The sequence below is a fragment of the Bombina bombina genome, chromosome 9 (assembly GCF_027579735.1).
Source record: "Bombina bombina isolate aBomBom1 chromosome 9, aBomBom1.pri, whole genome shotgun sequence".
Taxonomy (NCBI): domain Eukaryota; kingdom Metazoa; phylum Chordata; class Amphibia; order Anura; family Bombinatoridae; genus Bombina; species Bombina bombina.
The window spans coordinates 50,049,604-50,113,543 of NC_069507.1; the positions used below are offsets into that span (position 1 = coordinate 50,049,604).

Genomic DNA, 63,940 nt, shown 5'->3' on the forward strand with positions numbered 1-63,940 from the left:
AGATGTCCTCCAGAGGGTCCAAAGTCTTCATCCTATCCGGCAAGAAGATGTCCTCCAGAGGGTCCACAGTCTTCATCCAGGCGGCATCTTCTATCTTCTTCCATCTGGCGTGGAGCGGGACCATCTTGAAGCAGCCAACGCGGATCCATCCTCTTCTTCCGGCGACTCCCGATGAATGAAGGTTCCTTTAAGTGACGTCATCCAAGATGGCGTCCCTCGAATTCCAATTGGCTGATAGGATTCTATCAGCCAATCGGAATTAAGGTAGGAAAAATCTGATTGGCTGATTGAATCAGCCAATCAGATTGAAGTTCAATCGGATTGGCTGATCCAATCAGCCAATGAGATTGAGCTTGCATTCTATTGGCTGTTCCGATCAGCCAATAGAATGCGAGCTCAATCTGATTGGCTGATTGGATCAGCCAATCCGATTGAACTTCAATCTGATTGGCTGATTCAATCAGCCAATCAGATTGTAATATAATTGTAATATACTTAATATATATTTTATAATAAATATAATATAATTGTAATATAAATATGCCAGAGAATCCTGTTCCGATCAGCCAATAGAATGCGAGCTCAATCTGATTGGCTGATCCAATCAGCCAATCAGATTGAACTTGAATCTGATTGGCTGATTCAATCAGCCAATCAGATTTTTCCTACCTTAATTGCGATTGGCTGATAGAATCCTATCAGCTAATCGGAATTCGAGGGACGCCATCTTGGATGACGTCAATTAAAGGAACCTTCATTCGTCATTAGTCCATCGGTGAGGAAGGATGGCTCCGTGTCGGCTGCTTCAAGATGGACCAGCTCCGCTCCGGATGGAAGAAGATAGAAGATGCCGCCTGGATGAAGACTTTGGACCCTTGGACCCTCTGGAGGACATCTTCTTGCCGGATAGGATGAAGACTTCGGACCCTCTGGAGGACCTCTTCTTGCCGGATAGGATGAAGACTTCGGACCCTCTTCTGGACGGATCGGTGATACCCGGCTGGGTGAATACAAGGTAGGGAGATCTTCAGGGGATTAGTGTTAGGTTTTTTAAGGGGGGTTTGGGTGGGTTAGATTAGGGGTATGTGGGTGGTGGGTTGTAATGTTGGGGGGGGGTATTGTATGCTTTTTTTTTACAGGCAAAAAAGCTGATTTCTTTGGGGCATGCCCCGCAAAAAACCCTTTTAAGGGCTGGTAAGGTAATAGAGCTGTTAACTTTTTATTTTAGAATAGGGTAGGGCATTTTTTTATTTTGGGGGGCTTTGTTATTTTTTTAGGGGGCTTAGAGTAGGTGTAATTAGTTTAAAATTCTTGTAATCTTTTTTTATTTTTTGTAATTTAGTGTTTTTTTTTTTTTGTAATTTAGTGTTTTGTTTTTTTGTAATTTAGTTTAGTTGATTTAATTGTAGGTAATTGTAGGTAGTTTAGTTAATTAATTTATTGATAGTGTAGTGTTAGGTTTAATTGTAACTTAGGTTAGGATTTATTTTACAGGTAATTTTGTAATTATTTTAACTAGGTAGGTATTAAATAGTAAATAACTATTTAATAACTATGGCCTAGATTTAGAGTTTGGCGGTAGTCGTGAAAACCAGCGTTAGAGGCTCCTAACGCTGGTTTTAGGCTACCGCCGGTATTTGGAGTCATTCAAAAAAGGGTCTAACGCTCACTTTTCAGCCGCAACTTTTCCATACCGCAGATCCCCTTACGTAAATTGCGTATCCTATCTTTTCAATGGGATCTTTCTAACTCCGGTATTTAGAGTCGTGGCTGAAGTGAGCGTTAGAAATCTAACGACAAAACTCCAGCCGCAGAAAAAAGTCAGGAGTTAAGAGCTTTTTGGGCTAACGCCGGTTCATAAAGCTCTTAACTACTGTACTCTAAAGTACACTAACACCCATAAACTACCAATGTACCCCTAAACCGAGGTCCCCCCACATCGCCGCCACTCGATTAAATTTTTTTAACCCCTAATCTGCCGACCGCCACCTACGTTATACTTATGTACCCCTAATCTGCTGCCCCAAACACCGCCGACCCCTGTATTATATTTATTAACCCCTAATCTGCCCCCCACAACGTCGCCGCCAACTACCTACAATAATTAACCCCTAATCTGCCGACCGCAAAGCGCCGCTACTTAAGTTATCCTTATGTACCCATAAATCTGCTGCCCCTAACACCGCCGACCCCTATATTATATTTATTAACCCCTAATCTGCCCCCCTCAACGTCGCCTCCACCTGCCTACACTTATTAACCCCTAATCTGCTGAGCGGACCGCACCGCTACTATAATAAAGTTATTAACCCCTAATCCGCCTCACTAACCCTATAATAAATAGTATTAACCCCTAATCTGCCCTCCCTAACATCGCCGACAGCTAACTTAAATTATTAACCCCTAATCTGCCGACCGGAGCTCACCGCTATTCTAATAAATGTATTAACCCCTAAAGCTAAGTCTAACCCTAACATTAACACCCCCCTAAATTAAATATAATTTTAATCTAACAAAATTAATTAACTCTTATTAAATAAATTATTCCTATTTAAAGCTAAATACTTACCTGTAAAATAAATCCTAATATAGCTACAATATAAATTATAATTACATTGTAGCTATTTTAGGATTAATATTTATTTTACAGGCAACTTTGTAATTATTTTAACCAGGTACAATAGCTATTAAATAGTTAAGAACTATTTAATAGTTACCTAGTTAAAATAATAACAAAATTACCTGTAAAATAAATCCTAACCTAAGTTATAATTAAACCTAACACTACACTATCATTAAATTAATTAAATACAATATCTACAATTACCTACAATTAAACCTAACACTACACTATCAATACATTAATTAAATACAATATCTACAAATAACTGCAATGAAATAAACTAACTAAAGTACAAAAAATAAAAAAGAACTAAGTTACAAAAAATAAAAAAATATTTACAAACATAAGAAAAATCTTACAACAATTTTAAACTAATTACACCTACTCTAAGCCCCCTAATAAAATAACAAAGCCCCCCAAAATAAAAAATGCCCTACCCTATTCTAAATTACTAAAGTTCAAAGCTCTTTTACCTTACCAGCCCTGAACAGGGCCCTTTGCGGGGCATGCCCCAAGAAGTTCAGCTCTTTTGCCTGTAAAAAAAAACATACAATACTCCCCCCCAACATTACAACCCACCACCCACATACCCCTAATCTAACCCAAACCCCCCTTAAATAAACCTAACACTAAGCCCCTAAAGATCTTCCTACCTTATCTTCACCATACCAGGTTCACCGATCGGTCCAGAAGAGCTCCTCCGATGTCCTGATCCAAGCCCAAGCGGGGGGCTGAAGATGTCCATGATCCGGTAGAAGTCTTCATCCAAGCGGGGCAGAAGAGGTCTTCCATCTGATTGAAGTCTTCATCCAAGCGGCATCTTCTATCGTCATCCATCCGGAGCGGAGCGGCAGCATCCTGAAGACCTCCGACGCGGAACATCCATCCTGGCCGACGACTGAACGACGAATGACGGTTCCTTTAAATGACATCATCCAAGATGGTGTCCCTCGAATTCCGATTGGCTGATAGGATTCTATCAGCCAATCGGAATTAAGGTAGGAATATTCAGCCAATCAGATTGAGCTCGCATTCTATTGGCTGTTCCGATCAGCCAATAGAATGCGAGCTCAATCTGATTGGCTGATTGGATCAGCCAATCGGATTGAACTTGATTCTGATTGGCTGATTCCATCAGCCAATCAGAATATTCCTACCTTAATTCCGATTGGCTGATAGAATCCTATCAGCCAATCGGAATTCGAGGGACGCCATCTTGGATGACGTCATTTAAAGGAACCGTCATTCGTCGTTCAGTCGTCGGCCAGGATGGATGTTCCGCGTCGGAGGTCTTCAGGATGCTGCCGCTCCGCTCCGGATGGATGACGATAGAAGATGCCGCTTGGATGAAGACTTCAATCGGATGGAAGACCACTTCTGCCCCGCTTGGATGAAGACTTCTACCGGATCATGGACATCTTCAGCCCCCCGCTTGGGTTTGGATCAGGACATCGGAGGAGCTCTCCTGGACCGATCGGTGAACCTGGTATGGTGAAGATAAGGTAGGAAGATCTTCAGGGGCTTAGTGTTAGGTTTATTTAAGGGGGGTTTGGGTTAGATTAGGGGTATGTGGGTGGTGGGTTGTAATGTTGGGGGGGGGGTATTGTATGTTTTTTTTTACAGGCAAAAGAGCTGAACTTCTTGGGGCATGCCCCGCAAAGGGCCCTGTTCAGGGCTGGTAAGGTAAAAGAGCTTTGAACTTTAGTAATTTAGAATAGGGTAGGGCATTTTTTTTATTTTGGGGGGCTTTGTTATTTTATTAGGGGGCTTAGAGTAGGTGTAATTAGTTTAAAATTGTTGTAAGATTTTTCTTATGTTTGTAAATATTTTTTATTTTTTGTAACTTAGTTCTTTTTTATTTTTTGTACTTTAGTTAGTTTATTTCATTGTAGTTATTTGTAGATATTGTATTTAATTAATGTATTGATAGTGTAGTGTTAGGTTTAATTGTAGGTAATTGTAGATATTGTATTTAATTAATTTAATGATAGTGTAGTGTTAGGTTTAATTATAACTTAGGTTAGGATTTATTTTACAGGTAATTTTGTTATTATTTTAACTAGGTAACTATTAAATAGTTCTTAACTATTTAATAGCTTTTGTACCTGGTTAAAATAATTACAAAGTTGCCTGTAAAATAAATATTAATCCTAAAATAGCTACAATGTAATTATAATTTATATTGTAGCTATATTAGGATTTATTTTACAGGTAAGTATTTAGCTTTAAATAGGAATAATTTATTTAATAAGAGTTAATTAATTTCGTTAGATTAAAATTATATTTAATTTAGGGGGGTGTTAGTGTTAGGGTTAGACTTAGCTTTAGGGGTTAATACATTTATTAGAATAGCGGTGAGCTCCGGTCGGCAGATTAGGGGTTAATAATTGAAGTTAGCTGTCGGCGATGTTAGGGAGGGCAGATTAGGGGTTAATACTATTTATTATAGGGTTAGTGAGGCGGATTAGGGGTTAATAACTTTATTATAGTAGCGGTGCGGTCCGCTCGGCAGATTAGGGGTTAATAAGTGTAGGCAGGTGGGGGCGACGTTCTGGGCGGCAGATTAGGGGTTAATAAATTTAATATAGGGGTCGGCGGTGTTAGGGGCAGCAGATTAGGGGTACATAGCTATAATGTAGGTTGCGGCGGTTTACGGAGCGGCAGATTAGGGGTTAATAATAATATGCAGGGGTCAGCGATAGCGGGGGCGGCAGATTAGAGGTTAATAAGTGTAAGGTTAGGGGTGTTTAGACTCGGGGTACATGTTAGAGTGTTAGGTGCAGACGTAGGAAGTGTTTCCCCATAGCAAACAATGGGGCTGCGTTAGGAGCTGAACGCGGCTTTTTTGCAGGTGTTAGTTTTTTTTTTTCAGCTCAAACAGCCCCATTGTTTCCTATGGGGGAATCGTGCACGAGCACGTTTTTGAGGCTGGCCGCGTCCGTAAGCAACTCTGGTATCGAGAGTTGCAGTTGCGTTAAAAATGCTCTACGCTCCTTTTTTGGAGCCTAACGCAGCCATTCTGTGGACTCTCAATACCAGAGTTATTTTAAAGGTGCGGCCAGAAAAAAGCCAGCATTAGCTATGCGGGTCGTTACCGAAAAAACTCTAAATCTAGCCGTATGGTACCTAGTTAAAATAAATACAAAGTTGCCTGTAAAATAAATATAAATGCTAAAATAGCTACAATATAATTATTCATTATATTGTAGCTATATTAGGGTTTATTTTACAGGTAAGTATTTAGCTTTAAATAGGATTAATTTATTTAATAAGAAATAATTTATTTCGTTAGATTTAAATTATATTTAACTTAGGGGGGTGTTAGGGTTAGGGTTAGACTTAGCTTTAGGGGTTAATACATTTATTATAGTAGCGGTGAGGTCCGGTCGGCAGATTAGGGGTTAATACTTGAAGTTAGGTGGCGGCGATGTTAGGGAGGGCAGATTAGGGGTTTATAAAATTTATTATAGGGTTTGCGAGGCGGGAGTGAGGCGGTTTGGGGTTAATTCATTTATTATAGTGGCGGCGAGGTCCGGTCGGCAGATTAGGGGTTAATAAGTGTAGGTAAGGTAGCGGCAACATTTGGGGGGCAGATTAGGGGTTAATAAATATTATGTAGGTGTCGGCGATGGTAGGGGCAGCAGATTAGGGGTTCATATGGATAATGTAGGTGGCGGCGGTGTGCGGTCGGCAGATTAGGGGTTTAAAAAATTTATTAGAGTGGCAGCGATGTGGGGGGACCTCGGTTTAGGGGTACATAGGTAGTTTATGGGTGTTAGTGTACTTTAGAGCACAGTAGTTAAGAGCTTTATGAACCGGCGTTAGCCCATAAAGCTCTTAACTACTGACTTTTTTCTGCGGCTGGAGTTTTGTCATCAGAGTTCTAACGCTCACTTCAGCCAAGACTCTAAATACCGGCGTTAGGAAGATCCCATTGAAAAGATAGGATACGCAATTGGCGTAAGGGGATCTGCGGTATGGAAAAGTCATGGCTGGAAAGTGAGCGTTAGACCCTTTCCTGACTGACTCTAAATACGAGCGGGCGGTAAAAAGCAGCGTTAGGAGCCTTTAGCGATGGTTTTGACGGCTACCGCAGAATTTTAAATCTAGGCGTATATTAATAATATATATAATATAATAACTATATTAACTATATTAACCCTAATATAATTAGGGTTAATATAATTAATATCGGTGGTGGCGGTGTAGGGGGGCCAGATTAGGGGTTAATATATTTAATATAGGTGGCAGCGGTGTAGGGGGATTAGATTAGGGGTTAATATATTTAATATAGGTGGCGGCGGTGTAGGGGAGTCAGATTACAGGTAAAAGAGCTGATTACTTTGGGGCAATGCCCCGCAAAAGGCCCTTTTAAGGGCTGGTAATAGAGCTGATTACTTTGGGGCAATGCCCCGCAAAAGGCCCTTTTCAGGGCTATTTGTAATTTAGTTTAGGGTATGGAAATTTTAGTATTTTAGGGGGTAATAGATTTATTATAGGTGGCGGCGGTGTAGGGGGATTAGATTAGGGGTTAATACATTTAATATAGGTGGCAGCGGTGTAAGGGGGTCAGATTAGGAGGGTAATATAGTTAATGTAGGTGGTGGCGGGGTAGGGTGCTCACATTTGGGGTTAATATAGTTAAAATAGCTGGCGGCGGTGTAGGGAGATCATATTAGGGGGTAATATAGTTAATAAAAAGAGAGAAGCGCTCAACCTGGGAACGAACAATAGCATAATAGCTTGTTCTATGGCTAGTTACCACCCTAGAAGCAGCCTCTTTTTGCTCAATATGTGCCTTTCACAGAGAAGAACTTTCCTGTAGCATATCAGTCTGATCCTGACTTCACAGTACAGTTCAGCACCGAAATACCAGGCAATCCCTCTCTGAACGAGAGAAACGGGAAAACCCCAGACGTACGTTTCGGCCTATTGTGGGCCTCGTCAGACATTTATAAATTATACATTAATATATTTTTATTTTATTTTAATAAGAATCAAACACATGCAGTCTCATAATAATTTTGATTATCATTCAACTTTCATTATAATTCCCTAATGATATATATGCCTCATATACTGTAAAATGTCATCGACATGTCATGGTACAATATAAATTAGTAAGCAGTCAAGCTTATGTATATTTTATTTGCTTAAAAAAAATTGCTATCATTTTATCATCTGCTTTTGATTCAAATGAGAAAAGGAACAAAGGGAAATGTCTCTTTAAATCTACAGATTATCATATTATATTATTTCTGAGACACAGTAGCAGACCTACTCAACAGAGGGCATTGGTGCAAAAAAATGTTTGGGCCCCTTAAGTAAACTCAGTAGCAATAGTAATTATATTCATACTGCTCTGTATAATAATTTTGATGATAGATTGATAGATAGATAGCTGGACCTGTAACCTGCACTAATAAAAGTAAAAGTCCCCTTTGCAATAGGAATGCACACACCCTGCACACACCTACGTATAGAGTGACTACTATAGGCCACATAGTTATTGGGCGCTGGTGGCACTGCACCTGCTACACCAAAGATATTTCCACCCCTAGGCATGCTCTCCTGGAAAGGAACTAAGGCTTCGGTCTCAGTCTTTTTGCAGCAGCTTTTTCCGCTTGTCTTCTGTCTGAAAAGGCTATTTATTTATTTGCTGCAGTCACAATACTGTTTCATGCACTTGCAAAAAGGTTTTTGAATCCTCAAGATAAGTCTTATTTCTCCTATGGGGTGTTCATTTTTCAAAATCTTTTTGAGGCCAGTTTTGTCTTTTTGAATTTGACACCTCTAGGCACTTGATAAGTCAAAAGGGCATTTTGGACATATTTACAACTATTTCACACCTTATATTTCTTCTCCTCTGCTTGGTGCTTTGATCTCTTCTATAGTCTGAAAGAGTAACTGACTTACATTATGACCCATCTCTAAAAAATGACCAGCTACAGGAGCATCTTTGTTTCTACACCTTATATTTGACTTGTGTTCGGTGATCCTGTCATGTGCCTGCCTGGCCGTTTGACCTATGTACATTAAAGAGCACAGATATTTAAGGGCCTGCATCACAAATGTAGACTTGCATGTTAGAAAATCTGATATAAAATATTTTTTAAATGTACGAGAATGATAAAAATATTGTCTTTAATCATTGAATTGCAAATGGCACACCCAAGTCATGGGAAACAACTTGTGGCTACCAATCAATTCGTGTCTACATTTTTTAGAAGAACCAATATATGCCCTTACTAGCCTGTCTTTAAATTAGGGTCCTTCTTATAAGCGGGCATAGGGAAATTAACAAATTCCTTTAAATTAGGGTATTACAATGTGCTTACACAAAATCCTGTTATATTTATGACTCCTTGTGCTGGATTGGGTATCAAACACCATCCTATTTTCTTTATTTTCATATTTAATAGATCATATCTTCGAACTGCCTGAAGTTGTGTTTTTAAATTAAAGGGTTAGGATAACCCCTCTGTACAAATTTATTCATCATCTGTCAAAAGTGCTTTTCACATAATTCATCATCCGATACTAACCTTTTAACAATAAGTAACTGACTTTTTGGTATAGAACTAATTGTTGAGGGTGGACGAAAACAATCAAATTTTAGAATATTATTCCTATTAGTAGGTTTTGAAACATTAACAGATGTATTAAGGTCAGAAACAAATATCTTAAAGGATCCAATGTCGCCCTGTCGTCATATGCCAAAAATATCATTAATAAATCTTCACTAGACGGCACCATATTCTTTGAACAGTTTATTTTTTATCAAAGTTTATTCTTTTAGCATGTCACAATGGTGGGTCCTGTAGTTACATTGTAGCACAAAGCGGCAGAACGAGTTATACAATGTATTAAGTTTATTATGGTGAGTTTGCGGTGCAGGTGCATATTCTACATCCCCATAATCAATGATTGGCATCAGCATTTGCTGTACAATCCTTTCCTTTACTGTAGGGCTTAGGCAGGATTTGTTTCTGTACAGGGCACCTAGTTTTTGATAGAGTTTAGATGCAAGTTTTTTTTTATGTGGAGGCCAAAAGATAGATTGGGGTCTAACAACATACCCAAGTATTTGAAAGAGTAGACTGTGGTCAGTGTGCAATTTGATTTTGTTTTGATGTGTAGATGGGAATTTTGTAGTTTGTTTAATTTAGGTCCCATTCCAAAGATCATTGTGACAGTTTTTTCAGTGTTTAGGAAGAGTTTGTTTTTTGAGATCCACTTTTCTACCTTTGTCAACTGGTCTTGGAGCACTGCTTCAAGCTGCGGCAGATCAGATTTGTTTGCATAGATTACCGTGTCGTCTGCGTACATGTGTACAGTTGAGGATTTGCAGACATTTGGCAGATCATTTATAAATAATGTGAATAGTAGGGGGCCGAGAATTGAACCTTGGGGAACACCACACTTGACTGTGAGAGGGAGGGAGACCTGTCAGAAATGGAGACATAATGTGATCGATCCGATACATATGATCGAAACCAGGTTAGCGGACGATCACCAATACCTGAGTTTTTTAGTTTGAGCAGTAGTATGTCGTGGTCTACTGTGTCAAAGGCCTTTGCAAGATCAAGATAAATAGCTCCAGTTAGGTCTCCTTGTTCCATGCCAGTTTATATGTAGTTGCAAACTTTTAGGAGGGCAGTTGTAGTGGAGTGGTTTGGGGGTGAAAACCTGATTGATCAGGGGTCAGATAGTTAGATTGTTGGTAATACTCACATAGTTGCATATGGACGCACTTTTCTAAGATTTTTAACAATACTGGGAGCAATGATATTGGGCAATAATTAGAAACCAAGTTAATCCCACCACTTTTATGGATAGGCACTACTCTTAGGGTTGTGACAGGTTGAGCAATTGCTGGCACACTGAGCTTCAACAGCATTGCTGGGATTTGATCAGGTCCAGACTGGTTTTTCATTTTTAGATTATTAAAGGGACAGTCTAGTCCAAAATAAACTTTCAAGATTCAGATAGGGCATGTAATTTTAAACAATTTTCCAATTTACTTTTATCACCAATATTGCTTTGTTCTCTTGATATTCTTAGTTGAAAGCTTAACCTAGGATGTTCATATGCTAATTTCTTAGACCTTGAAGGCCACCTCTTTTCAGAATGCATTTTAACAGTTTTTTACCACTAGAGGGTGTTAGTTCATGTGTTTCATAGAGATAACACTGTGCTCATGCACGTGAAGTTATCTGGGAGCCAGCACTGATTGGCTAAACTGCAAGTCTGTCAAAAGAACTGAAATAAAGGGGCAGTTTGCAGAGGCTTAGATACATGATAATCACAGAGGTAAAAAGTATATAAATATAACTGTGTTGGTTATGCAAAACTGGGGAATGGGTTATAAAGGGATTATCTGTCTTTTAAAACAATAAAAATTATGGTGTAGACTGTCCCTTTAAGGTGTTTCTTAATGACACTGATGGGTACATGTCTAAAATTAAACTTCTCTATATTGGGTCTTTGCAGATTTAGTGGGGCCTGATCCACAATTGTAGTTTCAGGATGTGTGTCATTTATTAGTTTGTCAATCAGGGTGGTGGAGCATCTGACAAAATAACTGTCTTCTAGAAGGCTACCTGTTAGCAGAGGGCAGTGTAACAACTGAGTAGAAGTCTGTGTATTTTCTTGCAAGTTTGGGGCAGGATATATTTTAAATCAGGCTGTTAGCAGAGGGCAGTGTAACAGCTGAGTGGAAGTCTGTGTATTTTCATGCAAGTCTGGGGCATGAATATTTTGGCATATGTAGGGGCAACATTGGACCCCAATCTCTGTTCTTTTATTTTGCAAATAAAAATTATCTCTAAATAAGAAATAATTACAATATAATAGTATGTCCAGTAGTTTCATAAGAAATTCAACTTGTTCATCTGAATATTGATTATCTGTTAATACAAATTTTCTTACTGACATAATACCATATGTTTTATGAGTTATAGAGACTGGGGTCATCTAAAGTGATTAAAATCAACTTTTACACTTTGTACATTTAAATTAATAAAATGTTTCTAAGAAATCATATGTATTTTTAATTTAAGATGCATTTCTCACAACATAAGGTTGCAACACCTTATCTGCCACCATTTGCCTCCCAGGTGACTTCCCTTTTATACTTATGTATCTTTGGAAGACAACATAGTACTGGCATAATCTGATGTTTTATGCTCAAAAACTCTTTCAGGTCCTCTGCAATAACTCTATCTCTTAATGCCTTATTGAAAACATACAAAAGATAATTAGGGGACGCCCTTAGTGTAACAGTAGTTCTATCGTATCAATGTAACAAAACTGAGAGAAATACTATGTTGTAAATCAATCTACCCTCTAAGTTAGAATATGCTAAATATTAAATGTCCAGTGTTTAAACTGAACTACTCAAAAATGATGGTAAAATACTAAAAGGCACAATAGTAAATTATACAGAAATAGCTAATAATAAAGTCCTAAATAGTATAGTCAGCAGTAAAGGTATATATAGAAATACAATTTGGTATCTATAAATGAGTAAATATCCAGTGTAAATAACAAGTCTCTGATGATGGCAGAGTATCAATGGAGGCAGCAATCTGTGACGGACCAGGCCCGGATCCAGGAACAACAGTCTAGAAAAGCAAAAGAAGACAGATGCGCCACATGGCCCAATATTGTTTGATCCAAATAAATATTGTTAGTGTGTAACAGATACACTCACATGTGTTGGAGCACCTCAATTGGTGCTGTGGGAGCAGTCTGGGATCTATAACAGTCACCCAGCAGACCGACCTCCTAGGATTAGTATAAGATCTGTAGTGGAGAGATACAAAAGACACAAGGTGCCTATATGGCCTAGTACTGTTTAGCCAAACATGTATGTAGACAGATGTAAAAAAAAATTTGCACTCACATTTGTTGTAGCATCTCCACTGATGCTAATAGAGCAGGCTGGGGTCAATTCAGTCACCCAACAGACTTAGTTCAAGGCAATCAGGAAAATCCAAACCTCCAGACAATGTAGGAGGCCCAAAGGTGTTCGCAAATATTCCAAATAAAGGCAGCAAGTGTTTAAGAGTAATAAAATTACTTTAATAAAATATTTAAAAACCACAAGCGACGCGTTTCTCAGCCAGTGGCTGTTTCATCAGGCTTAAACTTGCTGCTTTTATTTGGAATATTTGCGAACACCTTTGGGCCTCCTACATTGTCTGGAGGTTTGGATTTTCCAGATTGCCTTGAACTAAGTCTGTTGGGTGACTGAATTGACCCCAGCCTGCTCTATTAGCATCAATGGAGATGCTACAACAAATGTGAGTGCAAATTTTTTTTACATCTGTCTATATACACGTTTGACTAAACAGTACTAGGCCATATAGGCACCTTGTGTCTTTTGTATGTCTCCACTACAGATCTTATACTAATCCTAGGAAGTCAGTCTGCTGGGTGACTGTTATAGAACCCAGACTGCTCCCACAGCACCAATTGAGGTGCTCCAACACATGTGAGTGTATCTGTTACACACTAACAATATTTATTTGGATCAAACAATATTGGGCCATGTGGTGCATCTGTCTTCTTTTGCTTTTATTGAAAACATATTGAATGTCCTTAGCAATCTTAATAGTTGGATTATATGTTACCGCCTCATACTGTACATCTTTATGCCAGATAACTGATGTTCAATTTCTGCAATAAAATCACTTTGCTCCATGATCAATAAAGCACCGTCCTTATCTGCCCCTTTAAAGATGACCTTTTTCTTCTCTCTAAGGGAAATCACATTTTCAGTGTCCATTTTATAATTTGTACAGAGGGGTTATTCTGACAGTTTGTTAAAAGCACAACTTTAGGCAGTTTGAGGATATAATAGGAAATCTTTTAAATGTGAACATAAAGAAAATAAGATGGTGTTTGTTACCAAATACAGCACAAGAATTTGTTAATTTCCCTTTGCCCACTTATAAGAGGGGCTCTAATGCTAAAGTCAGGCAAGTAAGGGCAGATATTGGTTCTTCTAAAAAATGTAGATACGAATTGATTAACATCCCTAGGACTGGTTGTTTCTCATATCTGAGGTGTGCCAATTTCAATTCAATGATTAAAGGCAATATTTTTTAATCATCCTTAGTTAAAAAATATTTGATCTCAGATTTTCTAACCTGTAAGTCTTTATTTGTAATTTATATCATAAAATGTCTGTGCTCTTGTCAAGGTACCAGGAATCAGACTGAGACGTGAAATGCAAAAATAATCACACCTTTATTAATAATAACAAAAAATAATAAAGGGTCCAAAAGCCAAACGACAAGCCAGGAGTCAAAGCCAAAGCTGGTAGTGAGATGAGCCGGGTCAGGAGCCAAAGGGAGTAGTCAGATGAGCCGGGGTCAGGAGCCAAAGCGAGTAGTCAGATGAGCTGGGGTCAGGAACTAAGAGAACAGCAGAGTCAGGAACAAGCCAGGAATCAGGAACCAGGAGGGTCGTCAAACAACTCAGGTAATACATAGGAACTGGAACACAGGAACTCACAAAGAAGTCTGAGAAAACACAAGGGCAAAGGCAGACTGAACTCAGGCACTTAAACAGGGAATGATGACATCGTAATTCTTGGACTGCAACATGTCTCTCACTGATGATGTTCTCCTGGGCCATAGAAGGGCACCTAGGTGAGTGAGCAGCATTACAAAATCTGCAGCAGACTCAGAGAGAGACAGGTAAGTAAAAATGGCAGCCAGCAGCAAATAGCAAATGAAAGCAGGGTGAAACCCTGACAGCTCTTTGATGTACATAGGTCAAATGGCCAGGCAGGCAAATGACAGAATCACAGAACACAAGTCAAATATAAGGTGTAGAAACAAAGATGCTCCTGTAGCTGGTCATTTTTTAGAGATAATTTTTTAGAGATTTTAGAGAGCCATAATGTAAGTCAGATACGCTTTCAGATTATAGAAGAAATCAAAACACCAAGAAGAGGAGGTGATATGGAGTATTCATTGAAAAGGATACAAATGTACTGGATCTACCATTTGGATACTATGTATCCAAAGGGTATGAACAGACTTTCAGGCCCATTTATCAAGCTCCGTATGGAGCTTGAAGGGCTGTGTTTCTGGCGAGTCTTCAGACTCGCCAGAAACACAACTTATGAAGCAGCGGTCTAAAGACTGCTGCTCCATAACCCTGTCTGCCTGCTCTGAGCAGGAGGACAGGAATCGCCGGAAATCAACCCGATCGAATACGATCGGGTTGATTGACACCCCCCTGCTGGCGTCCGATTAGCCGCGAGTCTGCAGGGGGCGGCGTTGCACCAGCAGCTCTTGTGAGCTGCTGGTGCAATGTTAAATGCGGAGAGCGTATTGCTCTCCGCATTTAGCGAGGTCTTGCGGACCTGATCCGCACTGTTGGATCAGGTCCGCAAGACCTTTGATAAAATGGGGCCTTTGACTGGTCTGTATTTTCGTAACTTTGCAACAGTTTGGTGAATTGTGCTATAATAAATTAAACTAATTTAAAATTAAATAGTAGCCAATAATTGTTTTATTTAATTTTAACTTTGTTTTTATTTGATTTTAATTTGTTTGTACAAGATATATTAAATTCCCACTATGAGGGTGTTATATGTAGCTAATTAATCACATTTGGGAGTATTATTATTGTGTTGGAATAAGATTTTTGGTACCATGTATAAACTATTTGTGAGAATATGGTTAGTATTAAATAAGCACATAAGGCCATGTATTGAGCCTGAAACATTACTGTTTGTTTGGCCCCTATGTGGAAGCAATAAAAGTATTTTTGTACTGTAGTGGTTCACACCTAATTCACTTATAAGGTCTTAAAGCACAGTTATATTGAAATATAAATTCCAAGCACTGAACTTTAAATATTATATCAGTGAAACAGGTCTCATTTCTTACAAATAAAGTTTTGAGTACAATAAAGAAATGGTACTTGAGAAGATAACATTGTTTAAAAATAAATTTTTATTATACAGAAAAATCAGCTTACAGAAGTAATATAAAATTAAATTAATTTAAATCCAATATACACACAGAGTTAAAAGACTTTTAGTTTAAACTTGCTTTCAATAACAATTGTTACATACCACTCAAAATGACTTCTTTGCAACCAAATCTTATCCTTAGAGATGCTCTATAATATCCTGTCAGAGTCACCTGCCTCATGTTTACAACAAGGTGTTTTTATAGTTTTTTATTTGGATGACGTCATCATTTATTGTTTTCTTTTTATATGTATTTTTAGCATCATTTTAACATCAACAAAACTTGTCTAGCTTTTTCTATCTTCAACTATGTGGCCTTGATAATCTGTTATACAAGAGTTTAGACATACGCACTTTAAATTGCAAGGAGCATCCATTTTAGAGCTATAAATTCAAGGTTGAATAAACCTCCATTTTAAATCATATAACATCTTATGTTAAGACTAGTTAGTTGGTTAGTATGTTAGCAGACAGATAATAAAAACCTTTTATATTGTAAAAGACTTTTGTTTAAACATATAAAAGTATTCAGTTATACATTGTACATATTGTACATCATTTAAACATATATTTGAATATAATCATACATATATTGCAAAATAAGCATATTAAAGATTATATTTTTCACAATTTATGTGAACAGGCTCTTATAACAAGGTACAGTCTTTATGTATAGAAGCTGTACATGATAGATTTAAAAGAAATCTATCATTTATAGTTAGTTATAAGTGTCTTGCTGAAAGAATGTATTTCTTACTGTTGGCATATTTATCAAGTGAATAGCAATATTAATTTGCAATCTAACATTACATAGCAGCTTTTATTGAGACAAGCATGCTATAAACAAAGTTTATTTGCAAAGTTATGCATTGTTAACTAAAAATTACATTTACAAGCACAGGTATATCACAGAGTTAATGAAAGCCTGTTACAGCCCCTCCAATACATTCTTGAAGAAAAGATAAGAAAGTGTCCAGCCCTTTGTTCCCACAGAAAAAGAAATGCGTCATTAATGTCCGGGATTCAGCAGAGTAACGGACATGAAATCAAAGTGTCCTTAATAATGCAAACAAAATAAAGTCAGACATTAATGATCCAGGAATTAAACTGAACTTTTTCATAATCTTCTTCAAGTAGGAGTATATCTGTAATTAATTCATGAAGCGTTGAGCCAGACAGAACATCATGTTTGTATTCCGTTATGGAAATTATTGCAGCAAACTTTTCTCTGGATTGGAGAATCAAGATTTTGTTTGTAATCCATTATTTGAAGTTTGAAGCAAACTGTTGGTTGAACAGAAACGTTTTACTCCTGCGCCAGTAAGAAAAACAGTTGGATCCCAGCCAATGTAAGTATGACGGATTCATACAAATAAGAAATCTCCATAAAGCTTCGTTGAAGCATATTAGTATTTCTTTTATAAGTTACAAGATTATAACGTTAAATAACTGTAAATCCTTAGGTTACAAAGTTTAAATCCTCCTCATATGAAGATGACTTGCCATTTAGTAATACGTCATAAATAAATTCTCCAAAATATCCATTTGCTAGAAATTGGTTAATTGGTGTTTGATTCATTAGTGGATGAGTTATAGATGTCCAGTTAGCTTGGTATTTCTTGCTTGGAGAGATATCCTCATAGAAATGTGTCGTAGGAGTAAATTTATTACTTTCCTTTTCAATGAGACACTGATAACAAGTAGCTTTTAAGTTAAAAAGCTTGCAAAAAAACTTAAAAATAAAAAAGGTTGATAATAAATTGTAATCCACAGGTTTTCTTCGTGAAAATAAAGGATTATTAATGTTTCTAACCAATAAGTTTATACTGGTTACATTTACAATAAAAATACATTTATAATAAAAATAATAAATCTTTACTTCTACAGATGTTATTGGCATATAAATTATAGCTTAGCAAGATATATACATATAGCATATATGAATTATAGCATAACATGACAATAAGCTTGCCGTTTCTTTTCTGGTATTGCATTCAAAAGAAAACAGGTTGACAAATTATTGCTTATTATTTTTTTTACTATTATTGCTTATTATATTTTTTTACTTAGATTTTCTCCTAGGAAAAAAGGACAAAAATTCTAAATAAAACTATACACAATACTATGGCTATTAATACATAGTACATATTCCCAGTATGTCTCCAAAGATACCATTCCCCACTGTAGTTAAACTAAACCTTCTCCAATAACATTACCCAATGCTGGCATTATTGGAATCAATGATTTACCTAAAGTTCTAATCCAGGTAGGAAAGTCCCCTTTATGCAAGTCAATACTTAAGAGGTCTGCATGTGCCCTTTTAACCAAATTCTCAATTGCTTCATGGGAGGAGCCCAATCTCACTTGCATGTTATGTAAATGAGCCCAGAGTGCTGTCATGTATGGAATTTGCAATGTAATATGGGGTACCTGCATTGTTAAATGTGATCTAGCATGTATATTCTTAATCACTGGTGGTGTTAGAATTGTATTATAACACTCTACAGATTCATTAACAGTTACCATTGTAGCTTGCAGCATTGGGATTTTACAATCATTTTGACTAGTAATCACAACATATGACCCATTATGAATTGGTTCTATGCGAGTGTATGGTGATTGTAGAGGCGTAATTTTAACAGTACAATCAGAGTCTTGTTTATCAACTCCACATGGTTTTCGTTTGTAGACATTTTCACATACTAAATATCCTAGATCAACACAATTTTCTGTTTCAATATATTCCCAGCTATCACAATACTGTGAAATATATTGATATGGATGTTGAATTTGTAACAATGCCATACGATTCGGAGTACTAATTAAATGCCCAAAATTAACAATCTCCCAATTTGTTGTGTATACATTTCCAGGTATTATCATCTCATAATATATATATATATTTCCCATACACAATCTTCTGGGTTATTTGTTATTCTACGCTTTAATTCTCTTATAAATCATTGATTTTGAAATATGCAGCATAATTTCTGTTTGTTTTACTGTTAGACTTAATTGTGTAGAAATTTTTGTAACATTTAATAGTGTAATATCAATGTGTCCTTCTTGTAAAATTAATCTCATAGCTGTTAAATAATTTAGTATTGTTACTGCTTTCATTTCTTCATCTACCATTGTAAAATCAGACATTGCAGCAATTAGCATAGTTATCATGTGATCTCTTAAGATCATCAATCCTCTCTTTACGTCTTCATCATTAATATCTGAAATTTCACTGACAATTAATACTGCATCACTTAATAAATGCCCTGTCAATATCTGAACTTCAGCATTAGACATTAACTGCCTTTTATTTGTTTTTTCTTCTGTATTACAATCATCTGGAATTATATTCTCTATTGTAATATATGTTACATTATCAAATATATTATTTGTTCCCCAAACAGCTTCATCATAAGTCATATCTGACACATTTTGCTTATAACATTTAGCATATTTACATGGTATGTCATCAACTGTTATATTTACATCCATTTGTAGTTTCATACTTGCAATTACTACATTTACTGGATATTTTATCTATGAGACATTTCTGAAACAGGGAATATATTACATTATTTTTGTTAATAATGTGATGTTTTGTCACGCACCAAAACCCAGGTATGCCTACATAATGTAGGAACCCCTTATCAATGTCTTTAGGTTAAAAACAAAAATATGTCCTTCTTTCCTTAAGGTAGAAGCAACAGGATGTACATTGATAGTTTGTTTCCAAGTCACAAATGCCCTTTTTAATTAGATCTTCAACTGTTATATTACAAAGATTGTTCTTTTCTTTGCATGAGTGACTGTAATACATTGTATTTAAGAAAGCTGCATATCTTGGCTTTGGACTTGTATCCCATTCTTTTAGATTCAAAAACATTTCATCTTTTCCTTTCTCATTTCATTATGTAGGTAATCCTTGCTCTCGCAGTCTTCCTATCTGTTGATCCACTACTTCAAGCTGAAGCTTTTCAAATAGTTGCAGGTATCCTTCATCTGTATGTAACTCTGGTGTCCACCTTTCTGAATAAAGTGTGTTAGTACAAAACACTGCTCCATTATATGATTTTACTCCTCCAGGAAACCTGTATTCCTCCTCCTCTGCGTTTTCCCAGAATGCAATGCGAGGATCTGTGTGATTTTCAGGAAAGAAGCCTTTTTGAGTTAATTGTCCTGTGTTTAGATACAAAATAGGATATTCTTTATACTTGACTTTGTCAATTGTAATCCCAGGACGTGGACATTGATCTGCTTTTATTTCATTTGCAGGCCATCTCCTTGTCCCTTGAAAGTCCACATAATAGCAATGTGCAAATGTTGAAAAACACATTTTTTCTCTGTATGCCTTTTGTTTCCAGTATTCTTGCAAAGGCAAATCATATTCCAAAGTCTTTGCTTGTATCATTTCCATTTGCCCATTTATGTGATCTTTTACCAATTTTCTTCCCATTTGAGTTGTGATCTTTTCTTTCTTTAATATTACTGTTGAATCTATCAATACGACTTGAGATATTCCTAATACTTTTTGTTTTTGTATTATAGGTTTTGGAAATGGTTTCCAATAAATTCCTTACAGTAGCCCATTCATCTTTATTTCTACAGGTTGCAGATTGTAATGTTCAGCTTTTTTTAGTCTTGATATCGTTGGTACAGCATCCTCTTGAGCTTTTGTTTGATTCCATGCCAGAACAGCTCCAGGTCTCTTTGCAAGATTATTCCACTGTAGACGAAAAACTATCATGTAGGTTGATATCAAGATAAGGAGAAGTATAAAAAGTATCAGTACTGTATATCTCAATATTTTAAGGTTTTTATAATTGAACAAGTTCTTTAACATTTTCAGTCCTTGTTGTTGTATCAGTGTTCGTGCTGATAGCATAGTATTTATGATAGGTAAAACAGGATTAGATCTTGTAACTGGTGTTGGTGTATCAAATGAATCTACTTCAGTTATTTGATCACCTTCTTCAACATCATAATAAAAAAAGGTGTTATAGTCTCTGGATTTGAAGAAAATGGCATCATTTGAAATTGATTATTAATCCGGTTTGCTTCATTCAGAGTAACCCACTGAGAGTAAGTCAGAGGGTTTGTCATCTTCTAACTCAAATTTAGAAGCTGGTTTTAAGTTATCAATGCTGACAATTCTGTCTTTTCCTTGTTTGTCTTCTATAATCAAAGTCCTTAGGTTAATGACATGTTTTACCTTTGTAGGTTTCCACCTTGGCCATAAAGGTTTTGCTGCTTGAACTCTTTCCTGGACAAACTGACCAACCTGTGGTGTCCAAGCTCATAAAAGGTTAGGTGTAAAAGCAGGTCATGAAAAACAATCACGTATTTCTTGTAAAATAGATAATTGCTCTAACCTCCCTGGTGCAGAAAGGTACTCAGTATTAAACATTGTATTCATAGGTATACCATATAACAATTCATAAGGTGTTTTCCCAGTAATAACAGAAGGTATATTGTTTAAACCTACTTGTACATAAGTTAACAGGGGATACCACTGTTTTTGGGCGGTTAGTTAGTAACTTGGTTAACAATCGTTTTACCTCAGCATTTTTCCTTTCAACAACCCCACTACTTTGGGGATGATAAGGTGCACTGATTTCCCATTTTATATCAAAAGACTTAGCCCACTCTTGTGCTTGAGTAGATGTTAAAGCTGGTCCAGCATCTGAGTGTAGGGCTTTAGGTTTACCAATACTTACTAAGGAATTGAGATTATCAAGCGTGGTACTAGCCGTGGCACTTTTAACAGGGTATAACCATATGAACCTTGTACAAGCATCAACATATACTAACACATATTTATACCCATGTGAAGTAGGTAAAGGCCCTATGTGATCTAAATAAATCAGATCAAATGGCTTATTATGAATTTCTTTAACAATGTATGGTTGTTTATAGTGATTTGGATTATTAACTAGGAGACATGCTTTACAACTCCCTATAACTCTTATGACCGTTCCTTCATATTAGGCCACCAATATTTTTACTTTAGGGTAAATAAGACTTTATCTCGCCCTAAATGAGGATGTCCAATACTAGAATAGGCCATCTCTGTTATGTTCCATCTGTCTATGACAGGGGGAATAATCAATTGTTAGTCTCCAATCTTAACCATACAATGTTTGTCTTTTAATTCATAAAGATATGTTTTAGGATAACCAGGTGGATTAGGTCTGGTTTTATCCAAGCAAGCATTTAACTCTGTGTCAAGATTACTGGTTGCTGTCATTCGAGTTTTAACTGCAATTACTGCATATTTTTGACTTACACTTTGTGCAAGCGTATCTGCAAATGTATTGCCTTCTGTATGCAAAGAAGAACCTAGCTTTCTATGAGCTGGTTCATGTACTACTTCAATATCAGGCTTTAGATCTAAATAAGCAGCAATTGCTTTCCATTTGACAATATGCTTTAATGGTTTTTCTTTGCAGTTAAAAAACCATTAGATTTCCAGATTCGTAAATCCTGGAATACAGATCTTGCCAGGTATGCAGAATCAGTTCCAATCAACACTGGTCCTTTATCTAACAATGCTTCCTTCATAGCAAATGCTAATGCAGAAATTTCTGCAAATTAAGCTGAATGATCCCTTAAAGGGATTTGCCATGAACGCATCAAAGTCAGAGTGGGAGAATATTTTGCAATTCCTGCTCCAGCAGATTTATTTACTTTTTCTTTACTAGAAATTACTGCAGAACCATCAGTATAAAAAATAGCAGAATAACGATTATTTGGATAAGTTTATAAATTCCAACTTGAGGGTTGCTTTGGAGCTGGTAAATCATCTAGAGGTGTCAGATTCTTATCAAGAATAAAATGTATCTGTGGGTCTTCCAAAATAGAAAACCATTTTATCCATCCATTTTTTAGTGCTTTCTTGTCTGGTATAGTCTGCTTTTGTAAGTTATCAAGTGAGGTTACTGATGTATGTACATATATATCTTTCCCCTGTGCAATCTGTCTTGACTTTAACAGTGTTATAATAATAGCTACCAAAAGCTTCTCTATCATAGTAAACTTTATCTCTGTTTGTGAATATACATAAGATAGAAGTGCTATTGGAATTGTCTCATTTACATTATATAACCTTATATAGCTTGCATTTGGCGATACATTTATGTAATCTAATAGATCCTTAGTACTATCTCTTTGAGCTAAATACTCTGTTCTATTTACTGCCTCTAATAATGCATTTAATAATGCATTTAGTGCCTCTTCCTGAGTCGTCCACTTAAAAAGTATCCTTGGTCTTTTTGTTTTAGATTTTATCTCCCTTGAGACTGCAGCATGCTAAGATGCAATTAACACAATGAAATCAGGTATGAAAAACATTGCATAAGTAAGTAAACCAATTATACTACGTAATTGTTTTAGAGAATGTGGATGCGTTAAAGCTGCTATTATGTCTTTATAATTATAAAATAATCCTCTCCCCCTTTCAGAAATTTCAAATCCCAAGAAAGTAACAGTATGTCCTGCAATTTGAGATTTCTTAAGAGATACTACATAACCTGCAGCATGTAATATAGTCAAAACCTGATCTAACACTGCTATGTGTTACTCCTCACTATCATGTGAAAAATATATGTCATCCACATACACCTTCACTTCTGGAAATTTAGACAATAAATTTACTACATCTGAAGTAAATAACGCACTCAAATTAAAAAATTCCTGAGGTAATCGGGTAAATACCAAAATTTTGCCTCTCCAAGTAAAACCTGTTATCCAGTAACTATCTGGAGTAATAGGATGATTCCAAAATCCATTTGCCAAGTCTGACTTTGTCTTAAAAGTTTTCCTTTGCAAATTGTGTAAAATAAAAGGTGCATGTGTATTTTGTGTTGTCACCCTTGGTGTAACTCTGTTAGCTTCTCTATAGTCTAATACCATTAACCAAGAACCATCCGGTTTGGGAACAGGGTAGACTGCTGAGTTCATTTGACTGTACTGTTCTTTTAGTACTCCTTGTTTAAGTAAATCATCAATGACTTTCTGTATATAGGGAATGGCTACACTATTGATTTTATACTGTGCCTGTTTCTTAGGAACTACTATGCCTGTAGCAATATGATGACTGATACCTTTACGATGCCCAACCTGATTTTCCCACTTCTGAAATATTTTAACATTTTTCCTTAAGCAAAAATCTAAGTTTCTAACATCAGATGCTGCAGTATTATCCAATTGCATTTTCATAAATGCTGCTACATCAACTCTAGTAGTTAAAGGAAGTTCATCTTCCAGCTGCAATGAAATAAAATGTGCTACATCCTTATAAGCTATAAGAAAATCAGAATCAAGCTTAGGATGCTGAACTAATTCTAAGTGCACTCTTTTACCATTTATTTTTACCTGTGTATTACATGAGGGATAAGTACCTTCACCTTTTAAAGTCTGTATAGTTATATTTGCTAATACATCTTCTTTTAACATATCTGATTGTACTAAAGATATTTATGCTTGTGTATCTAAATACCCCTCATAAGTCTCTCCCCCATATTCTACTGTTAATTTACTTCATTCACCTTCAGACTCTTCTGGGATGTCTGGTAGTGATTTCTCTATTTGCACTACTTTTTTAGTATTAGCTGGGGCAACTGAAATTTCACTCCTTTCAGTAGAATGAATCTCACGCTCCTGATATCTATCCTGACCCCTGTACCTTTTCCTCTATATCTTACACTACCATCTCCAAATCCATACCGATCTGGAGTCTTTTTTTTTTTTTTAAAAATGGTCTCAATGTCCTGCGAGGAAATTCCTCATAAGGCAAATCTGAAGATTTGCTCTAAATAGTAATAAACTGATTTTCATTGGTGTAAGATGGAGGTGCTTGGGAGTAAGGTAGTGGAGGGTTAAATTTAGTTTGTTTCTGTGGATATTGTTCTCTTGCATTCTTTTTTTTTTTTTACAAACTGAGCTCTGTTTTTCCTTTGCTGAAAAATCTTTTCTCCTTTACTTTTCTCTGCTATTTGAAGTTACTAGTGCATCTCCAGTCAGGTCCTTACCTACAAGTGTATAAGTATGTCTTAAGATATATCAGGTATTTGTTTTCGGTCTCTCAGCAATAGGCATAGAGAGTATTTGTCTCTCTATATCTAAAATTAAGACTTGTCCTTTAACATTTGGCTTTAAACAACCCCATACCACGTTGCGAGTATTCTCTGTAAATCTCAGCTCTAATAAATATGCTACTACAATGCCACTATTTATATTCATCATTCCTAAAAATATCAGCAAGTGAAGCCAAAGTATCTTTACCTTGTGTCTTTACATGATATGCATAAATCACTGAATTCCACTTCCTTGCCTCAAATATAAAAACACACAAACCAGAGAATAAAATAGCATTAACTAACGTTCTATTTTGTGGAAAAAAATAAGTTGGATAAACTCCAGCTAATGCATGAACTCTGTCATTTAACCACAAAGCTATGTCCTTCGGATTGTGTGGCATCACTCCAATTGTTGTTTTTATATTTCATTTAAGAATTCCTGCAGCTTCATCAAAAAAAACAAAAAACTTGCTATATGCATGACACTCCAGACATTTTCACTATTTAAAACCTGAGCTTACATATAACCTAAACATTGTATCACATTAAAAAGGTTTTCCCTCTCAGCTTGCTCATATTCTGCAGCTGGTATTATTTATTTTCCCTTTACTGGACTGTACTAACTAGATCTAGGAGCACCCCACATCTCAATTCAGGCTAAAGCTTTTAGGGCAATGTTTTTGTATTCCTGTAGCAATAACAGGAGGTCTGCCTAAAATCTCTACTATACCATCATAAAAAAACATTTGTATTTCTATTTGTTGCAGGATCAAAATCTGCATCTATAGTGTGATATATAGGTTGTTGCAAAACTACTCCAGCAGCATTAGCAAAGTTTAAATGAATTAAACCATAACTGTATCTCCAAAGCAATAACCTCATAATTTCCAATGACTCTACCATTCTGCATTTTAAACACATAATTGAGTTTTAAAAGATTCTGCAAATCCTGATTAGCCATGATATATCAGTACCTTCCCTCACGTGTGAGGGCACCCAGGTAAAATTATAATAATTATTATAAAACATATATTATCTCTCAAAACACCCAGGGACGCCAATTGTAGTGGTTCACACCTAATTCACTTATAAGGTCTTAAAGCACAGTTATATTGAAATATAAATTCCAAGCACTGAACTTTAAATATTATATCAGTGAAACAGGTCTCATTTCTTACAAATAAAGTTTTGAGTACAATAAAGAGATGGTACTTGAGAAGATAACATTGTTTAAAAATAAATTTTTATTATACAGAAAAATCAGCTTACAGAAGTAATATAAAATTAAATTAATTTAAATCCAATATACACACAGAGTTAAAAGACTTTTAGTTTAAACTTGCTTTCAATAACAATTGTTACATACCACTCAAAATGACTTCTTTGCAACCAAATCTTATCCTTAGAGATGCTCTATAATATCCTGTCAGAGTCACCTGCCTCATGTTTACAACAAGGTGTTTTTATAGTTTTTTATTTGGATGACGTCATCATTTATTGTTTTCTTTTTATATGTATTTTTAGCATCATTTTAACATCAACAAAACTTGTCTAGCTTTTTCTATCTTCAACTATGTGGCCTTGATAATCTGTTATACAAGAGTTTAGACATACGCACTTTAAATTGCAAGGAGTATCCATTTTAGAGCTATAAATTCAAGGTTGAATAAACCTCCATTTTAAATCATATAACATCTTATGTTAAGACTAGTTAGTTGGTTAGTATGTTAGCAGACAGATAATAAAAACCTTTTATATTGTAAAAGACTTTTGTTTAAACATATAAAAGTATTCAGTTATACATTGTACATATTGTACATCATTTAAACATATATTTGAATATAATCATACATATATTGCAAAATAAGCATATTAAAGATTATATTTTTCACAATTTATGTGAACAGGCTCTTATAACAAGGTACAGTCTTTATGTATAGAAGCTGTACATGATAGATTTAAAAGAAATCTATCATTTATAGTTAGTTATAAGTGTCTTGCTGAAAGAATGTATTTCTTACTGTTGGCATATTTATCAAGTGAATAGCAATATTAATTTGCAATCTAACATTACATAGCAGCTTTTATTGAGACAAGCATGCTATAAACAAAGTTTATTTGCAAAGTTATGCATTGTTAACTAAAAATTACATTTACAAGCACAGGTATATCACAGAGTTAATGAAAGCCTGTTACAGTACAGCAGTTGGAGAATTTGTATTGTTTTATGCTGTTTATTTTATGTCAATTTCTTATAGAATCACCACTCTATGGTCTCTATTTATCAAGCTGTGAAAACAGCTTTGTGCCAAAGCGTTTTAAGCTTGTTCAATTGAGCCTAAGACACTAGATAAGTAGCAGCAGCCTTTACTTCTCCGCCGTCTAAACTGTGGTTGCAGTGAGGTCAGGGGGACAGATTTGCAGTAGCAAACCTTGTCCGTCCGGCCTTTAATAACTATGCCTCAGCAATTACTTATCTTGCTGTAAACTTGTTTAAGATCTCTGTGTTTTTCTTAATTCCAGTCTTCAGGATCTAACACTAACTGGTTACATTTTCAGGATATCAACTGATCAGTAACCATTGTTATTAGCCTGCTCACACCATAGGTAATTCTACAAATCTGGTCTGTTAGTGTGCACTGATTTCTGTAAATGTGAAACACTGATCTATCTATCTATCTATCTATCATCTATCTATCTATCTATCTATTTATCTGTATATTATCTATCAATCTATCTTTCAATCATCTATCTAAATCTCCAATTTACTTCTATTATTAAAATGTGCTTCATTCTCATGTTATCCTTTGCTGAAAGAACATCATTGCACTGCTGGCAGTTAGCTGAACACATCTAGTTAGCCAATCACAAGAGACAAATGTGTGCAGGCACCAATCAGCAACTAGCTCCCACTAGTGTATGATAAGTGCAGATTCTTTTTCAACAAAGGATACCAAGAAAACGGAGCACATTTGAAAATAGAAGTGAATTATAAAGTGTCTTAAAATGACATGCTCTATCTGAATCATGCAAGTTTAATTTTGATTTTCCTATCCCTTTAAAGGGACATTAGTCTCAAAATGCATCTGCTGAGCACATGAAACAGAGCAAGCTAGTCTGTTAAGGTTCCTTCTTTTTCTCATTAAAATATTATGAGGAGTTATATGATTTTTCCGTTAATACTGAATTAACATGAAATACATCTTTACACATATCCCAAGGGACACATTTCCCAAATCGCTATTGATGGACAGGGACGTACCTTTATCTCCATTAAAAGAGCGAAACCTATTGGAGTGGAACATCTTTTTTTATGATGCCTTTTAAAATACTGTTTCATATGCAATAAATAAAGATGACTTTAGTGCCGCTTCAATTTACTAAATAAACATTAAAGCAATAGTTTAGTATTAAATATGTGTTATGCACACCAGTCAAAATTATTTATGTAAACATTACCAAAGCTTAAAGGTTGACCTAGTTCTACAAAACACCAAATCTGTTCAAATTGTATACGTGTTCAGGTTACACCACAACAGCATGAAATCCATAAAGGATATTGACGTATTTGTAAGTTTCATACTAATAGACAATTGCCTGTTTAAAAATCTGAATTTAGCAAAGGTGACTCTGATTTATATGGTTGGTTTAAATGTATTCAAAATGGCCTTGTTCACTATATGAACTTGTAAAATATTGCAAAAAAAACAACAAAAACAAACCAATAATAAATAAAAAATATCAGGAAAATAGAGGGTAAATAGGAAAGTTCAGTATCCTCCAAATGTCAGCGTATTATGGTCAACAACCTTTGTACACTGGTATAAATATTTGTTCTTTTCTAATTTACTCAGCTCCTCAAACATTTTGCTTTATTGAAAGATAAAACATATTACTTGACTTTAAAAAGCAAATTGTGAAGCAGATCCTTAATATGGTGTTTTTTTTTCTTTTCCATAGCAGAACTGATGTACACTTATATTAGTATAAATGAGAGATATTCTAACTTAAAAACAACATAAATTCACAATATAATCTGGAACATATCCCTTTCTTTACTCATAGGATGTGAACTCATTGTTAAAACAAAGCAGCATTCTTAGGAATAGATTATGAGTGGAGCATTAGCATTTAAGTGATATCAGGTTTTCATGGCCGTTTGCAAACAAGTTAAATTCCGGACATATTACAAATTGAAAGTAAATACGAACCCGTGAGTGCAATCGTGATTTTTGTTTTAATGATTACTGCAACTTCAAAGCTATGGTTAACTATTACGTGAGTCAACAACATGTTGCAAAACACATCAAAAATACATTTAAAAGTACAATTAAAACAATTGCAATAAAAAGTTATAAGGGCTCAAATAAATTAGGTCTGCTAAAGGGCTTTAACAAAGAGATACATACATATACATGTCTAAGGGGCCTATCTATCAAACTCTGTACCAGGGCCATCTTTAAAATTGACTGGACCCTGGGCAAACTTTTTCTTGGGCCCCCCTATGCAATTTTCGATCTCCACCCCAACATTCCAAAAAGCAACTAAATCAATTTAATTTATAATTTTCTATTATTTTTTTTTAATTATTAGCCGAGCTGGGCTCATCATTTAAAAAAAATTAAATAAATTGCTAAATGGGAAACTGGACCTAAGCAGTACTAATAAGTATAAATTGCTCCACTGTGGATTAATTTAATATGCTTTTGAATGTGATTCTGGTGTAAGGTTAGCTGGTTTAAGAGATTTAGGGCAGCCAACAGGAGCAAAGCAAGGTAAAGGCCCCTATTTATCAAAGGTCTGGCGGACCTGATCCGACAGTGCGGATCAGGTCCGCAAGACCTCGCTGAATGCGGAGAGCAATATGCTCACCGTATTCAGCATTACACCACCAGCTCACAAGAGCTGCTGGTGCAACGCCGCCCCCTGCTGACTCGCGGCCAATGGGCCACCAGCAGGGAGCTGTCAATCAACCTGATCGTACTCGATCGGGTTGATTTCCAGCGATTCCTGTCCGCCTGCTCAGAGCAGGCGGACAGGGTTATGAAGCAGCGGTCTTTAGACTCGCCAGAAACACGGGCCCACAAGCTCCGTATGGAGCTTGATAAATGGGCCCCAAAGACTGAGGAGGAAGCATGGAGGTGCAGACAAATATAAGTTTACTGACTGGAACAGCAGAACTACTATGGGAAGCTGTAAAATCTGAGACAGAGAGAAAAAAAAAACTATAAAAATAAACCTTACCTTAATGTGTGAAGTATCAGCATGACACTTCTTGGCTAGGAACAAGTTCTGATGCAGTGACCTTTTCTGATGCAGTGGGATTGGCTGGATGCTGAGTTAGGGCTTAGCATTCAGTGCTGCACAGTGCACATCTAAAACAGCACATGGCACTAGCTTGGCATGTCACATGACACCGGCACATTCTGGCACAGTTTCTCACAAATAAATATAAGCAGAGAACTTTTGACTGTGACATTATTAGGACTGACTGTGTGTCCTCCCCATGTCACATGACATCAGCAGCCTGGCATGAGCTAACATTTATTTTAGGAATCTTGGGCCCCTCAACAAAGACTGGGCCCTGGGCAGCTGCCCCTTTTGACCTGTGTTAAAGACAGCCCCGTGTTTCTGCCGAGCCTGCAGTCTCGCCAGAAACAGCAGTTATGAAGCAGCAATCTAAAGACCGCTGCTCCATAACCCTGTCCGCCTGCTCCGATGAGGCAGACAGGAATCGCCGGAATTCAACCCGATCGAGTACGATCGGGTTGATTGACATCCCCTGCTGGAGGCCGATTGTCCGCGAGTCTGCAGGGGGCGGCGTTGCTCTCCACATTCAGCGATGTCTGTCGGACCTGATCCGCACTGTCGGATCAGGTCCGACAGACATATGATAAATAGGCCTCTAAATGTGTATTTGTATGTATGAATATATATATATATATATATATATATATATATATATATATATAATCAACACACAAGCAGTGAAGTCACAGGATTTTCCCAAAAAGATGTAAATTTAATTGACGTTTCAGGGATGTATTCTCCCCTTCTTCAGTGTGTTGATTATATTATTGGAGTGGAAGTACAGGTGGTTGAACCAGGAGGGCAGATTCAACAATTGAGTTTGCATAGGAAATTAGTACATCTAGGCAAGTATCCTCACTTGCTTTCCCCCAGAAATTCTTAATATACAATGTTTCCAATGCACAAGAGAATTGTGGGTAAGATATGCAAATTCTCAGTTTTTTTGCTTCAAAAATACTGTTTTGACACAGCGATCCTTTTAAACAGGATTATGACAGCAAACCAGAAATCCCTCACTAGACAAGCCTGTTTCATTCTTTTTGGAACTCATCAGTGGGAGATAGCTTTCTGGTTGCTGCACTGGAAAAGCTATTTTCATGGTTTAACCAAAATTCATTAAAATTATGGGGGGAGATAAAAAACTGAAATTAAAATCCTCCATGTCTCAAAATTAAATCAATGTAAAGATTTGCATAGGAAATTAGCACATCTAGGCAAGTATCCCCGCTTGCTTTTCCCCAGAAATTCTTAATATACAATGTTTCCAATGCACAAGAGAATTGTGGGTAAGATATGCAAATTCTCATTTTTTTTGCTTTAAAAATACTGTTTTGACACAGCGATCCTTTAAAACAGGATTATGACAGCAAACCAGAAATCACTCACTAGACAAGCCTGGTTCGTTCTTTTTGGAACTCATCAGTAGGAGATAGATTTCTGGTTGCTGCATTGGAAAGGCTATTTTCATGGTTAAACCAAAAGTCATTAAAATTATGGGGGGAGATAAAAAACTGAAATTAAAATCCTCCATGTCTCAAAATGAAATCAATGTAAATATTTGCATAGGAAATTAGTATATCTAGGCAAGTATCCCCGCTTGCTTTTCCCCAGAAATTCTTAATCTACAGTGTTTCCAATGCACAAGAGAATTGTGGGTAAGTTATGCAAATTAGATATGCAAATTATCAGTTTTTTTGCTTCAAAAATACTGTTTTGACACGGCGATCCTTTTAAACAGGATTATGACAGCAAATCAGAAATCACTCACTAGACAAGCCTGTTTCGTTATTTTTGGAACTCGTCAGTAGGAGATAGATTTCTGGTTGCTGTATTGGAAAAACTATTTTCATGGTTAAACCAAAATTCATTAAAATTATGGGGGGAGATAAAAAACTGAAATTAAAATCCTCCATGTCTCAAAATTAAATCAATGTAAATATTTGCATAGAAAATCAGTACATCTAGGCAAGTATCCCCGCTTGCTTTTCCCCAGAAATTCTTAATATACAAAGTTTCCAATGCACAAAAGAATTGTGGGTAAGATATGCAAATTCTCATTTTTTTTCCTTCAAAAATACTGTTTTGACACAGTGATCCATTTAAACATGAATATGACAGCAAACCAGAAATCACTCAATAGACAAGCCTGTTTCATTCTTTTTGGAACTCATCAGTAGGAGAAAGATTTCTGGTTGCTGCATTGGAAAAGCTATTTTCATGGTTAAACCAAAATTCATTAAAATTATGGGGGGGATAAAAAACTGAAATTAAAATCTTCCATGTCTCAAAATTAAATCAATGTAAATTAATACATCTAGGCAAGTATCCCCGCCTTGCTTTTCCCCAGAAATTCTTAATATACAATGTTTCCAATGCACAAGAGAATTGTGGGTAAGATATGCAAATTCTCAGTTTTTTTTGTTTCAAAAATACTGTTTAGACACAGCGATCCTTTTAAACAGGATTATGACAGCAAACCAGAAATCACTCACTAGACAAGACTGTTTCGTGTTTTTTTTGGAACTCATCAGTAAGAGATAGATTTCTGGTTGCTGCATTGGAAAAGCTATTTTCATGGTTAAACCAAAATTCATTAAAATTATGGGGGGAGATAAAAAAACTGAAATTAAAATCCTCCATGTCTCAAAATTAAATCAATGTAAATATTTGCATAGGAAATTAGTACATCTAGGCAAGTATCCCCGCTTGATTTTCCCCAGAAATTCTTAATATACAATGTTTCCAATGCACAAGAGAATTGTGGTAAGATATGCAAATTCTCAGTTTTTTTGCTTCAAAAATACTGTTTTGACACAACGATCCATTTAAACAGGATTATGACAGCAAACCAGAAATCACTCACTAGACAAGCCTGCTTCGTTCTTTTTGGAACTCATCAGTAAGAGATAGATTTCTGGTTGCTGCATTGGAAAAGCTATTTTCATGGTTAAACCAAAATTCATTAAAAATATGGGGGGAGCTGCCAAGGGCTCATTTTTATGCCTTCTTACAAATGCGCCACTACATTACTCAACTGATTAGAGAGGATCCACACTTTTGGGAGTCGCATGCGCTCGGTGTAGCAGTGGGCTCCTTCAGACTGGGCAATTTCACAATCTCAGGGATATACAAGACACTGCGACACTGTTTCTGGTTGCTGCATTGGAAAAGCTATTTTCATGGTTAAACCAAAATTCATTAAAATTATGGGGGGGAGAAAAAAACTGAGAATTTGCATATCTAATTTGCATATCTTACCCACAAATCTCTTGTGCATTGGAAACATTGTATATTAAGAATTTCTGGGGAAAAGCAAGCGGGGATACTTGCCTAGATGTACTAATTTCCTATGCAAATATTTACATTGATTTCATTTTGAGACATGGAGGATTTTAATTTCAGTTTTTTATCTCCCCCCATAATTTTAATGAATTTTGGTTTAACCATGAAAATAGCTTTTCCAGTGCAGCAACCAGAAATCTATCTCCTACTGATGAGTTCCAAAAAGAATGAAACAGGCTTGTTTAGTGAGTGATTTCTGGTTTGCTGTCATAATCCTGTTTAAAAGGATTGCTGTGTCAAAACAGTGTTTTTGAAACAAAAAAACTGAGAATTTGAATATCTTACCCACAACTCTCTTGTGCATTGGAAACATTATATATTAAGAATTTCTGGGGAAAAGCAAGCTGGGATACTTGCCTAGATGTACTAACTTCCTATGCAAATATTTACATTGATTTAATTTTGAGACATGGAGGATTTTAATTTCAGTTTTTTACCTCCCCCCATAATTTTAATGAATTTTGGTTTAACCATGAAAATAGCTTTTCCAATGCAGCAACCAGAAATCTATCTCCTACTGATGAGTTCCAAAAATAACGAAACAGGCTTGTCTAGTGAGTGATTTCTGGTTTGCTGTCATAAACCTGTTTAAAAGGATCGCTGTGTCAAAACAGTATTTTTGAAGCAAAAAAACTGAGAATTTGCATATCTAATTTGCATATCTTACCCACAATTCTCTTGTGCATTGGAAACATTGTATATTAAGAATTTCTGGGGAAAAGCAAGCGGGGATACTTCCCTAGATGTACTAATATCCTATGCAAATATTTACATTGATTTATATATATATATATATATATATATATATATGTGTGTGTGTACAGTATGTTTATATGGGTGTAAATATGTATTTATGTGATATATATATATATACACATATATGTATGTGTATATATATATATATATATATATATATATATATATATATATATATATATAAAATTGCAGCCCTTTGCAGTCAAGTAGATGAAAACAGGAAAAATCATATTTATGCAATATTTATATTTAAGTGTTATAACGTGTATTTACTGTAAATATTTCATATTACAGAATATGTTCTATGCATTTATAACAAGATATTCCTATATATATATATATATATATATATATTTGTATACATCTATACCTATATATAATCATGTATATACTGTATATATATATATATATATATATATATATATATATATATATATATATATATATATATATATATATATATTCTTGAAATACTTATAAATATACTGTGGACTCCTCTACTAATTATCAAGCTCATCAGTTTCAGCTACACCCATTGTTAACAGGTGCAAATACAGTAAGACACTTGTGCACAAACTCTGTTCTATGGATTGTAACATTAAAGAGACATTAAACCAAAAGATTTTCTTTCATGATTCTGGTAGAGAATACAATTTTAAACAACATTCCAATTTAATTCTATTATTTAATTTGCTTCATTCTTTATTTATCCTTTGTTAAAGAAATAGCAATGCACATGGGTGAGCCAATCACATGAGGCAAATATGTGCAGCCACCAATCAGAAGCCACTGAGCCTATCTAGATATGCTTTTCAGGAAGGAATAACAAGAGAATGAAGCAAATTAGATAACAGCAGTAAATTAGAAAGTTTTTTAAAATGGTATTCTCTATCTGAATCATGAAAGTAAAAATGTGGCTTTAATGTCCCTTTAATTAATCAAGAGCGAAAAAGAAGCATCCCATAAGCACCTCACATGTCATCACAATGATAAATACAGAGGGGGTTATATTATCCCCAATCGGTACGTTTAATACGAGTTAAACAATCTCTGTATATAATCTATATTGTGACATTAACAATCCACAAAGGGGATAGCATGGCCACTCGCTGAGCTCTCGTGTTACCCCATTACAATTATTGAAAAAAATTGGGTATTCCTGTGTTAGTATCTTTGGGATGATGATCTAAATGTCTCTGGGCTGGCTAGATTATTAAAGAATGCTCACCAGTACTTCTATTTCCCTTGTGGAATAATCTAAAGACATTTTTTTTACCCTGAAAATAGGGTGTCTTGCTAAGGGGCGTATACTGCATTTTTATATGGTGAGGAGAACCAAACATTTCAAAAGCGCACAATGAAGTTCATAATTTAAAAATCTTGCAAAATGAATAGAACTATGCACACAAGAATACACAGTAAAAAATTGTATTGTTAAAGGGACAGTAAACCTTAAAAATAATGTTATATAATTCTGCACATAGTGCAGAATTATATAACATTATATTAGCCAAACATTTCTAAAACCTAATATTCCCTATTAAATTTTTTTTTAAAAGCGCTGTTTTCACTATGTGCAGAATTATATAACATTATTTTTAAAGTTTACTGACACTTTAAGGTGCATCTAAAATCGTAACAAAATTCTTCACCACAAAACGTATTTTATAAAAAACATAAAATTTGTGTGTTAATTGCATTAAATTATGGGAATAATTTGTATAAAATATACACAGTGTAAATCGTAATTTAAGTACACTGGATGTGCAAAAATCACTTCGAAATGTGTGCCAATAAGTGCAAAATACATAGCGTTTTTTTTTTTTTTTGTAAAATGGGCTGCAGGGGGCGTTCCATGGGCTTATATGAAATTGTCTCTGCTTAATTCTGTAAATATTTTCATACTATAAATTTCACAGTTTTCTCAAAACACTTAAAATACTTATATACCTAATAGACTAACACATGCCTAAGACACTATAGGCGATTGTAAGATGTTATACGCCTAAAGCAGCGTAAAGTGATTTAAATTGGCTACAGGATTTCATTTTTAAAATGCTCCACCTGTTCACTTACCCGCATGCTCTATTACTTTAAATTGGAGATGTCTCGCCATTTGCAGGAAGTGCCCCTTTTTGTACGATAATTCAACCAGGGTAGCCCCTGCAAGGATTGGCAAGAAAAAAAGTATGATCTGGCAAAGTTTTGATCATCGGCCAAATCACCATATTATTCCATTATCATTACACAAATTATTGCAAGCCTACTTGGAAAGGGAGGAATGACCAGAACCACCTGGAATAATTAGTGATTTGTGATAGTAGATGACTAAGAGACTAGAATAGGAATACCCAGCTTTTTAAGTTAATTGTGAAGCGGTAACATGGGGTAACAACTTTTTTCTTCTTATCATTGTGTTTGCAACTTCACAGGATAATTATTTTACATCAGGAAAAACAATATGGCTTAATAGTTATATTTACATTCATGTGCCTGTATGCTTGTATGTCTGTTTTAGCAGTGGGTGCATTAAAGGACCACTAAATACAGTACAATTGCATAATTAACAAGTGCATAATAAAAAAGACAATGCAATAACACCTACTCTAAATTTTAAATAAACAGTAGATGTTTTTCTGGTAAATTAATTTTCTCTCCCATTTTCTGGCCCCCTGTATCATGTGACAGACATCAGCCAATCACAGACAATAGTGCTTCTGCACATGCTCAGTAGGAGCTGGTGCTGTAGAATGTGTGAATATAACAAGATTGCGCAAAATTTGATAATGGGAGTAAATTGGAAAGTGTCATATAACTGCTGCTCTATCTGAATAATAAATCTTTATTTACAAGTAGAATTAAATAAGACAAAGTTTTATAATTTTATTTTGTACTGCAAGTTCTTCTGAGGAAGGCAGTCATATTGTGCCGGAGAGATAGCTCAGCATGCTAAGGCACTGTGGCTGATCTCTGTAGCAACCCAAGGGTTACAGGTTCGATCCCCGGCGAGGTCCACTCAGCCTTTCATCCTTCCGAGGTTGATAAAATGGACAGCGCCTTGAGACCCTTACGGGTGATTAGCTGCGCTTTACAAGTACCCAATACATACATTGTGCTGAAACATGAAGTGTACATGTTTGTGAGCAGAAATACATTGACGGGCATTTAATGCATGATCTCCAATGAGTATAATCACACCTAATAAACAAGATACATATGCAGTGTACAAAATATCTGAATAAAGATATGTGCACTTTCATTTTCTTGTATAAACAAATGCTGAATAAGGCAGTGGGTAGCAGTGTTTGGCTATTTTTGGAGCCCAATTTATTTGTCTAATAGTGCAGCACACACAGATCTGTACAAATCCAGGACTTTGTGTGTAGCACTATTAGAAGAATAAATCCAACTCAGAAAATAGCCCTACATTGCTGCCATGGCCATAATTTTAGAAACGGTGCATCTGAGAGCTTGAAAAATCCTTTTCTATGCATTTTTTGGACGATTTTGACGTTTTTTATTTGCATAGTCAACACATGCATAATAAAAATACAACACAATAGCCTGTACTCTGAATTTCAAATAAGTAGTAGATATTTTGGTGACATATTTTAAAGTTACTTATACGTTCCCCTCCCCCAGTATCACCTGACAGCCATCAGCCAATTACAAATAAGTATATATTGTGAACTATTGCATATTGTCGGAAGGAGCTGGTGTTTTTAGAAAGTGTGCGTATAATGATGGAAGTAAATTGGATTTTTTTTTCTTGCATACTTTGTCTCAATCATGAAAGTTTAACTTTGACTTCAGTGCCCCATTAAAGAACCAGTCAACACAGTAGATTTGCATAATCAACAAATGTAAGATAACAAGACAATGCAATAGCACTTAGTCTGAACTTCAAATTATTAGTAGATTTTTTTTCTGACAATTTTAAAAGTTATATCTTTTACACTCCCCCTGTACCATGTGACAGCCATCAGCCAATAACAAATGCATACACGTACCATGTGACAGCCATCAGCCATTTACAAATGCATACACACTTATTCTTGCACATGCTCAGTAGGAGCTGGTGACTCAAAAAGTTTAAATAAAAAAAGACTGTGCACATTTTGTTAATGGAAGTAAATTGGAAAGTTGTTTAAAATGACATGCTCTATCTGAATAATGAATGCTTAATTTTGATTGAGTGTCCCTTTAAGGGCTAGATTATGAGTGGAGTGCTCGAGCGTTAGCTGCGCTAGAAGTAAGCCTTGCGCTCGTTGGGTTGCACTCGTATTACAAATTGAAAGTAAACTGTTTACGCTCCCGTGCTAACCTGACGAGTGCAAAAAGCCAAAGTTAGAATATTGCGTGCGCATTCAGTATTGCCCCACAGAAGTCAATTGAGTAAAAAAAGTGGAAAAAACACCCAACTTGCACAAACCTGATCACAAATTCTCATGTGTGCTAACCCAACATGAAAATATTAATATTTCACATTCCAGTGTTCTTCATATAGAAGAATATGTTCTATTTATTCATAAATACCTATTTCTACATTTGTCTGATGGTATTTTGGTACAATATATATCTATATACAGTATATATATATATATATATATATATATATATATATATATATATATATATATATATATATATATATGAATATCTACTTTTAAATACTTAGAACATATTCCTTAATGTGCAAAAGATTACAATGTATAATATTTACAGTAAATACACAGTATATAACTTTATTAACAATAAATATTGCATAAATATGCTTTTACATGTTTTTATCTACTTAACTGCAAAGGGCTCCAATGCACACACATATATATATATATATACATACAGTACATACGTATTTATGTGTTTAGATGTGTATATATGTCTGTAAATACATAAAAATACATATAAATACATAAATACATATGTACACACACATATATATATTATATATATAGACGTACAAACACAAAGTGCCACACGATATAAAGGCTATACCTTTTATTAGAGCAACGTTTCGGGAGCCCCGAAACGTTGCTCTAATAAAAGGTATAGCCTTTATACCGTGTGCCACTTTGTGTTTGTACTTCTATGTATTTTGAGGCACAGAGGGTGGCCTTGTAAAGTGTTGCACCGGTGTTTATGAACTTTTATTTGTAATACTGAGAACTCTAAATGGTGAAGTGCGGATTTCATTGCTTCAATATATTATATATAAACATGTTTAGAGATGTATATGTATGTATGTCTATGTTAAAGCCCTTTGTCTGCCTTTTTTTTCTAACACCTGAGTAAACTCACTCTACTCGTAATCTAGCCCTTAGGGGCCAAATTATCAAAGTGTGTATGGACATGATCCTTAGGGGCCGATTTATCAATGTCTGGCGGACATGATACGCTGTCTTAAGAACGCTGCTTCTTAACTCCTGTTTCCGGAGAGCCTAAAGGCTTGTGTGGAAACAGGGGTATTTGGCCTCATTTGGGCCATGATAAATAGGCCCCCTAGTGTTTAATCCCTTGTATCCCACACGTCAACATTATTTTACTACCAGTTCAAACAAAAACAATGATGTAACAATCCCTTTAAATGAAGTAATGGAGTGGTAAACCTTTGGAAGGACCAGTTATGTCATGATCATGTGCCCCTACATTTCTGAAACTACAATCCATCATTCACCTTTGGTCATCATCTACAATATCCAGATAGCACAAAAAAACAATACATTGTATCTATTTCATATTTACATTTACAAAAAAAAGATTAGCAACAAATTGTAAATATAAATTATTTTGAGTATCATTGAAATTCACAAATTACTAGCCGAAGAAGAGAGCACGGTATATCATTCCATTTCCCATTGTCTTGAATTTCCACACAATCTTCTTCTTTGTTGTTATTAGGTTCCCCAAGGTTCCAGTTTGTGAAACTTATTTTGTCTCCTGCTATATATTTAAATATTCCTTCTACATGCTTGTCAGTGATGCCTAGATAAGCTTTAGTAGTGTCCCCTTTTGTATGGAGTATTTCCTGGACTGCTGTATTTTCTGCTGCATTTTTCGGAGTAGGTAGATTTCCTCCAGCCTCCTTACAAGTTTTCTGAGCACTTTCAAAAGTTTCTTCCAATCCATTGGTTACAAAAACTTTCTCACCAGTTTGTTTACCTCCATGGAACAGCAAAACTGAAAGAGAGAGGATAATATCCGTGCTTACATTATTTTGAGGGCATTTGAGAATTTAAGCTTGGAAGTTTATTAGACCTACAATTTTATAAAATAGTCATCAATGTTAGCAATACATGTGGGACCATGCAATAATTTACAACTATATATTACAATATTACACATGCCTATAAAGCAAACAATTATATCATTTGTACATACGTGTGCATTTATATGAGGGGTCACCTGAGACTTTAAACGAATGCTCAACTCAGTTACAGGTAATCTATCTATCTATTTATCTATCTATCTATCTATCTTCTATCTATCTATCTATCTATCTATCTATCTATCTATCTATCTATTATTATTATAATTTATTTGTATACCACTGCAAACTTCTTTATCTATCTATCATCTATCTATCTATACATCTATTATCTATTTATCTATCTATTATTATTATAATTTATTTGTATACCACTGCAAACTTCTTTATCTATCTATCATCTATCTATCTATACATCTATTATCTATTTATCTATCTATCTATCTATCTGTCTATCTATTATTATTATAATTTATTTGTATACCACTGCAAACTTCTTTATCTATCTATCTATCTATCTCTATCTATCTCTATCTATCTATCTATCTATCTATCTATCTATCTATCTATCTATCTATCTATCTATCTATCTATCTCTATCTCTATCTATCTATCTATCTCTATCTATCTATCTATCTATCTATATCTATATCTATCTATCTATCTATCTATCTATCTATCTATCTATCTATCTATCTATCTATCATCTATCTCTATCATCTATCTACCTATCTATCTTCTATCTCTATCATCTATCTATCTATCTATCTATCTATCTATCTATCTATCTATCTATCTATCATCTATCTATCTATCTACAGTATCTATCTATCTATCTATCTATCATCTATCTCTATCTATCATCTATCTCTATCTATCTATCATCTCTCTGTCTATCTCTCTCTCTGTCTCTCTCTCTCTCTCTATCGACCTTTATAATTCCCATGTGAAGTAATTCATATAGCTTTTTGCAGTTTTCAAATTAGAAGTGCATTAGAGAACCCTACATTATCCCACTTACAAAATATTTTTCAATTGCTTTCGTAGTGAGACTCCTTATATGTTGCAATGGATCATAAACTATAATTGTTTAGAACTTTATTAAAGATGCCCAGCAGTTTTTTTACAACATTTTTGAAGTGAGTGGGGGTCCTATTTGTATTTATCTACATGTATTTAGTGGTCCTTCCACTTCTGGTAAGCAGGCACCCATGAGCGAGCCAGCACTGCAATAGGTCGCTTGCACCCTCATCTGCTTGTTAAATGGATCCCTAAATTACATTAAAGTCTATGCTTATAGTCATGTAAAAATATCCCATTAGCAGAGTGCTTTTGACTGGTGTAAGTGAGAATTACATGGCAACACTAATGTAGATAATTACATTTGTACAGAGGAACAAGAGAATGGTTCGTAATAAATTGGGCTGCAAAGACACAAAATATATGGAAACGGTTTTTTAAAAAATATTACATTTTGAATTAAGTGTTAAAAAATAAACCTAATTTATGAGACAAATAAAATGATATAATACAACACTGTGCACTGAAACGTGTGCAGATGGAATATTCTCAGAAGATCTTCCTTGTACGGTACCTCAAAGAAAATGGAAAGAAACTTTCACAATGTAATACTGTTTAATCTAGTAAAAATGGATCCAAACTCAGTAGTTGTGCAGGGGGTTCAATTATTTATTTGAATTCACAATATATTGAAAAACAAGAAAATAGGTCCTTGTCCATAAAAACAGTTAAGGCAAACAGTTCTATTCACGTCCAGGTCTTAACTGCCTTAGTATAGACACTGAATCAGATCTTTTGTATAAACAGCTGTTACACCGTCAGCTGTGTAGGTCCAAGAATTGTGTCAGTAAAGTGGTAGGATTGACCGTCCTTGTGACTTCTGATGACATGCTGTGCCTTTTCCTTTTCTTTGAGGTGCAAGGAAGATCTTCTTAGAATATTCCATATGCACCTGTTTCAGTGCACACTGCACAGTGTTTTATTACATCATTTTATTTTACATGTTTTTCCCTTGTTTGATTTTATACACTGATAATTATACAATTACTATTATTTATATATTTTAATAAACTTAATTATGTTTTTAATATACAATATTTCTTGTTTTCATGTGATGCAATATGCATATGGCCATGATAATAAGCAAAATACATTATGGGAATAACATAAGAATATTATAAATCTTACTTTTGTTATACTTATGAAACGTATTCTGTAGCTTGTTTACTTCATTTTCCAAATTTTTTAATTGATCTTTTACAACTTCGACTTCTGGAGAAAGACAAATCAGTATTACAGAATAAATACAAGATATTTATATTTATATTATTTATATATATATATATATATACACACACTTTTAAAGGAACAGTATACACCAATATTTGTATACACCGATTTTTATATAACTGCATGCACAATACACTACTATAAAGAATAATATGGACAGATACTGATCTAAAAATCCAGTATAAAAACTTACTTAGAAGCTGCCAGTTAAGCACTCTTGATGAGGTTAGGCTAGGACACCCATTGAAAAGAACTGAGAAAGCAAGAATAGCAGACCCTCCCCCCTCCCCTGCATATAAGAAGATGCATAACACAAACAGGAGCAAGCAGGAATCTGTAGACATCAGTATACATCTGATACTTTTGGGCTTGGTTAGGAGTCTGAAAATCAGCACAATGTTATTAAAAATAAGCAAAAGTATACATTGTTACAAAAACACTCCCAGATGGGCTATATAAATGGATCATCTATGAAACATTTATGCAAAGAAAAATCTAGTGTACAATGTCCCTTTAATGTTTGGGATGCAGAATTGCCTGCCTTACAGTGACCTGAGTTTGTTGTGTAGGATACTCTTTCCATTATCTCACAAGAGTTTGCTGAAGTTTGTTTATTATGTATAACAAGAACTACAGAAAGCTCCAACAATCCTATTTAATATTTGTCCAAAAAAAAAAAACACTTGACCTCTAGCAGTCAGCTGTTTATTGTTATTCAAGTTTAAATGTTTGTTTTGCGGTTTAGATTATTGTTTGCATAAAAAAATAAATCAATAAAATTTGTTGCACAGGAAATTAGCACATCTAGGCAAGAAACCCTGCTTGCTTTTACCCAGTAAAACTCCATATACACTGTTACCAATTCACAAGAGGATTCTGGGTAAGATATGCAACATCTCAGATTTTTGGCTCCATACTGCGTTAACACACAGCGATTCCCTAATAGGAAGATTGCAGCAACTACAGAAATTACTACTAGACAGCCTGTTTCGTTCTTGTTAGAACTCATCAGTAGTAGATACATTTCTGCTTGCTGCTTAGGTAAAGCTCATTTCAGGGTTAAATCAAAATTCATAAAATTTATGGTGGAGATAAAAGTCTGAGATTAAAATCCTCCATGTCTCAAAAGTAAATCAATAAAATTTGTTGCACGGAAAATTAGCAAATCTAGGCAAGTATCCCTGCTTGCTTTTACCCAGGAAAAGTACCCAGTTTTTATTGATTTGCTTTTGAGACACGGACCTCGCTGACGGCATTTAACATTGCACAAACATCCCCTGCTCAATGGGGGCCAATCAGCCGCTAGCAGGGGCCGTCAATCATCCCGAAGGTGGCGGACAACAAGTTAAGGAGCAGCGGTCTTACAGCCGCTGCTTCTTAACTTTCATTTCAGATGAGCCGGAAACGATGAGACTCCGAAGCAGCATCCACTGCTTAATAAATGGAGCCCTTAGTGTTAACATTTGTGTCTGCACGTGCATGTGAAGCATAGCTAGATATTCTCAGTGCACCAGCATTTAAAACACTTCAGCGGCTCAGAGTGCCAGTGGGGATTGTATCATGCCAGCAATTAACAAATTGAGTCATTACCATATTGTACAAACACAAAGGCTCTCTGAGCAAGTGCTGTGTTTAAAATGCTGCTGCACGGTGCATACTTAAATACCCTTTTTAAACAGCTGTAGCTTTTATTAGAAGCATTTGTGCTAGTACATGTACGTTACAGAATGCTTCTATTCAAAACTGAAATGCATCTATGTGGATTCTAATTTAAAAATTCTCAATAGTTCTGCAATCTTTTTTTACCGTTGGTATCGTTAGTATGCATTTCTAGGACTTAAGTGTGGTTATATTTTTTTGTAAATAAGTTTCAGAGCGTGTATATGTGCTATGTTGATAGCTCCCATTAGAAAAATCTTAAAGATATTGTAAGTGTATGGTAAGTCTACTTTAGCATGTACTGTTTTAAGCATAGGTCCATGTTGGTTCACAGATTCAAATAACTATATCCTTTATGGTAAACTTACAACTTACATTACTAAATAATATAACAGTGATTAACCTTCCTCAACATGTTTTTATTCACACTTTTGTGTTGACGTGCCAACTTTCATATTTTTCTTTCTTTTATCAGACACTCAATGAAATGGATTACCTGAAGTTGCACTTCTGCCTTGCTCTCCTTTCTGCCCTATGTTACCTTGTTCACCCTTATCTCCAGGTGGACCAAGTTTTCCTGGTGGACCTTGAATTCCCCTGGTTCCTTGGACCCCTGTAAAAAGTCAGGAATAGTGAGATACATCCAGCATTGTTATATTACCTGCAATGTAGGTTGCACCAAAACAACCAATTTTTGCTTTCCAAAGTTCTTTAGAGTCAGCCAACCATAATGTTTAGAATCCAAACCCTAATACAAAAAAAAATTACAGCAGATTATGGTCCTTCAAACAATTCACCAGACACCCTGTTAGGGACCAAATTAAGCTTATGGGACTCATAACAATAAGTAAAGCCAGGCATTTTAATTTGAAGAAAAATAAATATATGGCCAACTGCATTTATAAGACAGTTTATAAGACTTTATTGATTTCAATCAAATGATCATAAAGGAACTAGTGAAGTTAGACTTGTGAGGCCAGTAAAACTGGAGAGTCATCTTAATGTATGAAGCCACACTTTGTTCTTGTCCTTATTCTCAAAATACGCTTAAATAAGTCTCTTGTATGTAGCCTTATCATGAATATAATGGCAAGTTTTATATTGAATACTGGTGAATTCTAGTGTATTGATATTTTATATTTGCCAGTGGTTCTGCTTTTTGATCTGTAAGTCAAGTTTGGTTAAAAAAAAACAGTTTACAAAATATTACAGAGAAACAGATGATTTAGCATTTGCGTAAGCTCATACCTCTCTCATTTACCGTTTATTTAGTGGAATGTACATACATTTTTGGGATTGTCAGCTCAAATCCTATTTTATGATGCATTTGATTACATGCAAGTGAGCCCCGGATGACTCATTTGCTTGTCATCAAATGATATATTTTCTGTATTAAGTGGTTGGTTTCTCTCTTTCCACTAACCATAGGTGTAATAAAGTATCTTGCACCTAACCATAATAAGTTGTATGCTGCAACAACTATTACACTTCAAAGATTAACAAAAGGAAATAATCATCATTCTGTCAATAGTGAGAAGAATATGTTGCTTAATGAATTATTGTTAAGAATTTGTTTTACTTCTGAAATCAAATATTGATGCATTAAGTTGTTTGCATTATTTTACTTTGTGCCATAATAAAGGCTGAGAATAAATTACTATTAGATTATACACCCACTGTACGTTCTTATTTGCATACCATAACCAGCTGCTGTTATGATGCATTTCTTTAGATACTGATCAGGAAATTAAATTATCATTGCATATGTGTAATTGTAAACCTCTCTTAGTGCCTGATAATAAAAAACTTACCCGCATTATAAATAACTAAAATTTTCCTTTCTAAAATTGTTTGGGGGGTATCTCAATACTGATGAAACATTATAGATAATCATTACAGAGCAGGTAGCGTTAGATTATTAGGCCCCTTGGTAAGATTTTTGTATCATTCGCTCTTCTGATCACCTTTAGTTTATTGGATTCTCTGAAGTTCAAAGGGAAGAAATATTTGGTTGCTTAGTGATATTTTACTATCCTATGCATTAGTACATGTTAGCAAGTATTCCCCATTCCCAGAACATTTAGAATCTGGTTAAAATATTGTGTGCGTGTTCACGTATTACCCCATAGAAGTAAAGGGAGAAAAAAAAAGTGGAAAAAATCTAACACACCACTCTCGCATAAACCTGATTATATATTCTCATTTGAGCTAACCTGACATTAAAATATGAATATTTCACATTCCAATGTTCTGCACATACAAGAATATCTTCTATTTATTCATAAATACATATTTCTACATATATCTTATGGTATTTTGGCACAATATATATCTATACCTATATATATAGGTATATATATATATACAGATATTTATAGGAACATTGCAAAACATTGGAATGTGAAATATTTACAGTAAATACATAGTTAAAACCTCTATTAAATATGTATATTGCATAAATGTGCTTTTACATGTTTTCATCTACTTAATGGCATAGGGTTCCAATGCATATATATATATATATATACATACATACTGTATGTGTGTGTTTATTTATATACAGTTTATATATGTGTATATATATATATATATATATATATATATATATATATATATATATATATATATATATATACAGTATATATAAATATATATGTGTGTGTGTGTATATATATATATATATATATTATGATTTCTTGGCCATTTTTCAGAGAAATGAATGATAACACAAAAACTTTTCTTTCACTCATGGTTAGTGTTTGGCTGAAGCCATTTATGATCAACTGTGTTGACTCTTTTTAAATCATAATGACAACAGAAACTACCCAAATGACCCTGATCAAAAGTTTACATACCCTGGTGATTTGGGCCTGATAACATTCACACAAGTTGACACAAAGGGGTTTGAATAAACATTAAAAGGTAACCATCCTCAGCTGTGATCTGTTTGCTTGTAATTAGTGTGTGTGTATAAAAGGTCAATGAGTTTCTGGACCCTTGCATCTTTCATCCAGTGCTGCACTGAGGTTTCTGGATTCTGAGTCATGGGAAAGCAAAATAATTGACAAAAAATAACTTCAGGTGCAATATACATATTTAATAGAGGTTTTAACTATGTATTTACTGTAAATATTTCACATTCCAATGTTTTGCAATGTTCCTATAAATATCTGTATATATATACCTATATATATATATATATATATATATATATATATATATATATATATATATATATATATATATATATATATATATATATATATATAGGTATAGATATATATTGTGCCAAAATACAGGACTCTCTGAAAACATGTGGTGTGGCTGTTTCAAGATGCACAATAAGGAGGCACTTGAAGAAAGATGGGCTGCATGGTTTAATCGCCAGAAGACAGCCATTACTACACAAATGCCACAAAGTATCCCTCTTACAATACACCAAACAGCACAGAGACAAGCCTCAAACCTTGTAGCACAAAGTCATTTTGGAGTGATGAGACCAAAATTGAGCTTTTTGGTCACAACCAAAAACGCTACATTTGGAGAGGAGTCAACAAGGCCTATGATGAAAGGTACACCATTCCTACTGTGAAACATGGAGGTGGATCGCTGTTTTGGGGATGTGTGAGCTACAAAGGCACAGGAAATTTGGTCAGAATTGATGGCAAGATGAATGCAGTATGTTATCAACCAGAACTCCTCATTTTCCACTTCTTGATTAGAGGTTGAACACTGCTTAACACACACTAATTACAAGCAAACAGATCACAGGTGAGGGTGGTTACCTTTAATAGCCATTCAAACCCCAATGGCCTCTATTTATGAAGCTCCCTACTTACCTGCATTCGCCGGCCCCAATACGCTCGCCTAAGATCGCCTAACATCGCCGCTGTGGACCTGAATACGTTCACCAAATTTATCAAGAAAGCTGTCAAAAAGCCACGCACCAAGTATGGTGCGATGAGCAGCGGACTGTTGTTAACTAACAGTCATCAATCTCGCTGCTCTTCGGCTTCTTCAACCTACCTCGAGCCGTCTTCACCCAGCCGGGCACAAGTGGTCCTCCAGAGGGTCCGAAGTCTTCATCCTATCCGGGCAGAAGAGGACATCCAGACCGGCAGAAGTCTTCATCCAAGCGGCATCTTCTATTTTCATCCTTCCGGAGCGGAGCTTCCTCTTCATCCGACAGGTCCTTTAAATGACATCATCCAAGATGGCGTCCCTCGGATTCTGATTGGCTGATAGGATTCTATCAGCCAATCAGAATTAAGGTAGGAAAAATCCGATTGGCTGATCCAATCAGCCAATAGGATTGACCTCGCATTCTATTGGATGATTGGAACAGCCAATAGAATGAAAGGTCAATCCTATTGGCTGATTGGATCAGCCAATCGGATTGAACTTCAATCCGATTGGCTGATTGAATCAGCCAATCGAATTTTTCCTACCTTAATTCTGATTTGGCCGATAGAATCCTATCAGCCAATCAGAATTTGAGGGACGCCATCTTGGATGACGTCATTTAAAGGACCAGTCATTCAGTCGTAGGCCGTCAGATGAAGAGGAAGCTCCGCGTCGGATGTCTTGAAGATGGAGCCGCTCCGCTCCGGAAGGATGAAGATAGAAGATGTCGCTTGGATGAAGACTTCTACCGGTCTGGATGTCCTCTTCTGCCCGAATAGGATGAAGACTTCGGACCCTCTGGAGGACCACTTGTGCCCGGCTGGGTGAAGACGGCTCAAGGTAGGGTGATCTTCAGGGGGTTAGTGTTAGGTTTTTTAAGGGGGAATTGGGTGGGTTTTAGAATAGGGGTATGTGGGTGGTGGGTTGTAATGTTGGGGGGGTATTGTAATTTTTTTTCAGGTAAAAGAGCTGATTACTTTGGGGGCAATGCCCCGCAAAAGGCCCTTTTAAGGGCTATTTGTAATTTAGTGTAGGGTAGGGATTTTTATTATTATTATTTTTTTCTTTCATGTAATTAGCAAGAGTCCATGAGCTAGTGACGTATGGGATATACATTCCTACCAGGAGGGGCAAAGTTTCCCAAACCTCAAAATGCCTATAAATACACCCCTCACCACACCCACAATTCAGTTTTACAAACTTTGCCTCCGATGGAGGTGGTGAAGTAAGTTTGTGCTAGATTCTACGTTGATATGCACTCCGCAGCAAGTTGGGGCCCGGTTTTCCTCTCAGCGTGCAGTGAATGTCAGAGGGATGTGAGGAGTATTGCCTATTTGAATGCAGTGATCTCCTTCTAAGGGGTCTATTTCATAGGTTCTCTGTTATCGGTCGTAGAGATTCATCTCTTACCTCCCTTTTCAGATCGACGATATACTCTTATATATACCATTACCTCTACTGATTCTCGTTTCAGTACTGGTTTGGCTATCTACTATATGTAGATGAGTGTCCTGGGGTAAGTAAGTCTTATTTTTTGTGACACTCCTAGCTATGGTTGGGCACTTTGTTTATAAGTTCTAAATATATGTATTCAAACATTTATTTGCCTTGACTCAGAATGTTCAACTTTCCTTATTTTTCAGACAGTCAGTTTCATATTTGGGATAATGCATTTTAATTTAACATTTTTTCTTACCTTAAAATTTGACTTTTTCCCTGTGGGCTGTTAGGCTCGCGGGGGCTGAAAATGCTTCATTTTATTGCGTCATTCTTGGCGCAGATTTTTTTGGCGCAAAAATTCTATTTCCGTTTCCGGCGTCATACGTGTCGCCGGAAGTTGCGTCACTTTTTGACGTTATTTTGCGCCAAAAATGTCGGCGTTCCGGATGTGGCGTCATTTTTGGCGCCAAAAAAGCATTTAGGCGCCAAATAATGTGGGCGTCTTATTTGGCGCGAAAAAATATGGGCGTCACTCTTGTCTCCACATTATTTCAGTCTCATTTTTTATTGCTTCTGGTTGCTAGAAGCTTGTTCTTTGGCATTTTTTCCCATTCCTGAAACTGTCATTTAAGGAATTTGATCAATTTTGCTTTATATATATGTTGTTTTTTCTCTTACATATTGCAAGATGTCTCACGTTGCATCTGAGTCAGAAGATACTACAGGAAAATCGCTGTCAAGTGCTGAATCTACCAAAGCTAAGTGTATCTGCTGTAAACTTTTGGTAGCTATTTCTCCAGCTGTTGTTTGTATTGATTGTCATGACAAACTTGTTAAAGCAGATAATATTTCCTTTAGTAAAGTACCATTGCCTGTTGCAGTTCCTTCAACATCTAAGGTGCAGAATGTTCCTGATAATATAAGAGATTTTGTTTCTGAATCCATAAAGAAGGCTATGTCTGTTATTTCTCCTTCTAGTAAACATAAAAAATCTTTTAAAACTTCTCTCCCTACAGATGAATTTTTAACTGAACATCATCATTCTGATTCTGATGATTCCTCTGGTTCAGAGGATTCTGTCTCAGAGGTTGATGCTGATAAATCTTCATATTTATTTAAAATGGAATTTATTCGTTCTTTACTTAAAGAAGTCCTAATTGCTTTAGAAATAGAGGATTCTGGTCCTCTTGATACTAAATCTAAACGTTTAAATAAGGTTTTTAAAACTCCTGTAGTTATTCCAGAAGTTTTTCCTGTCCCTGATGCTATTTCTGCAGTAATTTCCAAAGAATGGGATAATTTGGGTAATTCATTTACTCCTTCTAAACGTTTTAAGCAATTATATCCTGTGCCGCCTGACAGATTAGAATTTTGGGACAAGATCCCTAAAGTTGATGGGGCTATTTCTACCCTTGCTAAACGTACTACTATTCCTACGTTAGATGGTACTTCGTTTAAGGATCCTCTAGATAGGAAAATGGAGTCCTTTCTAAGAAAAGCTTATCTGTGTTCAGGTAATCTTCTTAGACCTGCTATATCTTTGGCTGATGTTGCTGCAGCTTCAACTTTTTGGTTGGAAACTTTAGCGCAACAAGTAACACATCGTGATTCTCATGATATTATTATTCTTCTTCAACATGCTAATAATTTTATCTGTGATGCCATTTTTGATATTATCAGAGTTGATGTCAGGTTTATGTCTCTAGCTATTTTAGCTAGAAGAGCTTTATGGCTTAAAACTTGGAATGCTGATATGGCTTCTAAATCAACTTTACTTTCCATTTCTTTCCAGGGTAACAAATTATTTGGTTCTCAGTTGGATTCCATTATTTCAACTGTTACTGGTGGGAAAGGAACTTTTTTACCACAGGATAAAAAATCTAAAGGTAAAAACAGGGCTAATAATCGTTTTCGTTCCTTTCGTTTCAACAAAGAACAAAAGCCTGATCCTTCATCCTCAGGAGCAGTTTCAGTTTGGAGACCATCTCCAGTCTGGAATAAATCCAAGCCAGCTAGAAAGGCAAAGCCTGCTTCTAAGTCCACATGAAGGTGCGGCCCTCATTCCAGCTCAGCTGGTAGGGGGCAGGTTACGTTTTTTCAAAGAAATTTGGGTCAATTCTGTTCACAATCTTTGGATTCAGAGCATTGTTTCAGAAGGGTACAGAATTTGTTTCAAGTTGAGACCTCCTGCAAAGAGATTTTTTCTTTCCCGTGTCCCAGTAAATCCAGTAAAAGCTCAAGCATTTCTGAAATGTGTTTCAGATCTAGAGTTGACTGGAGTAATTATGCCAGTTCCAGTTTCGGAACAGGGGATGGGGTTTTATTCAAATCTCTTCATTGTACCAAAGAAGGAGAATTCCTTCAGACCAGTTCTGGATCTAAAAATATTGAATCGTTATGTAAGGATACCAACATTCAAGATGGTAACTGTAAGGACTATCTTACCTTTTGTTCAGCAAGGGAATTATATGTCCACAATAGATTTACAGGATGCATATCTGCATATTCCGATTCATCCAGATCACTATCAGTTTCTGAGATTCTCTTTCCTAGACAAGCATTACCAGTTTGTGGCTCTGCCGTTTGGCCTAGCTACAGCTCCAAGAATTTTTACAAAGGTTCTCGGTGCCCTGCTGTCTGTAATCAGAGAACAGGGTATTGTGGTATTTCCTTATTTGGACGATATCTTGGTACTTGCTCAGTCTTTACATTTAGCAGAGTCTCATACGAATCGACTTGTGTTGTTTCTTCAAGATCATGGTTGGAGGATCAATTTACCAAAAAGTTCATTGATTCCTCAGACAAAGGTAACCTTTCTGGGTTTCCAGATGGATTCATTGTCCATGACTCTGTCTTTAACAGACAAGAGACGTTTAAAATTGATTATAGCTTGTCGAAACCTTCAGTCACAATCATTCCCTTCGGTAGCCTTATGCATGGAAATTCTAGGTCTTATGACTGCTGCATCGGACGCAATCCCCTTTGCTCGTTTTCACATGCGACCTCTTCAGCTCTGTATGCTGAAGCAATGGTGCAAGGATTACACGAAGATATCTCAATTAATATCTTTAAAACCGATTGTTCGACTCTCTCTAACATGGTGGACAGATCACCATCGTTTAATTCAGGGGGCTTCTTTTGTGCTTCCGACCTGGACTGTAATTTCAACAGATGCAAGTCTCACAGGTTGGGGAGCTGTGTGGGGATCTCTGACGGCACAAGGAGTTTGGGAATCTCAGGAGGTGAGATTACCGATCAATATTTTGGAACTCCGTGCAATTTTCAGAGCTCTTCAGTTTTGGCCTCTTCTGAAGAGAGAATCGTTCATTTGTTTTCAGACAGACAATGTCACAACTGTGGCATACATCAATCATCAAGGAGGGACTCACAGTCCTCTGGCTATGAAAGAAGTATCTCGAATTTTGGTTTGGGCGGAATCCAGCTCCTGTCTAATCTCTGCGGTTCATATTCCAGGTGTAGACAATTGGGAAGGATTATCTCAGTCGCCAAACGTTGCATCCGGGCGAATGGTCTCTTCACCCAGAGGTATTTCTTCAGATTGTTCAAATGTGGGAACTTCCAGAAATAGATCTGATGGCGTCCCATCTAAACAAGAAACTTCCCAGGTATCTGTCCAGATCCCGGGATCCTCAGGCGGAGGCAGTGGATGCATTATCACTTCCCTGGAAGTATCATCCTGCCTATATCTTTCCGCCTCTAGTTCTTCTTCCAAGAGTAATCTCCAAGATTCTGAAGGAATGCTCGTTTGTTCTCCTGGTAGCTCCGGCATGGCCTCACAGGTTTTGGTATGCGGATCTTGTCCGGATGGCCTCTTGCCAACCGTGGACTCTTCCGTTAAGACCAGACCTTCTGTCACAAGGTCCTTTTTTCCATCAGGATCTGAAATCCTTAAATTTAAAGGTATGGAGATTGAACGCTTGATTCTTGGTCAAAGAGGTTTCTCTGACTCTGTGATTAATACTATGTTACAGGCTCGTAAATCTGTATCTCGAGAGATATATTATAGAGTCTGGAAGACTTATATTTCTTGGTGTCTTTCTCATCATTTTTCCTGGCATTCTTTTAGAATACCGAGAATTTTACAGTTCCTTCAGGATGGTTTAGATAAGGGTTTGTCCGCAAGTTCTTTGAAAGGACAAATCTCTGCTCTTTCTGTTCTTTTTCACAGAAAGATTGCTATTCTTCCTGATATTCATTGTTTTGTACAAGCTTTGGTTCGTATAAAAACCTGTCATTAAGTCAATTTCTCCTCCTTGGAGTTTGAATTTGGTTCTGGGAGCTCTTCAAGCTCCTCCGTTTGAACCTATGCTTTCATTGGACATTAAATTACTTTCTTGGAAAGTTTTGTTCCTTTTGGCCATCTCTTCTGCCAGAAGAGTTTCTGAATTATCTGCTCTTTCTTGTGAGTCTCCTTTTCTGATTTTTCATCAGGATAAGGCGGTGTTGCGAACTTCTTTTGAATTTTTACCTAAAGTTGTGAATTCCAACAACATTAGTAGAGAAATTGTGGTTCCTTCATTATGTCCTAATCCTAAGAATTCTAAGGAGAAATCGTTGCATTCTTTAGATGTTGTTAGAGCTTTGAAATATTATGTTGAAGCTACGAAATCTTTTCGTAAGACTTCTAGTCTATTTGTTATCTTTTCCGGTTCTAGAAAAGGCCAGAAAGCTTCTGCCATTTCTTTGGTATCTTGGTTGAAATCTTTAATTCATCTTGCTTATGTTGAGTCGGGTAAGACTCCGCCTCAGAGAATTACAGCTCATTCTACTAGGTCAGTTTCTACTTCCTGGGCGTTTAGGAATGAAGCTTCAGTTGACCAGATCTGCAAAGCAGCTACTTGGTCCTCTTTGCATACTTTTACTAAATTCTACCATTTTGATGTATTTTCTTCTTCTGAAGCAGTCTTTGGTAGAATAGTACTTCAGGCAGCGGTTTCAGTTTGAATCTTCTGCTTATGTTTTTCGTTAAACTTTATTTTGGGTGTGGATTTTTCAGCAGGAATTGGCTGTCTTTATTTTATCCCTCCCTCTCTAGTGACTCTTGTGTGGAAAGATCCACTTCTTGGGTAGTCATTATCCCATACGTCACTAGCTCATGGACTCTTGCTAATTACATGAAAGAAAACATAATTTATGTAAGAACTTACCTGATAAATTCATTTCTTTCATATTAGCAAGAGTCCATGAGGCCCGCCCTTTTTTTGTGGTGGTTATGATTTTGTATAAAGCACAATTATTCCAATTCCTTATTTTATATGCTTTCGCACTTTTTTTCTTATCACCCCACTTCTTGGCTATTCGTTAAACTGAATTGTGGGTGTGGTGAGGGGTGTATTTATAGGCATTTTGAGGTTTGGGAAACTTTGCCCCTCCTGGTAGGAATGTATATCCCATACGTCACTAGCTCATGGACTCTTGCTAATATGAAAGAAATGAATTTATCAGGTAAGTTCTTACATAAATTATGTTTTTTTTTATTATTAGGGGGCTTAGATTAGGTGTAATTAGTTTAAGTTTCTTGTAATTTTTTTTATTTTCTGTAATTTAGAGTTTGTTGTTTTTTGTACTTTAGTTTATTTAATTTAATTGTAATTAATTGTAGGTAGTTTAGGGAATTAATTTAATGATAGTGTAGTGTTAGGTGTAATTGTAACTTAGGTTAGGGTTTATTTTACAGGTACATTTGTACTTATTTTAGCTAGGTAGTTATTAAATAGTTAATAACTATTTAATAACTATTGTACCTAGTTAAAATAAATACAAAGTTGCCTGTAAAATAAAAATAAATCCTAAAAATAGCTACAATGTAATTATTAATTATATTGTAGCTATCTTAAGGTTTATTTTATAGGTAAGTATTTAGTTTTAAATAGGAATAATTTAGTTAATAATAGTAATTTTATTTAGTTTTAATTAAATTATATTGAAGTTAGGGAGTGTTAGGGTTAGGGCTAGACTTAGGTTTAGGGGTAGTGGCGGCAGTGTAGGGGGGGCAGGATAGGGGTTAATAAATGTAATATAGTGGTGGCGGTGTAGGGTGGGGGGACAGGATAGTGGTTAATAAGTTTAATGTTAGTGGAGGTGGGCTCCGGGAGCGACGGTTTAGGGGTTAAACATTTTATTTAGTTGTGGCGGGGTCCAGGAGCGGCGAGTTAGGGGTTAATAAGTTTATTTAGTTGCGGTGGGGTCCGGGAGCGGCGGTTTAGGGGTTAATAAGTTTAATGTAGGTGGCGGCGGTGTAGGGGGGGCAGATTAGGGGTGTTTAGACTCAGGGTACATGTTAGGGTGTTAGGTGCAGACATCTCCCATAGGAATCAATGGGATATCGGGCAGCAGCGAACATGAGCTTTCGCTGCTGTCAGACTCCCATTGATTCCTATGGGATCCGCCACCTCCAGGGCAGCGGATTGAAAACCAGGTACGCTGGGCCGGAAAAGTGCCAAGCATACCTGGTTGTTCTTTGATAACTTCCAAAAGTAGTCAGATTGTGCCGAACTTGCGTTCGGCACATCTGGAGTGACGTAAGCATCGATCTGTGTCAGACTGAGTCCGGCGGATCGTAGCTTACGTCACAAAATTCTACTTTTGCCGGTCTGTAGTGCTTGATAAATATGGCGAATCAGCCTCGCCACAAATACGCTGCGGAATTCCAGCGTATTTGCGGTTGACGGCTTGATAAATAGAGGCCTTTGTGTCAACTTGTGTGCATGATATCAGGCCAAAATCACCAGGGTATGTAAACTTTTGATCAGGGTCATTTGGGTAGTTTCTGTTGTCATTATGATTTAAAAAGAGTAAACACAGTTGATTGATAATAAATGGCTTCAGCCAAACACTAACCATGAGTGAAAGAAACATTTTTGTGTTATCATTCATATTCTCTGAAAAATGGCCAAGAAATCATAAATTCTGCCAGGGTATGTAAATTTATCAGCACAACTGTATATAGTATCTGAAGAAACCAGCACTCACTGTACCAAATGGTTATATATATATATATATATATATATATATATATATATATACACACATATGTATTTATACATTTGTTTTTATGTGTTTACATATGTATATATGTCTGTAAATGCATATATACACATATATATTTATACATTTGTTTTTATGTGTTTACATATGTATATATGTCTGTAAATGCATATATACACATATATATTTATACATTTGTTTTTATGTGTTTACATATGTATATATGTCTGTAAATGCATATATACACATATAAATATATATACATATGTACACACGCATCTTTAGACATTTATATGTATATGTATGTATATATATATATATATATATATATTAAAGTCCTTTGCCTGCTTTTTTTTCCTTATACCTGAGACCTCATATCTTTTAGTCTTTATAACTTTTGTATGCCATATTGTATGAATAATTTGTTTTAGACAGTGCTATTATGAGTTTATGAGTTTATGTAATGTATTTTTTATGTGTTTTGTGACACTTTTATGTTTTGCTAAAAAATTACTAGAACTCTAAAGTCACAATAATCATTCTATCGTAAATCACGATTCTGCTCAAGTGATCATGTTTGCTTTCAACTTGTAATACGAGCGGTAAACCCGATGAGCACAAACTCCTGTGATTAACCACTTATCGGTTGGGGCGTAAATGTTTGCGCTTCACTCGTAATCTAGCCCAAAATAAGTAAACATTGATTCCCTTTTGTAATTAAAATGCAATGTGAGGCATTGTGGAGCTTATTTCCATCTCCGTACCCAAAATCCTGAACAAAACATTTTTGTTACCTCTGTCTCCTTTTTCTCCTTTGGGTCCTTCTTTCCCGTCTCTTCCATCTCTTCCAGGCATCGCGTTGGAGCTACGTGACCCACATGTAATGACGGCACAGGTATTGCTTATTTCATCACATTTACCTGTTTCTAAAGTGGCCCCCTCCAAAAATACACAGACAATTAGCAAACTTAGGAGCTTTACCATATTCTTTCTTCACAAATGAACCTAAAAACATTAAAAATTAAACAAAAAACATATAATTAAATAATCCTACTATGACATTGTTTAAATACAAACGTTGTTGTGTTAAAATTCGATACTTTATAGCAAATATCCTCTTGCAAACGTATTCAGTATGTATGATTTGATTTGTATAAAACCAACTAATCAATAAATGTAATATTATGGTCAACCAGTAAATAGCACATCTGCAGGTTTTCCCACAGAAAACTCCATCTAGCTGTATTTTAACTGTATCAAAGGATTCTGGGTAAGAATATATAAAAGAGCTTTTTCAGCTTCAATATCTTTTTTAAACCCAGCCTCCATCATGTGATTGCAGTGCGAATATTGGTCTTATCAGATTTCATCAGCATATGTTAAATATCGGGTATTCAAAACAGTCCCATTTGTTATTCATTACATTTGTTTATTACTTTTTAAGTTATGTCCTTATTCAAGTAATGCCAAGGGACAGTACACACCATTTTCAGACTGCATGTAATAGACACTACTAAAAAGAATATGCACAGATGCTGATATAAAGATCCTGTATAAAACCTTTTAAAACTTACTTAGAAGCTCTTAATTTAGCACTTGATGAGGTTAGGCTGGGACACCCACTGAAATTGCCTTGCACAGCAGGAAAAGCAGACCCCCCACTTCCCTGCATATGTAAAGACCCATTAGACAAAAATATTTAGACATCAGTATACATCTAACACTTTGGGGCTTGGTTAGGAGTCTGTTATGTTATTTAAAAATAAGCAAAACTATACATTTTTACAAAAACACTCCCAGATGGGCTGTATAAAGGGATCATCTACAAAACATTTATGCACAGAAAAATCTAGTGTAAAATGTCCCTTTATTCCTCAAGTAATAATAAAGATATTTAGATTGTGATGATTTTACATTTTGGAGGTGTCAACCAATAGGCACTTGACTTATTTTTTAAATACAAGTAGACGATGAGAAGATGGATATACCATGAAAAGCCACCAGCGGGCAGTTAAAGGGATATCAGTGATATCATGTCCAGTGTTATAAATGGGCATTTTCAACGGCACAAACAAATGTGATTTTTAGAGTTACCTTTTCATCGCTTTTTATTTATTTGAGGTTTTCATATAGAAAATGGATTTAAGAATTGATCTGAATGGGACTTATATACTTATTACATTTTTTACATTTTTAGTAAGATTTCTTGAATTTTGACAACATTATTTGTTAATTACTTATTAATCCCTTTTTTACTAAGGCTGAACGCCATCAATGCAGCAGAGGAACAGCTGGACAACAGCTTTAATGTAAAGTTAGTCGCTAGTGTAACTGCTACAAGCCAGCATCAGCAAACTGACAGAATTACAGATCCTTTGTGATTTAGGAACTTCATCCACTCGCCCTTTGATAAATGGAGCCCATTGTGTTTGTTTGTTAAAGCATTCTGAATTGGAATTTCTGCAAAGCATCTATGTATATGTGCTACAGTGCTATTAGGAATAACAAATTTAAATATATAAGATTTAGATTGTAAGCTCATGAGTCCACCTGCCCTGTTGACCATTTTATGTAAAATATGGTTTGCAGCTTACAGTGACTCAAGGACAGGGCCCTCTACCCTTATGATTTATGTAAATGTATTCTGATTATTGAACTTTATACTTAAAGGGATTTGAAAACCCCCCAAAAAAATCATGATTCAGATAGATCATACTATTTTAAACAACTTTCCAATTTACTTCTATTATCTAATTTGCTTGATTCTCTTGTTCTTCTTTGATCAAGGAGCAGCAATGAACTACTGGGAGCTAGCTAGTTAAAGCCAATGAAAAGATGCATGTATTGGCATCCACCAATCAGCAGGTTCCTAGGTATACTTTTTAGCAAAGACTAAAAAGAGAACAAAACAAATTAAAGGGCCATGATACCCAAATGTTGAAACACTTGAAAGTGATGAAGCATATCTGTAAAAAGCTGACTCGAAAATATCACCTGAACATCTCTATGTAAAAAAGAAAGATATTTTACCTCAAAATGTCTAAGTATTTACACCCATTGTAAAGGACTTTATGCAGCAAATCAGTATGCCTGTCCCGGGACAGGCAAGGGAGTGACCCTCGTGCACACTCATGTTATTTCCCTATTCAGTTTAAGGACGTTTACTATTAAATCTCATGAGAGTTAAGTCAAATTTCATGAGATCACAGTACTGCTGATGCTGATTGGCTGCAGTTCATTTCTTCATTTTTTAATTTTTTTTCACCTGCAGCTGGACAGCAGCTGAAGAATAACTTTTTACACAGCACTTACTCTGGTGAGCTGAGGGGATTGTGCGGTAAAATATCTTACATAGAGATGCTCAGGTGATATTTTCCTGTCAGCTTTTTACAGTTATGCTGCATCAGTTTCAAGTGACTTAGCATATGAGTATTATGTCCCTTTAAGTAACAAAATTAAATTGTAAAGTTATTTAAAATGACATGCTCTAGCTCGTTCATGAAAGACAAAAAAAATAGGTTTTATGTCCATTTAATGTTACAGCACTGCATAATATGTGGGTGCTTTATAAATAACAATAATAATAATTATTATTAGCACATTACTCTACAGCTGACGCACTATTAAATAAAATATTACCTGACTTCTCATAAATCTAAGATATGTGTATTGTCAACAGTTCTTAGAAATTGCAAACAATTAATATAAAGAACCACAATAGGCATATTGTAGTGTATACATACAGCATAGGTAAATATTTTCATAGATTTAGCACTTACCTTGTTACTGTGTGTGTAGTCAGAATATAACTTTTTTCTTACGATATGTAGTACAATATTTTGCTTGTTTTTTTATCCCTTTATAGAAATTGCAAAGCAGATTATTGTTTGCTTACCAGTTTTTATACTCTCCTTGCTATTTTCGTCTTTTTCTTTTGTCTACCAAATTTGTGTAAAAGAAATCAAAATACTAATAATTGTTAGCTACAAGCAAGCAACTTGCCTTATTCCAATGTGTGTTTGCTCTTGTAAATGTGAACATAGTTATGCAACTGAACTTTGACTTTTTAGCTTTATTTAAAAAGCTTCAAAATACTTTTCATTCGTAAACCATTTTTAGCCTTTGCTTTTTCAGTTCTGTTTTCAGACATTTAAATGGTTTTAAATCTCTGTATAAATATTTCAGTTCAGATGCCAAAACAAAGACAGATTCACATGAGTAGCCTCTTTATCTATTGTATGTTTGCTGGCTTTATATTTTATTTAAATGTCTGTCAGTAAGGAGTTGATATTTATGCTTAGTTTCTTTTTTTATGTGTTTTGCTAAAGAATGTGTTAATATATCTATATATCAATATCTATATCTATATATATATATACTAGTCGATAAGCCTGCGAAGAGGGCAGTCTAATTATTTTTTAAACTACAGATGTAGAAACAACATATTTTGTAACTCTTAGTTTATATAAAAATTTAAGCTACAGGTGTAGCAATACTTCAGAACCTATATTTCCGCCTTCCCCCCAAAAAATCGCAATTAAAACTAAAATTAATAACCACTTAACCGTCAACCACCCACATCGCAATACACCTAATTACTAGGGATGGGCGAATGTTTCGCAACATTCGAAAAACGGCACAAATTTTTAACACATTCGTTCGTTTGAATCGAATTTCTAATGTATACATAACATTCTAACATTCTATTTTCGAATGTTCGGTTTTGAATTTTATGATTACATTCGAAAATATTCTTTTCGATAAATTCGATTTTAGATGTGTAATAGTATTTCTAATGCTTTCTTTAAATGTAATATTCAAATGATGCAATATTCTATATAGACACATTCGAAATGATATATTTGTATCTATTATGTATCAATTTACTAGATTCCCTCCCTACCACATGAACTATTGAACTTCTGAATAGTATTTGTTAAATTCGAAATTTCGAATGTGGACATTCGATATAATTGTAAACATTCGAATTATAGAAAGTGACATTTAAAAACTGTAAATAGCATTATAGATTATAAAAAATTTAAGAACATTCGGTCTTATCAACATTCGGATTTATAATTCGAATTTCGGTAATAACATTCATTCTAACATTCGAAATTCGAAAATCTACACATTCGCCCATCCCTACTAATTACCGTCTTAACCCCTAAACCACAAAACCCCCACATGGCAATAAACCTATTTACCCTATTAACCCCTAAACCGCAAAACCGCTACATTGCAATAAACCTATTTACCCTAGTAACCCCTAAACCGCAAAACCCCTACATCGCAATAAACCTATTTAACTTATTAACCCCTACATCGCAAAACCCCCACATTGCAATAAACCTATTTACCCTATTAACCCCTAAACCGCTAAACTCCAACATTGCAATAAACCTATTTACCCTATTAACCCCTAAACCGCAAAAACCCTACATCGCAATAAACCTATTTACCCTATTAACCCCTAAACCACAAAATCCCTACATCGCAATAAACCTATTTAACTTATTAACCCTTTAAACCGCCAAAACCCACAACGCAAATAACTATTTAATTAACTAAGTACAGTACACTTACCTAACACCCCCTAACCTAACAACCCTTAACCTAACACCCCATTAAATAAACCCAAATTACCTAAACGAATACATTCTAAAGTTACAAAAAATAAAAAAAACTAGGTTTACAAAAAATAAAAAAGCTAACATTACAGAAAAAAAATCAAATTACCACATTTAACAAAATTAAACCTAATCCCTAGTAAAATAAAAAAGACCCCCCCAAAATAAAAACACCCCCTACTCTAATAATAAACTACCAGTAGCCCTTAAAAGGGCTTTCTGCAGGGCATTGCCCCAAGATAATCAGCACTTTTACAAAAAATATACCAAGTCCCACCTAACATTAAAACCCCCCACCCCCTAAAATTAAAGAACCTAACATTAAAAAACCTAAACTACCCATTGCCCTGAAAAGGGCATTTGTTTGGGCATTGCCCTTAAAAGGGCACTTAGCTCTTTTTCTGCCCATCCCTAATCTAAATAAAACAAATCCCCACAAAAAACCCTTAAAAATATCCTAAATCTAAACCCCAGGTTGGTACTCACGGTTCCTGAAGTCCGGCGGAGAAGGTCCTGTTCCAGGCGGTGAAGTCTTCTTCCAAGCGCAACCTCTTCTTCTTCCAGGAACATCCTGCACGGAGCTGAAGACCGGTGACTCTGGAACTGAAGACCGGCGACCGCGGAGCCATGGAGCGTGGAGGATCCTCTTCGTACGATCTCCGCCGTACACTGAATAGTGAATTTAAGGTATGCGATTAAAGATGGCGTCCCTTGAATTCCTATTGGCTGATTTGATTCTTCCAATTCAAATCAGCCAATAGGATGAAAGCTACTCAAATCCTATTGGCTGTTTAAATTAGCCAATAGGATGAAAGCAAGTGAAATTTTATTGGCTATTCAAATCAGCCAATAGAATTTCACTTGCTCTCATGCTATTGGCTAATTTAAATAGCCGATAGGATTTGAGTAGCTTTCATCCTATTGGCTGATTTGAATTGGAAGAATCAAATCAGCCAATAGGAATTATAGGCTCGGCATCTTTAATCGCGTACCTTGAATTCACTATTCAGTGTACGGCGGAGATCGTATGAAGAGGATCCTCCACGCTTCATGGCTCCGCGGTCACCGGTCTTCAGTTCCAGGGTCACCTGTTTTCAGCTCTGCGGCCTTCAATCTTCAGCTCCGCTCTGCGCAGGATGTTCCTGGAAGAAGAAGAGGTTGCGCTTGGAAGAAGACTTCCCCACCTGGAACAGGACCTTCTCCGCCGGACTTCAGGAACTGTGAGTACCAACCTGGGGGTTAGACAGGATGTTTTAAGGTTTTTTTTGGGGGGATTTGTTTTATTTAGATTAGGGATGGGCAGAAAAATAGCTAAATGCCCTTTTAAGGGCAATACCCAAACAAATGCCCTTTTCAGGGCAATGGGTAGTTTAGTTTTTTTAGGGTTAGGTTCATTTATTTTGGGGGTAGGGGGTTTAATGTTAGGTGGGACTTTTGTATATTTTTTGTAAAAGTGCTTATTATCTTGGGGCAATTCCCTGCAAAAAGAGTAGGGGGTGTTTTTTATTTTAATAGGAATTAGGTTTTATTTTGTTAAATTTGGTAATTTGATTTTTTTATTTTCTGTAATGTTAGCTCTTTTTTTATTTTTTGTAAACTTTTTTTTTTGTAACTTTA

The 63,940-nt window shown here is 35.6% G+C and overlaps 1 protein-coding gene and 1 long non-coding RNA gene across 4 annotated transcripts; one reads left to right on the plus strand and one right to left on the minus strand.

Annotated features, from left to right (window-relative positions):
• The first annotated feature begins 19,538 nt into the window (after positions 1-19,538).
• LOC128639870 (uncharacterized) lies at positions 19,539-46,012 on the plus strand. 2 transcript variants are annotated; one of them, XR_008399269.1, is made up of 4 exons: positions 19,539-19,611; positions 20,841-20,925; positions 22,901-22,957; positions 44,818-46,012. It is a non-coding gene; the product is annotated as an uncharacterized LOC128639870 (long non-coding RNA). The 2 variants fall into 2 exon arrangements; XR_008399268.1 differs by lacking the exon at positions 19,539-19,611 and adding an exon at positions 20,173-20,367.
• Positions 39,200-60,699, minus strand: LOC128639869 (pulmonary surfactant-associated protein D). 2 transcript variants are annotated; one of them, XM_053692089.1, is made up of 5 exons: positions 60,589-60,699; positions 57,488-57,698; positions 44,839-44,955; positions 42,582-42,665; positions 39,200-40,285 (listed from the first exon to the last, which is right to left on the minus strand). In XM_053692089.1, the coding sequence occupies exons 2-5, from the start codon at positions 57,675-57,677 to the stop codon at positions 39,903-39,905; spliced, it is 774 nt and encodes a 257-aa protein (XP_053548064.1). In that variant the 5' UTR covers positions 57,678-57,698; positions 60,589-60,699; the 3' UTR covers positions 39,200-39,902. The 2 variants fall into 2 exon arrangements, with proteins under 2 accessions (XP_053548064.1, XP_053548063.1); XM_053692088.1 differs by having other exon boundaries at positions 60,473-60,699.
• Positions 60,700-63,940: the final 3,241 nt, after the last annotated feature.

Bases quoted from the DNA above. Each gene is read 5' to 3' on its own strand.
- LOC128639869 (XM_053692089.1), bottom strand. From the start codon at position 57,677: ATGGTAAAGCTCCTAAGTTTGCTAATTGTCTGTGTATTTTTGGAGGGG. The intron at 42,666-44,838 runs GTAATCCATTTC...GTCTTTCTCCAG, and splicing joins AGGCAGAAGTGCAACTTCAG to AAGTCGAAGTTGTAAAAGAT. The intron at 40,286-42,581 runs GTAAGATTTATA...TCTCTCTTTCAG, and splicing joins GTTTCATAAGTATAACAAAA to TTTTGCTGTTCCATGGAGGT.